At 44.0% G+C, this 72,089-nt stretch overlaps 1 protein-coding gene across 1 annotated transcript; it reads right to left on the reverse strand.

The window, feature by feature from the left end:
• Positions 1–3,753: 3,753 nt before the first annotated feature.
• On the reverse strand, positions 3,754–49,379 carry LOC138363432 (uncharacterized transmembrane protein DDB_G0289901-like). Its single transcript, XM_069322592.1, has 3 exons — positions 49,369–49,379; positions 44,423–44,875; positions 3,754–4,219 (listed from the first exon to the last, which is right to left on the reverse strand). The coding sequence occupies exons 1-3, from the start codon at positions 49,377–49,379 to the stop codon at positions 3,754–3,756; spliced, it is 930 nt and encodes a 309-aa protein (XP_069178693.1).
• Positions 49,380–72,089: the final 22,710 nt, after the last annotated feature.

Below are 72,089 nucleotides of genomic sequence, written 5' to 3' on the forward strand. Positions count from 1 at the left end.
GTAAATGTAGTAACGATTACCCCAGGTTTGGAGGCTTACTTAGCTAATCCTTATAGACACACACAACTCACAGTTGATTGATAATTGAGAGGCGGGATTAAACAGCCGGAGCCCAACCCTCTCTATCATTATTTGGCTGAATACACACACAAAACAAAATTCATTGTCCGCTCAAGAGATTCCTCTCCATAACCCAAAAATTTTTGAATATCTATCAACAATATATGCCGATGGGTCAATAGATACAACTTGTGGAACTGTAACGCGGGCAACGCCGCAGACCCGACTCCCTCGCACCCTCCAGCGCCAGATTTAGTACACATCAGCGCAGGCCTTTCCGTGCGGGTTTCCTGCTAACGACCAGACAACCACACGGTTATCTACGAACACGCAACGAGCGCCTGACAGCTCGTTTACTCTCGGTGATTTGGGTATACTGACCTCTCCCTTGTTGGTTTGGGCTTTTATATCCGGGAGGACCTACTAGCGCTCGCAGCTTCCAAAAACAAAAAGGGTTGAACCACAACAACAATAGCGCTCAAGCTTCCAACTCTATTAAATCCGTATTTGGGTGGTGAGGTTAACTGTTGAATCTGGAGATGGCTATAATGACTTTGTTTTGCATGGTTATTAATTGCATTACATCCAAATGATGCATTACATCCACAGCCTCACAATGGCAAATAAAATAGCATTACGTCTGAGTTTCATTTCAAACTAACGAACATTAGAAAAGCCATCAGCAACCTCAATAAACTGGCATTCAGAACACCGAAGAGCCACCAACGTGAGACCAATCGTCGATTATACATCTCTGTCGTGGAACCCCCCTCCTTTCCCCCTAATATCTATAAAAAAAAATGAAATATGCTCATGTTGGCAAACGATGCTAATGTAAAATAACGTGAAATGGGATTAGAAAGAAATATTGAAAGGGCTAGCCTTAACAACGCTACCAAAAAGAAGAATAAAGCAGATGTGATAAACACATGTTGAGGTTGACGAAAAGTACGCAATACCTCTATAGCGAGGAGGCATGGCGGGTTAAGGGGGGGGGACTATAGAGATTAAAGCATTCATATAGCATAACATTAGTAGGGAAATAGAATGGACGAGACATGCAGCTGGCAAAGCCAACGCCATTTACAATGTTAAAAGCAGATTAGGCAGAAGAAATTCAGGTCGAGAGCCATGTGCAATAGATGGCCACCAAGGCTGGAGAGGCAGAGCTTGAAACACGATGCTCTATCCTGCAGGTACAGAGAGTCGAGTGTCCAGACACTTCTAGACTCATTCCTTCCATCCGTTCTCCTATCCCAGTTCCTATCTTGTCCTTGAAATCCTTTCCATGTGCTGTATAGTCATCCTGGCTTTGTGTTTTCTCCTCGTAATTTCTTTTCTTTTTTTCCCACACCCCAGACGAGTCAAAAATATCACGGCCTGAATATGATTTTTCTCGTGAGGCTTAAATGAGATCACTGAAGAAGCGAGATCACTGGTAACGGCCCAAATATATCAATAGACAAAGTGGAGCTCTCCAAACGAACGATACAACCCACACACAGTTTTCCAACTTTCCAGAAAAGAGGCAGGCAAGATTTTTTAAGCTTCAGGCTGTTATCACTTGCACAAGCGAGGAAAATCCTGGTTCTCGAACCAGGATTTGCTCGTCCGGCAAAGGATATTGAGATCTATGACCAGACAGCACTGATACAGCTGACAACTGCACGATTGGCAAATTGCATTCCCCTTGATTTATAGGAGGCATTCGACAGTTTCCTTGAAGCAACTCTACTGCAAATCTTAGAATCAACATGTATAAAACTGCTGAAGATAATTCCTCCGACAGGAAATAGGATTAAGATACAAGAAGAGGCCTCAGAGTGAAGGAGCTGCACACAGTTTCAGAATGGTCTGAGAGTAAACTTTCGAGAGGGACATACTAGAGGGTTAGGAGAATTAGGAGAAGGGTAAGAAGCGCCTTTGAAATGAAAGAGTGACTATCTTTAACAGTAAAGAAGGATCTGGGAGTTTTCTTTGGTGTGACTTCCTGATATTCATGTTACCATTCTGTATTCAAGTGTAGACATCTTAAAACATTTTTTTCTGTAAGAGATTGAAGGAGAATGTGTGTGTGTGTGTGTGTGTGTGTGTGTGTGTGTGTGTGTGTGTGTGTGTGTGTGTGTGTGTGTGTGTGTGTGTGTGTTGAACGAGAGAGAGAGAGAGAGAGAGAGAGAGAGAGAGAGAGAGAGAAAGGGGGGACTTTTCTTCCAATAATGGGTCTTTTGTGTCTACATCCCTACTGCAGCCGGTGGTCCGCCGAACTTTCTCGAATCCTATTTTGTGCCCCCCAGTGAGTGCAGTTCCCCATTCTTTACCATTTTATTGCCTTTCGCACGTGTGGCTTTCAATCTGTGGCTGTTTTTCGCACCTCCGTGCTCGAGAATGCTTTGTGGGGGAGAAGCTCATTCATTCAGCTTGTTTAAGTTCCGTCTCTCAGAGGCTATAGAGCGTAGCTTGGTGAGATGCACCTAGAGGATACCGCAGTCGGCTCGCAACCGGTTTTAGGGAGGAAGTTGTACCGTTGCCTCCTGGTTGTGCCTCAAGGATCGTGACGACAACGGAGGCAGGACATACAACCTCCTGCACAACCACCTCCATCCACCTGTTTTGGTAGTACTTATAGTAACGATGAGGACCATAGTATATATACAGATATATATATATATATGTCGTACCTAGTAGCCAGAACGCACTTCTCAGCCTATTATGCAAGGCCAGATTTGCCTAATAAGCCAAGTTTTCCTTATTTAATATATTTTCTCTAATTTTTTCTTATGAAATGATAAAGCTACCCATTTCATTATGTATGAGGTAAATTTTTTTTTTATTGGAGTTAAAATTAACATAGATATATGACCAAACCTAACCAACCCTACCTAACCTAACCTAACCTATCTTTAGAGGTTAGGTTAGGTGAGGTAGCCGAAAAAGTTAGGTTAGGTTAGGTTAGGTAGGTTAGGTTGTCGAAAAACAATTAATTCAGGAAAACTTGGCTTATTAGGCAAATCGGGCCTTGCATAGTAGGCATAAAAGTGCGTTCTGGCTACTAGGTACGACATATATATATATATATATATATATATATATATATATATATATATATATATATATATATATATATATATATATATATATATATATATATATATATACCGATGTAAATCAAAATTAGAAAGTAGAAATCTGAACTATTGAGTTGGACAAACCGGAAAACTTATTTTTTACTTGTGTTGCTTTGATAAACTAGACTAACCTAACCTAACATTCCTAGGCCTAATACACGATGTGTGAAGCCTAATATAGTACATATGTGTGCTATACTAGGCCTAGGAATATTTAAGTTTGTTTTTTAGCTTAATTTTTTTTCTAGAATTCCTTACTAGTCAGTATACTACTATCTAGAAGTTAAGTACGTACGAATTCGTGACTACTGACGACCGTCACAATATGTACTGTCTAAATAGGAGGATAGCAACACACACACACTCGTCCATATATATAATAAACATTCATTTGGTGTTGTATTACTACAAGTTTGCCAGTACATTGTCCCAAGTGTACATCCTAAGAAACTGACATATGTTTATTGAGGTATAAGTACACACAAAGGAATGATATCGTTCCTCAATGATATCCTTGAGCTATTCTCACCCCGTTCAGTACAAATAAGCAACCAATTGGTGCTAGGTTTTATGTTCGAGTAAGGTGGGATGTTAGACTGTATTTCGTTCCACCTGGCACTGAATAAGTACCTGGGGAGTTGGTCGACTGTTGTGGAGAGTTTGTCGACTGTTGTGGAGAGTTGGTCGACTGTTGTGGAGAGTTGGTCGACTGTTGTGGAGAGTTGGTCGACTGTTGTGGAGAGTTGGTCGACTGTTGTGGAGAGTTGGTCGACTGTTGTGGAGAGTTTGTCGACTGTTGTGGAGAGTTTGTCGACTGTTGTGGAGAGTTTGTCGACTGTTGTGGAGAGTTTGTCGACTGTTGTGGAGAGTTTGTCGACTGTTGTGGAGAGTTTGTCGACTGTTGTGGAGAGTTGGTCGACTGTTGTGGAGAGTTGGTCGACTGTTGTGGAGAGTTGGTCGACTGTTGTGTGGAGTTGGTCGACTGTTGTCTGTCATATCTTGGGCTGGTATGGTCAGCCGAGTGCAAGAGCGACCTCCATTAACCGAAGAGTTTGCTTGAACTTAACAATAAGAAAACAAATATGGATTCATGGGGTTCTAGATGGGCATCATGGGCGAAGGGAATAATTAGCATACCCTACACGAGCGTAGGGTATACTGATCATTCCCTACCCCATGTTCATTATTATTTATGGGAGCAAATTCCCAGGGGCCAGGCATTGTTTAATTCTTAAAGGGACTTTTCAGCATTAAACACTATTTATAATTAATTAGGCGCAAATGTAACAGAGGTGAGTAAATATTTACAATATAATTTTAATACGACCACCGATGCATGATAGACCAGGAGGCCTAGTCACAGACCAGGTGTAACTATGCACCTAGTTTAACAGCTGAACAGAAGGACCTACGTAATTCGCAGCGTGACCTTCAAACAACCGTATGCAGTTCTGAGTACAGTCGTGGTCGTCGTGAATTGGCAACAACAGAGTCAAAGTGTTTCCAAGTTACTCTCTTGCTGCCTAAGAAGATCATGTGGCCAGTGACGAGATTGACAGTGAGGCAGTGAAGTGCCTGTGAATGTGACGAATGGTTGTACGATGACATTTAGCAGTGTCAATCGGCAGTAGAGAAGCCTAGCAGACCTACATGAAGAGACAGTGTGACCCAGCGAACTGTTAGCAACATTCCACTATGGGATATTCCAACTGTCGTTTAGAAAGTACTAAGGCCAATATATTCTGTTATGCTGATGATCTAGTTTTATTCGCACTGATCAAAGGGGCTATGGAAACGTTGATACAAATATTTAAAAGATATTGTGCAGAATACAATCTTGCGTTCACACCAGCCAAATGTGCTGTAGTTCATTTTAATTTAAAGAACTTGCTTTATATTGCTCTCAATTTAAAATAATTAGACAGAGAGATTCCTGGAAAGTATTCTAAAAAAACATCTGGGTCATATAATTTCCTCAGAGAGTCCACCAGTCAATTTGTTTCTGTCATTAGACACCTAAAAGTCAGAACAAAAGTCATTATGAGTAAATTAAGTCATCGTGATACCTGGCCAAAAGTAAATTTATTTAACAATCAAGGTTTAAGCCTGTATGGATGTAGGTGACCTGGAATTTTGAATGAACTATTGTCACAAAGAGATGGCTTACTGAAAGACATTTTGAATCCTATTGAAGTCAGATCTCTATTGCATGATGTGTGTGTTGGGATTTTGATCTGGGATAGCCCTAGAATCTGTTGATTGATAAAGCTGAGAGTCTGAGCATTTGTTATATAAATTCATTGAATGATTAGTTTATATTACTCCTATATATTGTATTCTCATTGTTCTACTTTTGTAAAATGTGGAAATTTTAGTCTCTGCTTTGTAGGTAAATTACAAAATATTTTTTTCACTATATATCGCCTTTCGTATTGTAAGATAAATGTTACTCAGTTTATGCCAAAAAAGTCAAGTTTGAATTAGACTGAAATACACCGTTTTAGTTCACCTATTATTGTAACGATGTGTATAAGTTGTTACTGAAATGGTTACTGAATTTGGCAACTGTAATGATATTAAAATCATTGATTAATGTAATTAAGTGATTTTTTTAGCTTCTAAATTATTTGGCAATGATAACTGCAACATCAATTTTGAGAGAGAAAGAGAGAGAGAGAGAGAGAGAGAGAGAGAGAGAGAGAGAGAGAGAGAGAGAGAGAGAGAGAGAGAGAGAGAGAGAGAGAGAGAGAGAGAGAGAGAGAGAAAGAGAAAGAGAGAGAGAGAGAGAGAGAGAGAGAGAGAGAGAGAGAGAGAGAGAGAGAGAGAGAGAGAGAGAGAGAGAGAGAGAGAGAGAGAGAGAGAGAGAGAGAGAGAGAGAGAGAGAGAGAGAGAGAGAGAGAGAGAGAGAGAGAGAGAGAGAGAGAGAGAGAGAGAGAGAGAGAGAGAGAGAGAGAGAGAGTGAAAGAGAGAGAGAGAGAGAGAGAGAGAGAAAGAGAGAGAGAGAGAGAGAGAGAGAGAGAGAGAGAGAGAGAGAGAGAGAGAGAGAGAGAGAGAGAGAGAGAGAGAGAGAGAGAGAGAGAGATGTCATCTCATTAGAACACGAGACGTGGAGGATAATCACCATAACTCCGGAACTGCTGAGTACATCCAATTATAGTTCCCGGCTGACAGACCTGCCTCCAGCCAATTGGCGACTAATATATGCATTACAACTAACAAACGCTCATATGCATTCTATACAATTAACCAGGAATAATGGTGTATATAGATGGTACTTTAGCATAATCAAAATATTCTCCACTGGTATCGCATTCATTCTAGCCAGTAGTGGTACTATCACGTAGTCTCAAGGACCACCTCTCCTCAGATTAGGGTGGTCCTCGAGGGGTCTTCCCTTCGTCAGGGGGCCTCAATACATGTTGTTGAAGCATCAACCCGTCTTCATTCTTCACTGGGGCACTCATCAAGAGCCGTCCATCACCATTCCCGGCAGAGACGAGCGCTGGCTGGTTCCACAGGCGCTGTTTCTCAACCCCTTTCCCCCCAGCTTCCAGCTTCTACGCACAAAGGGTTCCAGGTACGCTGGAACCCTATACACTCTCATTCCCCCCAACACACACACGAGGCTATTCCAGAATTCCAGAAACATGCGCAGCGCGCCACGAGGGGTGACTACCTTACCTGTCTTCCAGTTTTTTACAAATACAGAAGCTTCAGTTACCAAGAAGGAAATAAATAAGGAAATTATAAGCGAGGGAATAGCTAAAGTTAGATCACAAATGGCTAAAAAAAAATTGCCTGAAATGTTATAATTCTTGATAACGCTTACACTTTTCTGTATCAATTGAGGAATGGAAGAAATCCTTTAAACGTATACAGACATGTGCACTGCAATATTTGAACAGTGCTTTGAACTGTGTTTTGAACTGTTTTGAACTGTGTTTTGAACAGTGCTTTGAGCTGTTTTGAACTGTGTTTTGAATACTGCTTTGAACTGTTTTAAACTGTGTTTAGAACAGTGTTTTAAATAGTTTTGAACTGTATTTTGAACAGTGCTTTGAACTGTTTTGAACTGTGTTTTGAACAGTGCTTTGAACTGTTTTGAACTTTGTTTTGAACAGTGCTTTGAACTGTTTTGAACTGTGTTTTGAACAGTGTTTTGAATTGTTTTGAACTGTGTTTTGAACAGTGTTTTGAACTCTTTTGAACAGTGAACGGCTAGCACAAGCATCACCCCCAAACCTATGTCAATAGACATGATATAAATGAACTGGTAATAGCGAAGAATGTTAGTTCTACACCACTTCTGAGAGATGAACGGCCATGAACACCTTGATGAACAAAGCACTCTTAAGAAGACATACCAAGGCGTTCTGTGAACAAAGTCGGTATACCCTGGCGGACTGGCTTGACTAATCCCTTGGAGACCAGAGGCGCCTGGCACCACGGAAGACTACCAACAATGACCAAACATCGGAACAAGTGTGTGTGTGGACGGTCCAACCCGTTCTCGCACTTGCTTATAGTCAATATCTTACTTATAAATAAGTGCATATGTGACATACAAATTTATTGTGAATATATGAGTTTACCTTGAAAAGCTGAATAGAAAACTACAACCTAACCTAACCTTCTTAGAATGTTAAAATATTACAATTAGTACTGAAACTATACCTATATTGATATTACAGTTTTATAAAAACAATAAAACAAAACTAAAATATTTAAATAAATAGTAAAGTAACTCAGGATATTGTCAAATTTTGTATAAAATCTCTATTGTTTAATAAAACTGAGAGAAAAAGTTAGTGCCTTGAAAAAAAATGGCTTGGAATATGTTACATATTTAATTATTTATAAGCGAAATAGTGACTATAAGCAATAAGTCGTATATGTGCTGTCTTGTGCGAGAGCAGGTTGCGGCAGTCCCAGCGAGCGCCCAGACCCATCCGAGTGGGATGAACTCATACACACGTATAGCTCTCGCCCTCTGCACTAACTGCGATACAAGGGTATAGAGATGTCTTGCAAGATCTACTAAATAATACCATTTCATTCGCCTGTACAATCGGAACCCCAGACCCGCCCATCACATAAACCGCATATATATAACACACATTATATGATTATATAAATATGCAAACTTACTGTTCCCGAATAAATTTGTTAAAACAGCCAACAGTACTCTTGAAATAGAGGAGAAAGCTTATCTCAGCATGTCCCGCGACACGTGAACACTTCTCAAAGTGTCCCTGCTCGTCCTCTTCCTTAACACAGACACTAGTACTACTACGTGGCCACATCTCGCCCCGTCGCCACACTGAGGTTGGCTTGATGGCTTGTTGGTTGTGAAGTTGGCTTGTTGGAAGATGGCTTGTTGGTGGGAGGTCAGGCACGTGGCTCGCCACAGCCAGAGTCACGTGGGAGGTCAGGCACGTGGCTCGCCACAGCCAGAGTCACGTGGGAGGTCAGGCACGTGGCACTCCACAGCCAGAGTCACGTGGCACTCCACAGCCAGAGTCACGTGGCATTCAACGGATAAAAAATACCTGCATGGAGCACCCAGCAGTAAACATGAACGAGCAGCAAGCCCCCAGCAATAAACACAAGCAACAAGCCCCCAGCAGTAAACACAAGCACAAAGCCCCCAGCAGTAAACAGTAACAGCAAGCCCCCAGCAGGAGCAGCCGTACTCAAGCTTCACCACAGTGCCAGAGACACCAGGACGCAGGAATCTGAGAGACGAGCGTAATATAGCCCACAGGAAGCCTTGCCTTAAATTAATTCAGTGTCTCCGCTAGCATCCTGACGCATGATAGAGAGGGCTGAATCACCTCGTGTCTCAGAGCTGAGACCACAAACTGTAACGAGCGGATTACAACACAACATCCAATTACAGCTCGTGGAACACAGGTGATTCTGAGAATATCTGATTCCTTCGAGAGTGAAGATTTTGTTAGTGTAGTATAGAATTTTCTTTCCAAATACGATTCACAAGGTTATTTTTTAAACTATAATTGTGCTGGACGATAAAATATAACGTGTAAATATAATTGTTTCATATAATTTCAGGTTCACGCACATTTTCAAGAATTATTTCGTTGCTAATATGTCCTTTTTAATTCACGACAAAAATTAAGACACTGCCTGTCCCGATTTGTTTATTTACGACAACACAGAAACACGGGAGCCACCACCATCCCTCATCACAATCACAATCCCCCATTACCATCATGACAATTACCACCATCACCATTCAGCTGTCCAGTGCCACATGAAGCCGCTGGTTCATTAAACACAAGTGGCACTCTGGTCCTCTGTAGATAACAAATAGGGACATAAACACGACGTGACGACTGATTTAGCGGTGGGCCACGTAGTTCCTGCTCGTCACGGGGATTACTTGGGAGTTGTAGGTCACGTGGGAGGATCACGTGGCAGCTCACAGCTGGTACACACGTGGGAGGGTCTCAGAGCAGGAAGATACGAGCCATCTTATTAAAAAAAACGTATAATTAAAGGCTAATTGCAAATATGATTGAAATTCTTTGACGAAGTCTTGCTAAATTTACCATATAACTTTAACAACTCCTGAAGACCATCACTAACGCATGGAAGAAGCTTTTTTTTAATGACAAAAGTTTCGTTAATGACAATTAAGGCCTATAATATATTGGCCAAAAGACCTGAATTACAGAATGCGTTTCTTGCCCAATAACCTTCCCTGATATGTGCACAACTACGCATGCTCCACACAATAAAAGTGCAGCTGCCCTTATAAAACAGCCATCAGTAAACAACAGCCAGCACTCAGGCAAATGACTACTCCGCTGCTCGGTGTACAGACCACACATTAAATTTTCTCAATGTAAGTTTATTTGCTGTTTGCTCGATAAACATTGTGGACATGTGTGTGTGTGTATATATATATATATATATATATATATATATATATATATATATATATATATCTATATATATATATATATATATATATATATATATATATATATATATATATATATATATATATATATATATATATATATATTGTTTTTTTTTTTTTTTTTTTGCTGCTCCAGATATTAATGCGACTCTCAAAGGTTCAATATTCAAGGATTTAACACCCTTGTGGCTGCCTTTTGTCTCAGAATCATTAGTTGGAAAAAATTGCGAGAAAAAAATCATCAGATGTTTAATGAAAATTTTTCAGATGTGGAATTCCCCGATGATAATTTTCATATTTTTGGTCGGAAGTTACACCAAATATATGCAACTCCTGAGGCTCGGTCATTGCAAAGTCAAAATTACCGATGTAACTGCATTATAGTTGAAAGAAAAGTAGTAAGAGATTATTTTTACCAAGTTTTTATTGGATTATTTGCAGGTAAAGAGATATATATTTTAGTGAATCTAAAACGACCGAAATACTTACACTAACTTTGGTTAACGTAAAGAGAACTTTTAAGAAACCAATTCACACATTCGAAAATAAAAGTGATGAGGTTTCGGTCCTCATGGAACCATTATCAAGTCGTATAGAGACTTGATAATGGTCCGAGACGCGACCGAAACGTCGTAAATTCCTTTATTTTCAGATGTGTTGGTTTGGTGGCTAATTTTCAGTCAAGTTATTGTGACTTTCTGTTTGCTCTTATAACTTTATTCATAGCCGAGAAAACATGATTGTGGCCCACTGCCAAGGAAACCATCCGGTGTCACTAATCAACTTTATGCAAAGTGGCAGTTCCTTATCCCGCCATTTTGCATCACTGATCATCATAATTTACTACCAATATCCCTTGTCATGAAGCAGAAGGTCAGTTGGTGCCAAATCATAATTATCGTTGACCATACTGACCGTGAATCAGGGAAAAAATCGTTCTAGGCAAAACGATGATGCAAGAGTTTATATATTAACAAACTTTCTGTACAAAAGTCAAAGAATAACGCCTTGTGGCACGGGAGTTTTATGGCATTTGAATAAAGCGAAATGATGTAGTTCTTCTTAAAATAGAAAAAAAAACAGCGCCTTTTATAAGCTCCAGATCAATCAGATTGTTAAATTTTCGAAGACCAATCTGAGTTGTAGAGACAAACCAAACTGCTGCTACATGTAGTACTGATTGTACATGGTAATGTGAGCTCTGAGACCCAGCGACGCGAGATAAATTATTTAGTAGTATGTTTGGTTGGGTATTTTCAGCTGTCAACAAATGCATTTGGAAATAGGAACGCGATTCTTTTTTAAATTATCAGTCGTTGTAGTGACATATAAAAACCCTCAGTTCAGAACCCACCTATTGATACAAACACACGCACACACACACACACACACACACACACACACACACACACACACACACACACACACACACACACACACACACACACACACACACACACACACACACACGCACACACACACACACACACACACACACACACACACACACACACACACACACACACACACACACAATAAGGCAACAAAAATAAGGCAAGAAAGAGAAGGGTGGGCAGACTGCATATTTTTGGATTGTCAGAAAGCCTTTGATACAGTGCCACACAAGAGGCTAGTGCGAAAGTTGGAGATGCAGGCTGGAGTGAGAGGGAAGGTACTCCGGTGGATAGAGGAATACCTAAGCAACAGGAGACAACGAGTCTGTGTGAGGGGTGAGGTCTCAGATTGGCGAGACGTCACAAGTGGAGTCCCGCAGGGGTCAGTCCTTGGACCTATACTGTTTCTGGTATATGTAAATGATCTCCCAGAGGGTATAGATTCGTTCCTCTCAATGTTTGCCGACGATGCAAAAATTATGAGGAGGATTGAAACAGAGGATGATAGTAGGAGGCTACAAGATGACCTGGATAGACTGAGTGAATGGTCCAACAAATGGCTGTTGAAGTTCAACCCGAGTAAATGCAAAGTAATGAAACTAGGCAGTGGAAACAGGAGGCCAGGCACAGGATACAGAATAGGAGATGAAGTACTTAATGAAACAGACAGAGAGAAAGATCTAGGAGTTGATATCACACCAAACCTGTCTCCTGAAGCCCACATAAAGAGAATAACGTCTGCGGCATATGCGAGGCTGGCTAACATCAGAACGGCGTTCAGGAACCTGTGTAAGGAATCATTCAGAATCTTGTACACCACATATGTAAGACCAATCCTGGAGTATGCGGCCCCAGCATGGAGCCCGTACCTTGTCAAGCACAAGACGAAGCTGGAAAAAGTCCAAAGGTATGCTACTAGACTAGTCCCAGAACTAAGAGGCATGAGTTATGAGGAAAGGCTGCGGGAAATGCACCTCACGACACTGGAAGACAGAAGAGTAAGGGGGGACATGATCACAACCTACAAAATCCTCAGGGGAATCGACCGGGTAAACAAGGACGAACTTTTCAACACTGGTGGGACGCGAACAAGGGGACACAGGTGGAAGCTGAGTACCCAAATGAGCCACAGAGACGTTAGAAAGAACTTTTTCAGTGTCAGAGTAGTTAGCAAATGGAATGCATTAGGAAGTGATGTGGTGGAGGCTGACTCCATTCACAGTTTCAAATGTAGATATGATAGAGCCCAATAGGCTCAGGAATCTGTACACCAGTTGATTGACGGTTGAGAGGCGGGACCAAAGAGCCAGAGCTCAACCCCCGCAAGCACAATTAGGTGAGTACAATTAGGTGAGTACACACACACACACACACACACACACACACACACACACACACACACACACACACACACACACACACACACACACACGTACTGTGCCTGTGGTGGAGGCTGACTCCATACACATTTTCAAGTGTAGATATAATAGAGTCCAGTAGGCTCAGGAAACTGTACACCAATTGAATGATAGTTGAGAGGCGGGACCAAAGAGCCAGAGCTAAACCCCCGGAAACACAAATAGGTGAGTACACACACACACACACACAATATTGCCTTAAATCTAATCTTGGGTAAATCTTAAATCTTGCCTTAAAGGCTTAATAGAATTCTACTATCAGGTGATAAAGATTAAGCAAGAAAGAGAAGGATGGGCGGACTGCATTTTTTTGGCCTGTCGGAAAGCCTTTGACACAGTACCCCATAAAAGGCTGATGCATAAGCCGGAGAAACAGGCAGGAGTAATTGGTAGGGCGCTCCAGTGGATAAGGGAGTACCTAAGCAATAGGAAGCAGAGAGTTACAGAGAGGGGGGGTGAGACCTCAAATTGGCGTGAAGTCACCAGTCACCTCTGTCAGTCATAGGTTAGAACCTTTCACATGAGTTCTTTCTAATATAATTATTTTTGGTCTGACGCCTAAAAGCGTTTCGTAAAGATTCTAACATTTTCAAAGACTGATTTACACATAACATACATCATGATTATATTTATTTTGGGTGAGGTGATATGACACAAAAGTTTTGGATGAGGTGGGTATAAATTGGTATGAAAACATAAGAATGGAAGTAACTACAGAAGGCCTATTGGCCCATACTTTCTCTTGCTGCTTCTATGTTGGCTCGGGGTCTTGAAGTGGGTAGAATATAGTTATGCGTTAATTGGCTGTTGATTGCTGGTGTTGAATTTTTGATGTGTAGGGCCTCGCTGATGTTGAGTCTCCTGCTATCACTGTATCTATCGATGATTTCTGTGTTGCTTGTTAAAATTTCTCTGGTGATGGTATGGTTGTGAGAAGAGATTATATGTTCCTTGATGAAGCCCTGTTGTTTGTTCATTGTTAATTGCCTAGAAAGAGACGTTGTTGTCTTGCCTATATACTTAGTTCTTTGGGGTTTACATTCCTCAAGTAGGCATGTGAAGGCATAGACGACGTTGGCTTCCTTCAAGGCATTCTGTTTAGTGTCTGGGGAATTTTTTATGAGTTGGTTGGCCGTTCTTAGTGTAGTTTTTGTAGTAAATTGGCAATTGTATTTTCTGATTTTTGTCTGTAGAGATAACGTTCCTATTATTAATATCTTTCAAGATACTTTCCTCCGTTTTATAAGCCATCGATAAGAAGCTCATGTAAAACAGTCTAATAGTGGGTACAAGTGTTGTGCTAGTTGACTCTGCAGAGGTTGCATGGCGTTTCACCTTTCTTTTTGTGAAGACTTCAACATAACCGTTAGAGGAGTCATTGTTGACTAGGACCTGCCTTACCCTACAGAGTTCTTCATCGACTTGCTTCCATCCTGAGCTGTGACTGAGAGCCCGGTCGACGTAAGTGCTGACAACACTCCTCTTGTACCTGTCTGGGCAGTCATTATTGGCATTGAGGCACACTCCTATGTTTGTTTCCGTAGTTTAGACTGCAGTGTGATAGCCTCCGTTCCTTTCCATGACTATTACAGCTAGAAATGGCAGCTTCCCATTATTCTCCATCTCGTAAGTGAAACTTAACACAGAATTCTGCACGAATGCCTCCCTCAGCTCCTGCAGACGTCTGACATCAGGTACCTGCATAAAAATGTCGTCAAAATACCTGCAATATATGGCGGGTTTCAAGTCCATGTCAATTAAGACCCTCTGCTCTATGATACCCATGTAGAATTTCGCAAACAGGACACCTAAGGGAGAATCCATGGTGACTCCATCTACTTGCTTATACATGTGCCCATTTGGACTCAAGAAGGGTGCCTCTTTAGTGCAGGCTTGGAGTAGATTTCTTAGTATGTTTTCTGGTATGTCAAGAGGAGTACAAGCCTGACCACGATACACTCTGTCCATTATTATCCCGAATGTTTCATCCACAAGTACGTTGGTAAACAGCGACTCTATATCCAAAGAGGCTCTTATCCCTGTGGCCTGTGCTCCTCACAGTAAGTCAACGAATTTCTATTGAGACTTCAGGCTGAAAGCACAAGGTACATAAGAGTCAGCAAGCAGTTGAGTCGCTCCTAGAGGCAAGCAGTTTGTTTCCTAAAAGCTGTAGATTTCTTCAAACTCCTCCGACGCCGGGCAGGAACCGAGGTTGCAGTGAGCGTTCTCCCTCTGGATCGCTACACTGAGGCACTGGAAAAGAAAACTTGCTGCTCTAGGGTCTCTTGTAGTGTCAATGAGCCTGGAACCAAGATCCTTAAGAAACCTTCTTGCACTCTCTTTCCATGGGCCTAGGGTCTCAGATTCTATTGAAACGAAGTTGCACTGGTGATCTATTTCCCCTATAATTGGACGAGTTGTATCTTTCTATGTGTGTCGGCGTGGCTCCTGCTTGGCCGGCAGAGAGGTTGATGTATTTGGTTGCCAGGGAGGATATGCAAGTATAGTCCCACGCCAACTGCCACCCTTCCAAGGGTGCAGGTGTGATTCCGTCTGGTCGGCCGGCAAAGCTAATAGAGACACCATTCAGTAGATTGCGGGGCTCTTTTTCTGCTGGACACTGAGCAAAGGCAAGGCTCATCTTAATGATTTCATTAACTTCGTCGTGTCTAGAGTGCCAACCGTCTGATTTTCCACAGTCCAGGCCATGCAATCCATATTCGTCTACATCTGCCTCGCCACAAATACACCTATGAAGAGTGTGGATAGGGGCAGCAAGGCGGAGTGACTGCAATACGGAGCTCCTGCAGCTCACGACGTGTGCCTGTCGCAGACATAGGGACTGCCAAAAGGAAGTCCCCTGCATGGGGAGCTTGCACAGCTCTGAGGCGTGCACGATCACAGGGAGATGTTGCTGCCTCCAGCAAAGCTGTGGCTTCTTTGTCTACAATGGGGCTGTCCCAGCTGGATTGTTTCTTGGCATTCAACATGGTTGGTCTGAGTGCTGGGTCTGCAATGATACGCCATTTTGTGTCGCAGTCCGTGTAGTGGGAGTCCTGAATCCCTGCTAAGTCACAAAGGTTATCAGGTAGAATTTCCTTAACCAGGTTATCTGATGCTGAGGAGGAAGACAGGAAAGCTGGTACAGCAATTTGGGTGGCAGTGTGGGCACCCAAGCTGCCGAGCCTGACAGGAAGAGTGGCTTATTTCCACTGGCATTCATTAAGGGAGAGGTTGACAACTTTTTCTAACATGGTCTTCAGTAATAGGTCATACTCTTCAAGCTTTGGGCTGTCGTAGGATGGGGTGCACCACAGACAGTAGGTTAGCCTCGGAAGGGAAGCAAACACAACCAAGCAAAGTGCTTGGTTGTGTTTGTAGGTCCCTCAGCCTCAAAGGAGAGAATATGTAGCACCCGGAGGAGTCTTGTGGGTGGGCGCCCACGTGCACTCACACATAATGACGTCTACTGCTCCCTTATATCACTGTTCGATAAATGTTCGAACGTCATCAGTTGTGAGTCATGTGTAAATGGTTTTGCATTCATAAACAGGCGGTTCAGCTGCTGGATTAACAAGCACTTGTCCTTCGTTGTTGAGGATGGGCTGAAGTCCAGGATTTATCATACTTAGAAATGCTGCCACTCCTCAAGGTTAATATAGTGGTCCGTCCTCATCAACAAAGGCTAAATGTTCGTTAATCCAGCCGCCATACCCACTGGATATGAATGAAAAAGGGTTTGCACACGACTGATAACATTTGAATAACTTTCACCTGGGTGAAAAGCCCTTCGCTGACCTCTGTTTGAATCTATACTCTAAAAATGCTTCCTCCACGTACTTCAAATACAATCACCAACGGAACCTAAACACCTAACCTAACCTACTCTTAACCATACATTCAACTATATATGAAAATAAATCTTTTTTCAATACACAATACGTTAAAATGTATGAATGCGTCTTGGGGTGCGTCCGCAGCTTTAAGCATAGCCTGAGTATACAAGTATGCCACATTGTTGTAACACCATAAAGGTTTTTAGTTTATATTTTACATACAACGTGAGTCAGCAAGACAGGATATTTGAAAGGCGCCAGGTTGTCTGGCTCTAGCAATTAAAACGTCACACCTGTAGGGTGTTAATGACCACATGTTGACCGGGGGTCTGGTTGTGTGAATTGACCTTCCTTTCGGCTAACCTGATAATTGCAGATGGTTCGTGGTGTCTTTCCATCAAACAAGCCGTTATTTAGGCGTGATAGTAACATAGCCTCAGGCTCTCTACCTACCATGCCTAAACAGCGGCTTATTTGATGGAAATTCACCACCAACTATCTGCAATTATCAGCTTAGCAGAAAGCTAGGTCAAATCACACGACCAGACCCCTGGTCAACTTGTAGTGATTCACACTCTAGAGGTGTGACTTTTTAATTGCTAAAGCCAGACATCCTGGTGACTTTCAAATATCCTGTCTGGCTGACTCATGTTGTATGTTAAATATATACTAAACACCTTTATGGTGTTACATTGTAATGATCAGTATGTTAGTGCATCAGAGCTGATAAGGTGTTCAATCAGTGAAGACCAAGCCACCATGATTGAGGGAAGAGGCACATTTTCTGCAAGTGGACACATAAATGCTTTGTAAATCCTGGCACTGAACTAAATTAAGGTCGAGACTAACAGAAGCAGTGAATGCGGGGGGGGGGGGGGGAGGGGGAAGGGGGAAGGGACGTCATATGAGTGCAATAATCACTCGTCCAATGGGGTATTTATAACCCAATTTGTCTTCCACGACAGACCAGATGGCAACTTAAGTTGAATGAACCAAACTGCTGCTACATGTAGTACTGATTGGCGGTGGTGGTCGTAGTGGTGGCAGCAGCTGCTCCTTGGACGTGAAATTGTTGGACGTGAGATCGAGAATAGATCTTCGCCCTCCCATGCGTAGGGTCAACGGTTCGAGACCCATACAGCCCTGGTGAATGGAGTAATTGAGTTGGGATGTTTCAAGAGACGGCTAGATTTCCTGGGTATAAATAGGAGCTGCCTCGCATTAGCCAATATAAACCCTTCTAACAGTAATCCTAGGTTAGGCTCCAGTGGAAGCCTTGGTACCCACTAGGATACCAGTGGAAGCCTTAGGATCCTCGTGGGTACAACAGCACTCCAGGTGGCAATTCTTATATCATGTCGAGGTACAGTTGACTAGAGCGAGTCTGGGAACACCCAGTGCACAGGTTCGAATCCTCATCAAGGCCCTTGTGAATTCGTTCATTGATATATCACGTTATTGTGATTTGTCTGTGTAGTAATCCTGATGTTCACTGTCGGGCAGATCAACCATTTGAAGAATGATGGGAACAAGTGAACTGCAACTCGTGTTCAGCGAGCGTTGAACAACGTTCACGATGGCTCTTATTGTTCTGTGCACTGTTCTACCTGAACAATTTTCCTGTCATATTATCGTATTGCTCTTTGTCATTTCATGCACTGCAATATCGAGTTCTAATATTTTATTGATACTCACCATATTGCAACAACTTGTATATATAAAGTGAATAAATTAATAAATACATAATGCATTCGGACATTATGGCTGTTTTGGCTTCAGACATGCTGAAGCCAAAACAGTTTGGGTTTGGCATTCCCCAAGGGTGTGAGGCAGCGGCTCATGCATTGCCAACATTACGGATGAAAAAGCCCTGATAAAACTGGACTTCAAAAATGCTTTCAATCTGGTTAGAAGGGATGCAGTACTCAGTGCGGTTCATCGCCTTTTTCCTTCCCTCTACCCGTTTGTAAACTCATGCTACAGCAAGAATCTCACTCTGCTATTCGGGGAACATGAAATTGAATCACAAGAAGGTGTCCAACAGGGTGACCCCTTTGCTCCTTTTCTTTTCTGCCTAGTCATCAAGGAAGGCACCGATAACCTGTCCAGTGAGCTCAATATTTGGTTTCTCGACGATGGTACTCTAGCCGGCTCCCCAGCCTCACTCTTGGATGACATAAGAATAATTCAGGAGCAAGGAGCAAGAAGTAGGCCTCACCCTGAACTCTTCCAAGTGTGAAATAACCTCCACCAACCAGCACATAATAGAGCAAATAAAGATTGTTTTGCATGGCATTCATACAACCAACCCTGAGGACAACACACTCCTAGGTGCTCCTCTTGAAGGGAATGCCATCGACGAAGTCCTTGGTAAGAAGTTCATTGAACTGAAGAGGATGAACGAGAGGACTGAAGACATCGATGCTCATGATGCACTTTACCTCATAACCAGATGCTTGTCCTTCTCCAGGCTGACCTACGTTCTAAGATGTTCGCCCTCTTTCAATAATATTAAATTAGAAGAGTACGACAGCTTGCTGAAATCAATGCTAGAAAAGCCCTCAACCTTTCTCTCAACGACTCACAGTGGAAACAGGCCTCACTTCCTGTCAGACTCGGGGGCCTTGGCGTGCACACAGCAACACCATCAGCGTTCCTGTCCTCTTCAGTGGCGTCTGACAACTTGGTGAAGGAAATCCTACCTGAGCACCTAGTTCAACAGGCAGGGGTACATGATCCCTGCTTCACAGACTGCACCACCAAATGGGTGTCTATCGCAGGACCAGCACCCCAACCACCGCCTTCTGAAGCCCATAAGCAATCCAGCTGAGATCGCCCCATTGCCGACCAAGAAGCTGCGACAACACCAAATGATGCTGCCCGACTTAGAGCTGGAGCAGTTCCCCATGCAGGGGACTTCTTATTAACAACCCCAATGTCAGCAACTGACACTCGTCTCACACCGCAGGCCCTCCGAATTGCCGTGGATCTCCGCCTCGCTGCCCCAATCCACACCGAATACAGGTGTATTTGCGGCTAGGCAGTGACCGACAGGTACGGACGGCATGGCCTTCTCTGCCAAAGGACAGGAGAATGGCATGCAAGACACGGCGAGGTTAACGACATTATCAAGAGAAGCCTTACCACAGCCAGTTGTCCAGCAGAGAGCCTCGTTACCTAATGCCCCGCAACTTTGATGAGCCTGTCGGTCGCCCAGACGGGATCACGGTGAACCCCTGGAAGAATGGTAGACAGTTGGTGTTGGACTACACTTGCTTTTCAACCTTAGCCAACACCTATGTTAACTTCAGTGCTGCACAGGCAGGAGGTGCTGCCAATCACCGGGAAGCAGCGAAGTCATGTAAATACTGTAGAGGGAACCACATTCAAAGTGCCCGCCAAGGAGACATTTTACAGTATAGGCAGGGCTGTGCCCTGATTAGTGGACGACGACGGCGCACGGCCTACCCGCGCGGCAGCCCGCGCAGGCCGAGTGGGCCAGATTTGAACTGCATGTAACCCAACGCGGACGACGCCTGCCCGGCACCACTGGCACTTAGGATATGTGCCCATAGGACCCCTAAGAGGCATTGACTCCCTCTGTCCTACCCTTCCTGAGGAGCCTAGACTTGCTCCACCTACCCTACCAGCCCTTCCTCTCCCTACGACGACAGTTCCAGGTGAAATATTACTGTACTATTGTTGTAACACGTGGGTCACCTCTACATTGGGGCAGTGAGTAAACGTTCCCACGCGGTGATCAAGAGGACCTCGCCAAGATATCTGCATCATCGTTCTGCCGACTTCAGTCAAGACGTCTTAGATAGTGTTCAACGGTTCCAGTCTCGAATTACTGGCTTTGGTTGCACCATAGATGTTCTTCGGTTTGTTGTTCAATAGCGGTGCCCAAGATATTTCAACCCCTGTTTTTTTTGTGCATATGTTTTATTCCACATCTCGTGCAATCCCCCAAGATTCTCCATAAGTTCCAGTTATCAGTGTTTTATACGGATTATTTCTCCGGATTTGTTGCATTTTATTGTCTTGTCCCCCAAGCACCGATTCCCGCGGCCCCCAAGTTCTTTGAAGAAGGGGAGACGAGTACCACCATTCACACGGAATACGGGCCACCGTTCATGAGCATACCCGACCTGTATTGTTTACGAATCCGCTCGCGGAGGATTTCAGGCTGTCGTTCCCGAGCGCATCCGTCTCCAGCGTGTTTACTACAGCGACGCTGGTCCCAGCTCTGCAGGGTGCTTGCTACAGGTCTGTTATTTTCTCATCTCTACTGTTAACTAGACGTAACCTGTTCTAGGCTTTCTACAGAAGTAACGGCTCAAGGGGAAGAGATACATTAAGTGAGCCAGTGAGTTTGTGTTCATACCAGATTTAAGGTGGATGGTGATCCGCCCTGCACACAGTTCCACACGTTCACCTGAAAAAAGTGTTTTTGAGAACCCTCAGCCCAGTGCTTATGAAAATCAAGCACATTGCTTGTCAAAGTTCCTCAAAGTGCCTGCCATATCAGATTTTCCAGCTTTGCAAGTGCAGTAAGTGCCCAGTTTTTGTCTAAGCCTCAAGGGATTTAGGTACCAATTAAGTGTGCAGTGTTTTATGTTGCTTGAAACCCACCTGGCCCCATCATTTACATTATTGACTGTGCAGTGCTTATTTTTCCTTGTGGAACATTTATCCCTATCTCTGAACATTGGAACCTTAAGTGTGGCCATTGGTGTCTTGTGTTTTTTTTTTTTTTTTTTTGTTGTATACATGTGAGGTGCCTGGCCCCAGATCTAAGGCTTATTACCAGGTGTGGCACGATATATCAGAGCTTTAACTTTCGACACCAGCACAATGGCTCTAATCAAGATAAACTCTGCTTCGGCTGCTGAGCTGCAGCTGCTACCGGGTGTAGGAGATAAATTGGCCGCTCGCATTATCAAGTTTCGGCATCGCCACGTGATCACGGAGGACAACATTTATGATATCAACCGCCTTCGGGCCAAACCCGAGTTGATGGCTGCTATATCGTTTGAGGTGGACCCGTCCCAACAGGGCCCCGGGCCCTTAGGTCAGGGGGCAGGAAGTCGTTCATCGTCCTCGTCCAGCGAAACGGGAACCCGCCACTCCTCTAGGGGTGCCGCCAGCAGCAGCCAACGTGGACGTCGACCTCAGTCACCAGCTTACTCCAGGGCTAGTGGCCAGCAAGGTACTCGGCAGGGGAGCCCCTCCCGCCATCGATCGGCTCGATCAAGGAGACGGACAGCTCGACACTCGTCACACAGCTCTCTGACTTCCGATTCGGATGCCTCTCTATCCCGCAGCAGGCGGACAGGTTATCGCCAACAGAAAGAGACCTTCCGCACACCACCTCGGGCGTTGGACTATGACGGGAAGTCAGATTGGGCCACCTTCTACCGCCGTTTCACGTCTTATGCCTCGGAAAAGGACTGGAGCGGACCTACGTTATTGACACAGTTAGGGTGGTGCCTCAAGGGTAAGGCAAGTGATTTTTACAATTACTTACTGGACAGAGAACCGTCGATCGATTATAATCGCATGATGCATAAGATGATCAAGCGATTTGGCGATAGGGAAGTTCTGGATGTAGCCATGATGAAGTTTAACCAGGCTCAGCAGGAACCAGAAGAGGATATCGCTGATTGGGCAGATAGGGCCCATCACTTGGCTCATCGGGCCTACAAACATGTGCCACGATGGGAAGTGGAACAAATCGCAGTAATGAGATTTGGCCAGGGATTACAGGATAAGAGTCTGGCAGGATACATTTCCAATGCGAGGAACTCCTCCATGGAGGAGGCTATCGATCGGGCCCAAACCTTCCAGCACAATGCCATAGCGATCCACGGTTCCTCAGGTTCCAAAGGATACGACTCCCATCACCGAGTGCCCCAAGGTCCAGCAGTGCGAGTGAATGCAGTGGGAAGGTACTCCCAGTATGAGCGGCCACCCAGGAGTAATGACGCTTCTCGGCGCTCGACACTCGCCCTTCCCAGCTCCCCAGGCACGTCACCGGCTACCAGCTCTTCAGGTTTTGGAATCAACACTTGCCGACCATCGAGTGCGGGCTCGCATCCTTTATCTTCCAGGGGCGTGGAGGCGAAGTTGGACACCTTGGTAGCAGGTATCTCAGAGACCAACGGGAGATTGGACCAGGTGTGTGAGAGTTTGAGGCACCTTACAGTTGCTCTTATGTCACCACAGCATCGCCGTAGCCCATCCCCTAGGCGACCTGTTCAGTGCTACAGGTGTGGGAAAGAGGGTCATTTTGCTCGGGACTGTGAGGAATCCGAAAGGGATGAGGAAGCAGTCCGCCAGCACGGGGACACCTCGGGCAACAGGCCACATGTTTCATTCAAGGACCAGAATTCGTCTTTAAACGCTGCCGGGTCGGCTCATTCGGTCTAAATCCGACCCAGTGCATAACAGGCCAAGGAGGGGCATCGGAGCAAGATGCTGACCAGATATTGTCTAGAGGTGTGGAAGACATCTCGGCTCACACTGACAGGGGGGACATGGACATTAGCACATCAGACACATACAACCAGCTGAGTTTGGTTATGCTAAGTGAGAACTCGTCAAGTGAGGCTCCTTCAGGAATCCAATGCAGGACAAAAGTGGCAATTCGGGACCATGCCACTACTGAACAAACAGGTCTGGATCAGGAAGCAAAGCAAAATTCTCACAGGAAGTGGGGCCCGTTAAGACACAATGTGGAAAGGAGGGCTCAGAAGAAAATAAAGAATGAACTAGCATTTGGTCAGTTCTTGGAAGGCATAGATCCAATTGCTTTCCCTTGGGATCCTGGGGGTGAGATGTGGGAAGAGGGTTGCTCTGTCAAAGGACTCACATTCAAGGAGCAGCGCTTCGGTGCGAGGAATATTGTTAGGACGGAGTAAATTCCTAAGAGTAAAGCTGAAAAGAAAAAAAAAAGAAAAAAGGAAAGGGAATAGTGTAGTGTATGCAATGTTGAAACAGTTCGTGTATAGTGCAAAGATAATACGGGTAATAATCGTAATGTTCGTGTACAGTGCAAAGATAATACGGGTAATAATTGTAATAGGACCCATTCATGAAACCAGACTTTTTTACAAAAAAGACATGTTGTATATAGTGAAACGTTTTCCCTCCAACATACCCATTGTTCTATAGGGACGGGAGGAGTGTAGAGGGAACCACATTCAAAGTGCCCGCCAAGGAGACATTTTACAGTATAGGCAGGGCTGTGCCCTGATTAGTGGACGACGACGGCGCACGGCCTACCCGCGCGGCAGCCCGCGCAGGCCGAGTGGGCCAGATTTGAACTGCATGTAACCCAACGCGGACGACGCCTGCCCGGCACCACTGGCACTTAGGATATGTGCCCATAGGACCCCTAAGAGGCATTGACTCCCTCTGTCCTACCCTTCCTGAGGAGCCTAGACTTGCTCCACCTACCCTACCAGCCCTTCCTCTCCCTACGACGACAGTTCCAGGTGAAATATTACTGTACTATTGTTGTAACACGTGGGTCACCTCTACAATACGGAGACCTTGATCACCACTACATTTTTATCCCCATTGCCTCAGAGACACTTGGTACCTGGGTTAAAGTACTGCAAGTTTTTTTAAGGAGCTGGGGTCCAAGCTAATTGAAACAACTAGAGACCCTAAAGCCGCCAGTTTTCTCCTTCAGCGCCTTAGTGTGGCGATCCAGAGAGGAAATGCTCACTGCATCCATGGTTCCTGCCCGCCATCTGAGGAGCTGGAGGAGCTGTACAACTTGTGACAAGTAGCCTTGCACCCTTAATGTGACCAATGTTGTAACCCTTTTTGTGTAATGAAATTTTAAAATAAAGTTAGATATATATACACATATACTATAAGAATAGGAGTGGTAGGAGAAGATAATATCAAAGTGTTCAGTGAGGATCCACACGGTCTTCTCTGAGTACTCATTATTTTCTTCTCCGAGGCTATGGGTCCCTAAACTTGCACTAGAGGTGGTACCCCTTTTAGGTTTATATATATATATATATATATATATATATATATATATATATATATATATATATATATATATATATATATATATATATATATGACAATGTCAGACCACGGAGGAAAATGAAACAGGAAATTTCCTTAAGTACTTTCGTATATTAAATACATCTTCAGAAGGAATGATTGATTCCTTCTGAAGATGTATTTAATATACGAAAGTACTTAAGGGAATTTCCTGTTTCATTTTCCTTCGTGGTCTGACATTGTCACATTCTTAATCACGTGATTATTTTCGTGATATACACACATATATATATATATATATATATATATATATATATATATATATATATATATATATATATATATATATATATATATATATATATATATGTCGTACCTAGTAGCCAGAACTCACTTCTCAGCCTACTATTCAAGGCCCGATTTGCCTAGTAAGCCAAGTTTTCCTGAATTAATATATTTACTATAATTTTTTTCTTATGAAATGATATAGCAACCCTTTTCTCTATGTATGAGGTCAATTTTATTTTATTGGAGTTAAAATTAACGTAGATATATGACCGAACCTAACCAACCCTACCTAACCTAACCTAACCTATATTTATAGGTAAGGTTAGGTTAGGTAGCCAAAAAAAGCTAGGTTAGGTTAGGTTAGGTAGGTTAGGTAGACGAAAAAACATTAATTCATGAAAACTTGGCTTATTAGGCAAATCGGGCCTTGAATAGTAGGCTGAGAAGTGCGTTCTGGCTATTAGGTACGACATATATATATATATATATATATATATATATATATATATATATATATATATATATATATATATATATATATATGTCGTACCTAGTAGCCAGAACTCACTTCTCAGCCTACTATGCATGGCCCGATTTGCCTAATAAGCCAAGTTTTCCTGAATTAATATATTTTCTCTAAATTTTTTCTTATGAAATGATAAAGCTACCCATTTCATTATGTATGAGGTCAATTTTTTTTCATTGGAGTTAAAATTAACGTAGATATATGACCGAACCTAACCAACCCTACCTAACCTAACCTAACCTATCTCTATAGGTTAGGTTGGGTTATGTAGCCGAAAAAGTTAGGTTAGGTTAGGTTAGGTAGGTTCGGTAGTCGAAAAACAATTAATTCATGAAAACTTGGCTTATTAGGCAAATCGGGCCTTGCATAGTAGGCCGAGAAGTGCGTTCTGGCTACTAGGTACGACATATATATATATATATATATATATATATATATATATATATATATATATATATATATATATATATATACGTCGTACCTAGTAGCCAGAACTCACTTTTTGGCCTACTATTCAAGGCCCGATTTGCCTAATAAGCCAAGTTTTCCTGAATTAATATATTTTTTTCTAATTTTTTTCTTATCAAATGATAAAGCTACCCATTTCATTATGTATGAGGTCAATTTTTTTTTATTGGAGTTAAAATTAACGTAGATATATGACCGAACGTAACCAACCCTACCTAACCTAACCTAACCTATCTTTATAGGTTAGGTTTGGTTAGGTAGCCGAAAAAGTTAGGTTAGGTTAGGTTAGGTAGGTTAGGTAGTCGAAAAACAATTAATTCATGAAAACTTGGCTTATTAGGCAAATCGGGCCTTGCATAGTAGGCTGAGAAGTGCGTTCTGGCTACTAGGTACGACATATATATATATATATATATATATATATATATATATATATATATATATATATATATATATATATATATATATATATATATATATATATATATATATATATGTCGTACCTAGTAGCCAGAACTCACTTCTCAGCCTACTATTCAAGGCCAGATTTGCCTAGTAAGCCAAGTTTTCCTGAATTAATATATTTACTATAATTTTTTTCTTATGAAATGATAAAGCAACCCTTTTCTCTATGTATGAGGTCAATTTTATTTTATTGGAGTTAAAATTAACGTAGATATATGACCGAACCTAACCAACCCTACCTAACCTAACCTAACCTATATTTATAGGTAAGGTTAGGTTAGGTAGCCAAAAAAAGCTAGGTTAGGTTAGGTTAGGTAGGTTAGGTAGACGAAAAAACATTAATTCATGAAAACTTGGCTTATTAGGCAAATCGGGCCTTGAATAGTAGGCTGAGAAGTGCGTTCTGGCTATTAGGTACGACATATATATATATATATATATATATATATATATATATATATATATATATATATATATATATATATATATATATATATATATATATATATATATATATATATGTCGTACCTAGTAGCCAGAACTCACTTCTCAGCCTACTATGCAAGGCCCAATTTGCCTAATAAGCCAAGTTTTCATGAATTAATTGTTTTTCGACTACCTAACCTACCTAACCTAACCTAACCTAACTTTTTCGGCTACCTAACCTAACCTAACCTATAAAGATAGGTTAGGTTAGGTTAGGTAGGGTTGGTTAGGTTCGGTCATATATCTACGTTAATTTTAACTCCAATAAAAAAAAATTGACCTAATACATAATGAAATGGTTAGATTTATCATTTCATAAGAAAAAAATTAGAGAAAATATATTAATTCAGGAAAACTTGGCTTATTATGCAAATCGGGCCTTGCATTGTAGGCTGAGAAGTGCATTCTGGCTACTAGGTACGACATATATATATATATATATATATATATATATATATGTCGTACCTAGTAGCCAGAACGCACTTCTCAGCCTACTATGCAAGGCCCGATTTGCCTAATAAGCCAAGTGTTAATGAATTAATTGTTTTTCGACTACCTAACCTACCTAACCTAACCTAACCTAACATTTTCGGCTACCTAACCTAACCTAACCTATAAAGATAGTTTAGGTTAGGTTAGGTAGGGTTGGTTAGGTTCGGTCATATATCTACGTTAATTTTAACTCCAATAAAAAAAATTGAACTCATACATAATGAAATGGGTAGCTTTATCAGTTCATAAGAAAAAAATGAGAGAAAATCTATTAATTCAGGAAAACTTGGCTTATTAGGCAAATCGGGCCTTGCATAATAGGCTGAGAAGTGCGTTCTGGCTACTAGGTACGACATATATATATATATATATATATATATATATATATATATATATATATATATATATATATATATATATATATATATATATATATATATATATATATATATATATACAAAGTTAAAAAATCAATAAGAAGTTTTTTTATTATGATAACGGGAGCTTAAAAGATATTTCCTGTTAATTGTTTTTTTAACTCTTACATTTGTGTCATCTAGTCAATGAGTGGGAAAGCAAAGCGATATAAAACTGATGAGGCTTAAAGAGAAACCAGGTTTAGTGGTACAAAAGAATAAACCGGAATGCATCCCAGGAGAGGAGAGGGAAGGCTCGACTTATCTCCCCCATGCAACAGGTTATGTAGCAATTAGCAACGAGTCATCAAAAACTCATCAACAAAGAGGCTTCGCCGGCCGGGCACGAAGACCTGGCCTGCCTGCAGATCGACTACTTGTAAACAGAGACTCTGAATTGAGGATTTATTCAGGATTTTCGATAGAACATCAGACTGGGCAAGGGGAACATTTTGTGCCGCGGTGTGTGATGTCCGTCCACACACACACACACAAAGGCTCGCAAATGAAGCCGCCAAACCCGTTTATGAATGAAACTCACTTTATACAACCGGTCCCCCAGCCAGGCTCTTTAAAAAAGCGGCCTCCCCCTAAAGACGCAGTCATAAATGTTTACATATTGTGCATTACAAAATCAGTCATTCTCTCATGTTTATTATTACTAATATATATTAAAGTTCTATGTATAGATAGTTAGGTGTAGGTTTGGCTAGGCCAGGTGTTTAGGTTCTGTTGGTAAATATGTGTATTTGTAGAACGTAAGTGAAGATTGAGTTGCATTCGAAAAAACGTCGTCAGCGAAGCACTGCTGGAGAAATGTTCGATCATCGTCAGTTGCGAGTCGTCTGTAAACCGTTTTTGTTTATACATAAACCAGGGGTTTGGAGGCTGGACTAACGAGCTTTTGGCTGGTTAATCCAGGGCAGGCTGCTATATATTAGGTTTATACAAAGTATATGAGGACGGGCTGCTATACTAACGATTCACAACTGATATCATGAGAACTTTCTATGTTCGAATCGCACCTCTAAATCCTTCCACTCGTCCTCATCCAACCCGCATCGAGTCAAGTCCATTGCATCCAGCGGTCGACCCCACAGACGCATTCATAAATTTTTACATGCTGTTCATTCAAAACAGGAATTTTCTCAAATATAAATTAATATTATAAAATATTAGCATATTGTGCATATATTGGTATAGGTTAGGTTAGGTGTTTAGGTTCTGTTGGCGATTATTTGTATTTGTAGAACGTGGGTGAAGCATTTACAGCGTTGTGGTTCGAACATAAATCGTCGGTGAAGCACTTGTTCCGGAAGTGACCGAACGTCATCAATTGTGAGTCGTGTGTAACAGCCCGTCTTCCAAACAAAGACCCAAAAGTGATTCCATGCACTCGCCAAACCCCCTGTTTATGAATGTAAAACGATTTACACACGACTCTCAACTGGTGACATTTGAACACTTCTCGAACAACTGCTTAGCTGACTACTTTTGTTGGAACCACAACGCCGAAAATGCTTCACCCACGTACTACAAGTTCAAATAATCACCAACAGATCCTAAACACCTAACTTAACCTTTGCCTATATATGCACAATATGGTAATATGTTATAATATTATTTTATATTTGAGAAAATTCCTGTTTTGAATGAACAGCATGTTAAAATTTATGAATGTGTCTGTGGGGCCAAATGCTGGATGTAATGGACTTGATCTGAGGACGAGATGTGTGTAAACCGTTTTTCATTTATTAACAGGGGGTTTGGTGGGTGCATGGAATGGACTTTGGCTTTTGTTTATGAGGATGGGCTCACTCATCATCAAAGGCCAAAGGTCACACGACTCACAACTGGTGTTCGAACATTGGTTTCAAGTATGGTGCTTCGCTGACGACCTCTGTTCGAGTACTTTAAATACAGATGATATTTACCAACGGAACCTAAACACCTAACCTAACCTAACCTAACCTAACCAACTCCAAAATATGCACACAATTCTAATTTATAAAATTACTTTATATATGCACAAATTCATATTTTGAATGAACAGCGTGTTAAATGTGATGAACGCGTCTTTGGAGGGTCGGCCACTGGATGGAATGAACGAATGGGAAACATTGATGAATGTCACAGACGGGTTCGATCATTGTTGCAAGTCAAACACTTCTACGAATTCCTCTGAAGTTGGACTAGTGCCCAAGACGCAACAGGCATTTCCCCTCTGAATCGCAACACTGAGGCGCTGGAACAAGAAACTTTTTGCTCTCTGGTCTTTTGTAGCGCTGATCAATTTGTCCCCCAATTCCTTCAGGAACTTCAATGCACATTTTCCCCACGAACCGAGGGTCTCCGAGCCGATCGGAACAAAGCTGTAGCAGTGTGCTAGACCTCTGTATTTAATAATTTTCTGCGATTCCCTGAAAGAAGCAGCACCACCGCTTTCACGTGTGCTGTAGTGGAGGTAGGTACTGGCCAGTGTGGCAGCGCACGTGTAGTCCCATACCACTTGCTTACCATCCTTCCAAGGTAGCAAGGTGACCCCATCAGAGCGCTTCTGAGGGTCGTTAGGTCTGGATAAGTGTGGTTCTCTTTGTGCCGGGCAGCGGGCTGTGGCGAGGCTCCTCTTGATGATGTCGTTGACTTCTTCATGTCTTGCAATTTTACCCTGTGATTTACGACATACCAGACCATGACGACCATATTGGTCTGCTATCGCAGTTCCGCAGATGCACCTATGTTCGGTGAGGATGGGGCCGGCAAGGCGAAGGGCAACTCCAATGCGGAGAGCGTCATGACTGAGGCGAGTTCCCAGGGCTGCATTGGGCACCGCAAATAAGAAATCCCCGGCGTGGGGTGCTGTTACCGCTAGGAGGCGGGCTTTGTTTTCAGCATCAGCGTTGTCAATCATTGCTGTGACAGTCTTTTCCATTATGGGGCTATCCCAGTGGGCCTGCTTGTGGTCTTTTGGGACTTGTGGTCGGGGTTGAGGGTGTGCAATGGTGTCCCATTGTCTGGCTGCTTCGATGAACGTTTGATCATGAGTTCCCGCTGTCTCTCTCATACGCTCTGGTAGGATCTGCCCTACCAATTCGTTGGCTGCTGTACATGAGGATAAGAATGCTGGAAGTGCTACCTCAGTTGCCTTTCGTATGCCTATCCCTCCAAATCTCACTGGTAGTGTTGCTCGGTCCCACTGACTGTCATCTAAATCTAGGTTGAGCGCCTTCCTGAATATTGACCTGAGGAGCTCATCATATTGATTTAGAAGTAGGTTGCCAAAAGTTGGTGGACACCTTAAGAAGTAAGCTATATATATATATATATATATATATATATATATATATATATATATATATATATATATATATATATATATATATATATATATATATATATATATATATATATATATATATATATATATATATATATATATATATATATATATATATATATATATATATATATATATATATATATATATATATATATATATATATATATATATATATATATATATATATATATATATATATATATATATATATATATATTAGTATATTTTGGTAGCAGTCTTTCCTGTAGACATATATTATTAAATATGACCGAAAAAGTAAGATTAATAATTCTAACACGAATTTTCTCAATCTTTCGTACATTACGCTTCACTGTTGGAGGTAAATCAAAAATCACTTCTCCAAAATTCATTTTTATTTCTAGTCTGACGCGACACGGGCCCGTTTCGTAAAACTTATTACATTTTCAAAGACTTCACAAATACACAACTGATTAGAACGTATCTCTGATTTTATATCTACATTTGAGTGAGGTGGTAAGGGTGATGTGGCATTAACACAAGACAGAACAGGAGGGGATATTAATAGGGTATTAAAAGTATCAACACAAGACAGAACAGAAACAATGGGTATTGAATAGAAGTGTTTGTAGAAAGCCTATTGGTCCATATTTCTTGATGCTTCTATATTGGAGCGGAGTCTTGAGGTGGGTAGAATATAGTTGTGCAATAATTGGCTGTTGATTGCTGGTGTTGACTTTTTGATGTGTAGTGCCTCGCAAACGTCAAGCCGCCTGCTATCGCTGTATCTATCGATGATTTCTGTGTTGTTTACTAGGATTTCTCTGGCGATGGTTTGGTTATGGGAAGAGATTATATGTTCCTTAATGGAGCCCTGTTGCTTATGCATCGTTAAACGCCTAGAAAGAGATGTTGTTGTCTTGCCTATATACTGGGTTTTTTGGAGCTTACAGTCCCCAAGTGGGCATTTGAAGGCATAGACGACATTAGTCTCTTTTAAAGCGTTCTGTTTTGTGTCTGGAGAGTTTCTCATGAGTAGGCTGGCCGTTTTTCTGGTTTTATAGTAAATCGTCAGTTGTATCCTCTGATTTTTGTCTGTAGGGATAACGTTTCTATTAACAATGTCTTTCAGGACCCTTTCCTCCGTTTTATGAGCTGTGGAAAAGAAGTTCCTGTAAAATAGTCTAATAGGGGGTATAGGTGTTGTGTTAGTTGTCTCTTCAGAGGTTGCATGGCTTTTCACTTTCCTTCTTATGATGTCTTCGATGAAACCATTGGAGAAGCCGTTATTGACTAGGACCTGCCTTACCCTACAGAGTTCTTCGTCGACTTGCTTCCATTCTGAGCTGTGGCTGAGAGCACGGTCGACGTATGCGTTAACAACACTCCTCTTGTACCTGTCAGGGCAGTCGCTGTTGGCATTTAGGCACATTCCTATGTTTGTTTCCTTAGTGTAGACTGCAGTGTGGAAACCTCCGCCCTTTTCCATGACAGTTACATCTAGAAAAGGCAGCTTCCCATCCTTTTCCGTCTCGTAAGTGAAACGCAGCACGGAACTCTGCTCAAATGCCTCCTTCAGCTTCTGCAGATGTCTGACATCAGGTACCTGTGTAAAAATGTTGTCAACATACCTGCAGTATATGGCCGGTTTCAAGTTCATGTCGACTAAGACTTTTTGCTCGATGGTACCCATGTTGAAGTTTGCAAACAGGACACCTAGGGAAGAACCCATGGCGACCCCATCTACTTGCTTATACATGTGCCCATCCGGGCTCAAGAAGGGTGCCTCTTTAGTACAAGCTTGGAGTAGTTTCCTCAGAATACTTTCTGGCATGTCAAGAGGAGTACAGGCTGGATCACGATACACTCTGTCGGCTATCATTCCGATTGTCTCGTCCACAGGTACGTTGGTAAACAGCGATTCTACGTCCAACGAGGCTCTTATCCCTGTGGCCCGTGTGCCCCGCAGTAAGTCCACAAATTCCTTTGGAGACTTCAGGCTGAAGGCGCAAGGAACATAAGGAGTCAGCAGGCCGTTGAGTCGCTTTGCCAGTCTGTACGTGGGTGTGGGTATCTGGCTAATGATTGGCCGAAGTGGGTTTCCAGGCTTGTGCGTCTTGACATTTCCATACGCATATCCAGGTTTATATTCCCCAATGATCTTTGGCAGGTGGAGTCCGGATTTCTTGGCGTTTACAGTTTCGATCAGTTTGTTGACCTTTGCTTTTAATTCGGCTGAAGTGTCCTTCGTTACCCTTTGGAACTTAGTTTGGTCAGAGAGTATGATGTTCATTTTCGCCAGATATTCGTCTTTTTTAAGAATGACATATATTGGCGACTTGTCACCTCTCCTGACAACTATCTCCTTGTTCTCACGAAGGCTTTTAGCTGCCGCTTTAAGCTCGGGGGACAGTATGGTGCTTCTGTAGTTGCCTCGATTCTTTCCTCCTTCTGCAATAAGTTCTGCTTGTAAGGTATCTTTGGTAGTGACCTTCTTTTGTGTCTCGAGGTCGAATATGTCGTCCAACAGAATTTCCAACTCTACTTTCCCTTCGTGAGAACAAAGCCTTCGTGAGAACAAGGAGATAGTTGTCAGGAGAGGTGACAAGTCGCCAATATATGTCATTCTTAAAAAAGACGAATATCTGGCGAAAATGAACATCATACTCTCTGACCAAACTAAGTTCCAAAGGGTAACGAAGGACACTTCAGCCGAATTAAAAGCAAAGGTCAACAAACTGATCGAAACTGTAAACGCCAAGAAATCCGGACTCCACCTGCCAAAGATCATTGGGGAATATAAACCTGGATATGCGTATGGAAATGTCAAGACGCACAAGCCTGGAAACCCACTTCGGCCAATCATTAGCCAGATACCCACACCCACGTACAGACTGGCAAAGCGACTCAACGGCCTGCTGACTCCTTATGTTCCTTGCGCCTTCAGCCTGAAGTCTCCAAAGGAATTTGTGGACTTACTGCGGGGCACACGGGCCACAGGGATAAGAGCCTCGTTGGACGTAGAATCGCTGTTTACCAACGTACCTGTGGACGAGACAATCGGAATGATAGCCGACAGAGTGTATCGTGATCCAGCCTGTACTCCTCTTGACATGCCAGAAAGTATTCTGAGGAAACTACTCCAAGCTTGTACTAAAGAGGCACCCTTCTTGAGCCCGGATGGGCACATGTATAAGCAAGTAGATGGGGTCGCCATGGGTTCTCCCCTAGGTGTCCTGTTTGCAAACTTCTACATGGGTACCATCGAGCAAAAAGTCTTAGTCGACATGAACTTGAAACCGGCCATATACTGCAGGTATGTTGACGACATTTTTACACAGGTACCTGATGTCAGACATCTGCAGAAGCTGAAGGAGGCATTTGAGCAGAGTTCCGTGCTGCGTTTCACTTACGAGACGGAAAAGGATGGGAAGCTGCCTTTTCTAGATGTAACAGTCATGGAAAAGGGCGGAGGTTTCCACACTGCAGTCTACACTAAGGAAACAAACATAGGAATGTGCCTAAATGCCAACAGCGACTGCCCTGACAGGTACAAGAGGAGTGTTGTTAACGCATACGTCGACCGTGCTCTCAGCCACAGCTCAGAATGGAAGCAAGTCGACGAAGAACTCTGTAGGGTAAGGCAGGTCCTAGTCAATAACGGCTTCTCCAATGGTTTCATCGAAGACATCATAAGAAGGAAAGTGAAAAGCCATGCAACCTCTGAAGAGACAACTAACACAACACCTATACCCCCTATTAGACTATTTTACAGGAACTTCTTTTCCACAGCTCATAAAACGGAGGAAAGGGTCCTGAAAGACATTGTTAATAGAAACGTTATCCCTACAGACAAAAATCAGAGGATACAACTGACGATTTACTATAAAACCAGAAAAACGGCCAGCCTACTCATGAGAAACTCTCCAGACACAAAACAGAACGCTTTAAAAGAGACTAATGTCGTCTATGCCTTCAAATGCCCACTTGGGGACTGTAAGCTCCAAAAAACCCAGTATATAGGCAAGACAACAACATCTCTTTCTAGGCGTTTAACGATGCATAAGCAACAGGGCTCCATTAAGGAACATATAATCTCTTCCCATAACCAAACCATCGCCAGAGAAATCCTAGTAAACAACACAGAAATCATCGATAGATACAGCGATAGCAGGCGGCTTGACGTTTGCGAGGCACTACACATCAAAAAGTCAACACCAGCAATCAACAGCCAATTATTGCACAACTATATTCTACCCACCTCAAGACTCCGCTCCAATATAGAAGCATCAAGAAATATGGACCAATAGGCTTTCTACAAACACTTCTATTCAATACCCATTGTTTCTGTTCTGTCTTGTGTTGATACTTTTAATACCCTATTAATATCCCCTCCTGTTCTGTCTTGTGTTAATGCCACATCACCCTTACCACCTCACTCAAATGTAGATATAAAATCAGAGATACGTTCTAATCAGTTGTGTATTTGTGAAGTCTTTGAAAATGTAATAAGTTTTACGAAACGCGCCCGTGTCGCGTCAGACTAGAAATAAAAATGAATTTTGGAGAAGTGATTTTTGATTTACCTCCAACAGTGAAGCGTAATGTACGAAAGGTTGAGAAAATTCGTGTTAGAATTATTAATCTTACTTTTTCGGTCATATTTAATAATATATATATATATATATATATATATATATATATATATATGAATTTTGGAGAATTGAGTTTTGAATTACCACCAACAGTGAAAAGAAATGTACGAAAGATTGAGAAAATTCGTGTTAGAATTATTAATCTTACTTTTTCGGTCATATTTAATAATATATGTCTACAGGAAAGACTGCTACCAAAATATACTAATATATATATATATATATTTATATATATATATATATATATATATATATATATATATATATATATATATATATATATATATATATATATATATATATATATATATATACACACACACACAACCTACTACGGAGAGCTGGAAAAGAGGTCGTCGAATAGTGATTCTTATGTGTGTATTTTCTGTAAACTGTAACCAACAGAGCCCCCCCCCCCCCGCACTCCACGCCAACAGAGCCCCCCCCCCCGCACTCCACGCCAACAGAGCCCCCCGCACTCCACGCCAACAGAGCCCACTCCAGCATTCCACACCAACAGAGCCCCCCCCCCCGCACTCTACGCGAACAGAGCCCCCCGCACTCTACGCGAACAGAGCCCCCCGCACTCTACCCCGACAGAGCCCCCCCCCCCCGCATTCCACGCCAACAGAGCCCACACTCCACGCCAACAGAGCCCCCCCCTGCACTCTACGCCAGCAGAGCCCCCCCCCCCGCATTCCACGCCAACAGAGCCCCCACCCCGCACTCCACGCCAACAGAGCCCCCCCCGCACTCCACGCCAACAGAGCCCCCCCCCCGCACTCCACGCCAACAGAGCCCCCCTAGCATTCCACGCCAACAGAGCCCCCCCCCCCGCACTCTACGCCAGCAGAGCCCCCCCCCCCGCACTCCACGCCAACAGAGCCCCCCCCGCATTCCACGCCAACAGAGCCCCCCCCCCCCGCACTCTACGCCAACAGAGCCCCCCCCCCGCACTCCACGCCAACAGAGCCGCCTCCCCCCCGCACTCCACGCCAACAAAGCCCCCCCCCCCGCACTCCACGCCAACAGAGCCCCCCGGCACTCTACGCCAACAGAGCCCCCTCCCCCCCGCACTCCATGCCAACAGAGCCCCCCCGCACTCCACGCCAACAGAGCCCCCCCGCACTTCACGCCAACAGAGCCCCCCCCCCCGCACTCCACGCCAACAGAGCCCCTCCGCACTCTACGCCAACAGAGCCCCGCACTCCACGCCAACAGAGCCCCACCACCCGCACTCCACGCCAACAAAGCCCCCCCCCGCACACCCCACCAACAGAGCCCCCCCGCACACCCCACCAACAGAGCCCCCCCCCACACACACTCCCCGCCAACAGAGCCCCCGGCACTCCACGCCAACAGAGCCTCCCCCCCGCACTCCACGCCAACAGAGCCCCCCCCACACACCCCACCAACAGAGCCCCCCCCCGCACACCCCACCTACAGAGCCCCCCCCCCCACACTCCCCGCCAACAGAGCCCCCCCCCCGCACTCCACGCCAACAGAGCCCCCCCGCACTCTACGCCAACAGAGCCCCCCCCCGCACTCCACGCCAACAGAGCCCCCCCTCCGCACTCCACACCAACAGAGCCTCCCCCCGCACTCCACGCCAACAGAGCCCCCCGCACTCTACGCCAACAGAGCCCCCCCCCCTCGCACTCCACGCCAACAGAGCCCCCCCCCCCGCCCTCCACGCAAACAGAGCCCCCCGCACTCCACGCCAACAGAGCCCCCCCCCCGCACTCCACGCCAACAGAGCCCCCCCTCCGCACTCCACACCAACAGAGCCTCCCCCCGCACTCCACGCCAACAGAGCCCCTCGCACTCCACGCCAACAGAGCCCCCCCCTCGCACTCCACGCCAACAGAGCCACCCCCCCGCCCTCCACGCCAAGAGAGCCCCCCGCACTCCACGCCAACAGAGCCCCCCCCCTCGCACTCCACACCAACAGAGCCTCCCCCCCCCCGCACTCCACGCCAACAGAGCCCCTCCCTCCCCCGCACACCACGCCAACAGAGCCCCCACCTCCCCCCCCTCTCCACGCCAACAGAGCCCCCCCCCCCCCTCCCCCCCGTGCATCTCCGCCTGTGAAACAAGACCGTGTACGAACAGGTTAGCGGAGCGTAGGAGGTGGAAATTAAATTCCAGAGAAAGGGATATCAGGCGGGAAGTGATAGAGTGAGGAATGACGAAGTTGTCCGGAGGTCTGAAGTTACCTGGAGTAGAGGAGGAAGGAGGAGAGAGAGAGAGAGAGAGAGAGAGAGAGAGAGAGAGAGAGAGAGAGAGAGAGAGAGAGAGAGAGAGAGAGAGAGAGAGAGAGAGAGAGAGAGAGAGAGAGCGTGTCAAAGGGTAGAGAGTACAACAAGAGAGTGTGTTTAAGGCTTTCTTAACACTGTGAGGAGCAAAACGTGTAATGAACCCAAATTTTTTACAAACCTAAATGCATTATAATAAATTATTCAGTCCAGTGAAAATAATGCTTTCAACAAAAAGTGAACAACAGTCAGGCATATACATTAAGATTATTTAGAAGACCTTGGTCTCCCACGATGCTGGGAAGGAAGGAATTCTAAATATTGGATCAAAATATATGCAAGAAATTACAAGAGAGATATACAAAAACAAAGCCAATAAGATTCTCGTCACCAGGGAAGAGAGACGGGGACACAGTGACCGGGTAAGATGTGACAACCGTTGTTTTGAGAGGATGAGGTTAGAGTCTCTCAGGGCCGCGAGCAACGAGTGCAACATATTTTTCGTCATCTCAAGAAGAACGAGTGTCTTGTGGCCAGATTTAAAGATACTGGGTTTCGGAGAGGTTTCCTGGCTGCCGTGGTTTCACTGCAGAGATTCGTTTGAGGGAGTCTATATACGGCATGGAATATGAAGAGTGCTGAGCAGTTGGGAATTACGGCGAGTGAGCAAGAACTCTGCGTTTGTGCAACTCATTTAGAACGCAAAAATGTTTACGTTTTTATCAACGTTATCCAGAGGACAGACTTCAGCTAACAAGGCGTGATATAGGAACGATGTAAAGCAATCTAGCAGATTTACTTTGAATGAAATTGTACAGTCTATAAACGGGACTTCGCTGAAGGACAGACCAAAGCTGGATTATTGCAACTACTGAGAGAATTATTCGCACAAAGTGTCGGCTTATCTCTGAGCAAAAAAGAAAACACTATTCCAGCTAACTCCTGGTTCAGCCTCGACGACGAGCGGACGTATCCAGTTCTCGTTCACAGTGTTGACGCAATATTTAGCATAAAGAAAAGCTGAACAATAACAAACATAACATATATAACATGACACAGTATTTAACATAAAGCACATGTTAAAAACGTTAAGGAATCACAGAGATCACTTCATGATCAAAACGTCCAGAAAAACTATTCAACTTACGCAAGATAGGAACTAGTAACCCACTGAAATATTGGTAACAAAGTGTAAGTCAATTGACGGAAACATTTGCCTTCGTGAATTCAACTAATTATATCATCATATAACATTAAATTCGAGGCTTAATAGCAGCCAGTTCTTAAGCTGTGCGTTTATAATATTAATCTAACATTTAAGAGATAATCGTACACTGTTGTCAGTGTTAAGATACTCACATGAACAGCGTCGTCTACCCGAGGTTGGCACCCCTGTAGGCGTTGGCAGGGGGGTTCCTGTCAACACCAGGGGTTCTTGTCAACACCGGTGGTTCTTGTCAACACCGGGGTTCTTGCCAACATCGGTGGTTCTTGTCAACACCGGTGGTTCCTGTCAACACCGGGGGTTCTTGTCAACACCGGTGGTTCCTGTCAACACCAGGGGTTCTTGTCAACACCGGTGGTTCCTGTCAACACCGGGGGTTCCTGTCAACACCAGGGGTTCTTGTCAACACCGGTGGTTCTTGTCAACACCGGTGGTTCTTGTCAACACCGGGGTTCTTGTCAACACCGGTGGTTCTTGTCAACACCAGGGGTTCTTGTCAACACCGGGGTTCTTGTCAACACCGGTGGTTCTTGTCAACACCGGTGGTTCTTGTCAACACCGGTGGTTCTTGTCAACACCGGTGGTTCTTGTCAACACCGGTGGTTCTTGTCAACACCGGTGGTTCTTGTCAACACCGGTGGTTCTTGTCAACACCGGGGTTCTTGTCAACACCGGTGGTTCTTGTCAACACCGGTGGTTCTTGTCAACACCGGTGGTTCTTGTCAACACCAGGGGTTCTTGTCAACACCGGTGGTTCTTGTCAACACCGGTGGTTCTTGTCAACACCGATGGTTCTTGTCAACACTAGGGGTTCTTGTCAACACCGGTGGTTCTTGTCAACACCGGTGGTTCTTGTCAACACCGGTGGTTCTTGTCAACACCGGGGTTCTTGTCAACACCGGTGGTTCTTGTCAACACCAGTGGGTTCTTGTCAACACCGGTGGTTCTTGTCAACACCGGGGTTCTTGTCAACACCGGTGGTTCTTGTCAACACCGGTTGGTTCTTGTCAACACCGGGGTTCTTGTCAACACCGGTGGTTCTTGTCAACACCGGGGTTCTTGTCAACACCGGTTGGTTCTTGTCAACACCAGTGGGTTCTTGTCAACACTGGTTGGTTCTTGTCAACACCGGTGGGTTCTTGTCAACATCGGGGATTAATGTCAACACCGGGGGTTCTTGTCAACACCGGGGGTTCTTGACAACACCGGGGTTCTTGTCAACACCGGGGTTCTTGTCAACACCGGTGGGTTCTTGTCAACACCGGGGGTTAATGTCAACACCGGGGCTTCCTGTCAACACCTGGGATTCCTGTCAACACCGGGGGATCCTGTCAAAACTGGGGGTTCTTGTCAACACCCGGGGATCCTGTCAAAACTGGGGGTTCCGGTCAACAACGGGGGTTCCGGTCAACAACGGGGGTTCCGGTCAACACCGGGGGTTCCGGTCAACAACGGGGGTTCCGGTCAACAACGGGGGTTCCGGTCAACAACGGGGGTTCCGGTCAACAACGGGGGTTCCGGTCAACAACGGGGGTTCCGGTCAACAACGGGGGTTCCGGTCAACAACGGGGGTTCCGGTCAACAACGGGGGTTCCGGTCAACAACGGGGGTTCCGGTCAACAACGGGGGTTCCGGTCAACAACGGGGGTTCCGGTCAACAACGGGGGTTCCGGTCAACACCGGGGGTTCCGGTCAACAACGGGGGTTCCGGTCAACAACGGGGGTTCCGGTCAACACTGGTGGTTCCGGTCAACAACGGGGGTTCCGGTCAACAACGGGGGTTCCGGTCAACAACGGGGGTTCCGGTCAACAACGGGGGTTCCGGTCAACACTGGTGGTTCCGGTCAACAACGGGGGTTCCGGTCAACAACGGGGGTTCCGGTCAACAACGGGGGTTCCGGTCAACAACGGGGGTTCCGGTCAACAACGGGGGTTCCGGTCAACACTGGTGGTTCCGGTCAACAACGGGGGTTCCGGTCAACAACGGGGGTTCCGGTCAACAACGGGGGTTCCGGTCAACAACGGGGGTTCCGGTCAACAACAGGGGTTCCGGTCAACAACGGGGGTTCCGGTCAACAACGGGGGTTCCGGTCAACAACGGGGGTTCCGGTCAACAACGGGGGTTCCGGTCAACAACGGGGGTTCCGGTCAACAACGGGGGTTCCGGTCAACAACAGGGGTTCCGGTCAACAACGGGGGTTCCGGTCAACAACGGGGGTTCCGGTCAACAACGGGGGTTCCGGTCAACAACGGGGGTTCCGGTCAACAACGGGGGTTCCGGTCAACACTGGTGGTTCCGGTCAACAACGGGGGTTCCGGTCAACAACGGGGGTTCCGGTCAACAACGGGGGTTCCGGTCAACAACGGGGGTTCCGGTCAACAACGGGGGTTCCGGTCAACAACGGGGGTTCCGGTCAACAACGGGGGTTCCGGTCAACAACGGGGGTTCCGGTCAACAACGGGGGTTCCGGTCAACAACGGGGGTTCCGGTCAACAACGGGGGTTCCGGTCAACAACGGGGGTTCCGGTCAACAACGGGGGTTCCGGTCAACAACGGGGGTCTATAACCGAGATATCGGTCGCTCCCGAGAGACCCTTTGTTAATGACACTCACAGCAACTACATAAAAAATCTTTGCCTGTAACATACGACGATCATAACTAAACCGAGAGTCATATGAACGGAGAGATCGACCGAGGTAAAGCAAAGGTTTTCTGCCCTAAAGACTGGAACATCATCTGCACGTGTGCAAGTCCACTACGGGCTCACCATAGCCCGTGCTACTTGGAACTTTTTGTTCCAAGTAGCAAATTTTAAACAACAACAACAACATCTGCATGTGACTTCATAACATGGTCTAAGAACCGTCGAGTATCGTAAAGATAAATACAAAGGTACAGTTAGTTTGGGAAATTTGTTTTTAAAGTTAAATTGATAAGTTGCGTGAACTCGCATTTACTATAAATACACGGGACTCGTTATACCTCGCACGAACATACCACGCACGAAGATATTGTGGGAACCGACCTGTGAGATTTATATTTATTTAATTTATATGAATTTATATTTACGTTAATTTATATACTTCGATAGCAATTTGTATAATGATAAGTGGACTGTATTTCTGCAATAATCTCAATCTCACAAATCGATCCTCTACACATTAGGGGGGGTTTAATAGTTTATATATATATGCAGCCAATCAAACTACAAAATTAACTACATACATTGAAGAGGTTCCTTATCTTATAGTACAGCAGGTTAGTCCACCAGGTATAACTAGGGTGTAGACACCAAATTATCCTCTTTGAGGTAGCTTCCATATCACCCAGTAACTGGTGCACAAATCTTCCTCCTCGTCTTGACCTGTCAAAAGGGCGCTAGCTGTAAAGCCAGATACCTATATATGACAAGTTATATCAGAGAAAATACTGTACATGGAACATTGAAGACCTGGCTTAATTACCTTTAGTTTGAGGCGATTTCGCGTTCTAACCGGCTAACCCTACCCAATGACATTAATGGCCACTAATGATAGATAATGGGTTTCGGAAAGAACACTTAACTTGAATTTGTAGACAGCGTGTTGATAATGGTACACCTTTGGTTTCCATAACACTACGTCCAAGTAAATTTAACAGGAGCCGAATTTGCTCCCGTGTGAGCCTCTGGTCTAGTATAAACAATGGCTGCCCTCCTTCCTCACTCTGACGCCTGGCTTACATTGTCCACATGTCAGAAAGTGATAGAAGGGTCACATTTACTCTACTTTAATATTGATAATTAAGTTAATTTATATAAGATGTTTTATGATCCAAAGACTTATGTTTAAGTCCAAAGACTAATGTATTTAAGAATAATTCCCACCATAATAGGTGGTGAATTATAATAGTATGTGGTGATGATATCCCGTTTTCTTTAGACGGTAATTCCACTACAAGTTACGTTTTCTATGGGTAACTTGTTTATACAACACAGCTCTTATCTGTCTGTATGATATTAAATGGTGTCGGATTTTCCGACAGATATGACGCACGAACATATCATATTTGTGGGTCACACTATTTCTCGATTCCTGGTGGCTGCCACAGCGGCTCGGTAGGCTCAAGCACTAGCTCCATCAGGTCTTCCAGGCCTTTATAAATACACCGCAGACACCAGAACGAGTCAGAGCAAGGTAATTGCCTAATTTTTTTTTTACTAATTACCATCACATATTCTTCCCAATTTCCATACTGGTGGGATAATACAATAGTTTTTTGTTAGTTGAATTGTGAACATTATATAAGGGGTGAGAGATGAATATAACATTCTAGCAAATATATTAACAAAATCAATATGTGCATTTAGATAACAGAGAAACCTTGTCAACAAGAGACCGACTCTCTCAAATACTTTCAGCCTTTTGGGGGGGTCACTTTGACGCCAGGCTGTGTATGCCCCATTTCTCGGTGTAGATACACTTGAGAGTTTGAGAGTACCTGCAGGTATATGACATAGTCCTGGACTACGTTCAGGGCTATTGTATATACTTACAGCTGGCCAGTCAACTCTTTTGTGGCCTTAATAACCCTTCAAAGGTTGCTAGGCCATCAGCCCAGTACTGTGCTACATAGTCTTCCCCGGGGGGTTTTGGCGCCTACTTTTTGATAATTACAAAGTCAACACCGGGGGTTCAAACACATTAATTTTTATGTTAGGGAAAGGAACACCAACATTTTCTTTCGAAACACAAAACGAAAGTTGAACTACAGTATGCTTGTACTGTCCACTGCAGGGCTCTTAACACTCTCTCCCACGTTCTTTCTTTCATATATTAAGTGTTTAACCATTTTGAAACATACTGTATAATATTATTAGAGGAAAAAAAATCGCAGATTTTCCACTGTGCTACGAAAATGTGTGTTTACAATTGTCAGACTCCAGGAATTTATTTATTTCTGAGCGAACTGAATCATCAGGTGAAAGACTTCGTGCCCAAACATCTCTGGCCTGCCGCGGAAATCGAACCCTTAACCTTTTAGTAGCAGCACCCTCATCAACGGAGGTAGCAGCACCCTCATCAACGGAGGTAGCAGCACCCTCATCAACGGAGGTAGCAGCACCCTCATCAACGGAGGTAGCAGCACCCTCATCAACGGAGGTAGCAGCACCCTCATCAACGGAGGTAGCAGCACCCTCATCAACGGAGGTAGCAGCACCCTCATCAACGGAGGTAGCAGCACCCTCATCAACAACAATATCAGCAACCTCGTCAACGTGAGTAGGAGAAACTTCATCAACAGCAGGAGAAGCAGTCTCATCAGCATTTTCACCTGCACCATCATCACCACAACCATTATTCACAACTGCATCGTCATTATCCGCAACACCATCATCACCATCACCATCACTACCAGCATCACCACCACCAACACCACCACCAACACCACCACCATCACCACCAGCATCACCACCACCAGCACCATCACTACACTGTCACTATACGATCTACAGCAATAACACATCTCTGCTCCTGAGGAAATATCTCTACATTAAGACATATTATGTGAACAACCTTCAAAATAAAATAGTCTTAGTATCTAGAATAAATTTATAATTAGCCTTTAAGAAACAATATGTCTTAAGCTAATACGAGTCACATTAGGCCCCATTAATACAATATGGGGCCGATTTAAATATCCGATTCTTCGCCGATAAATATCCGATTCTTCGCGGCGGGGATCGTATTCCAGGGACCTGCCCGAAACGCTACGCGTACTAGTGGCTGTACAAGAATGTAACAACTCTTGTATATATCTCAAAAAAAAAATATATATATATATATCCCATGCATGATAAAATATTAGTAAAAACAATATATAATATTTACTAATTCAAATCAATCCGAATAATATTCTGCCCAGAATCCAGGAATAACCTTTCCTTATAGAGCCATTGTGTAACAATGTAAGAATATACATTAGTCCTTTTTATGTAAGTATAATAGCATACCTGAGTGTATATATATTGCTATGAATACATCCCTTGTGCTATATCCCAGGCCCAGCTAACACAGCGTGGCTGGGGAAGCCTCGGGGGGAAGGGCCTGGCTTTCCACTCAACATTAATTATTAAACTTGTGACACGGAAGTCCAGTTTGACGAGTTCCAATGGTGCTCTCGTTAGTAAGTCTGTAGACGCTGATTACCAATATTATTCCCTAGAGGAGTGTAAGTTAGGGCTCGTAGCCTCCTATACACACCTCCACTCCTGTTCATTTCCTTCCTTTTATATATTTGTATAATTTCTATAATGTGTGTGTGTCTATGGACCCGCCAAACACACACCGAAACTACGACGTTGGTACAACGTTCGAACAAGTTTTAACACCTCCTAACCAGTTATAACAACCAATATAGCAAGTTGTAACAACGTTCTAATACGTCATAAACACGTTAAGCCAAGATGTAACAACTTTATTACAAGTTGTAACAAGCAGAACATAGAGACAGTTTCGGTTTGTGTTTCCTTGGTACTCACTTATTTGTGCCTGCAGGATCGAGTTCCAGCTTTTGGACCCCGCTTTTCTAACCTTTTCAAATCATACACACACCCACAGTGTGTTAATAAATGGAATGCATTAGGAAGGGATGTGGTTATCATGAGATGATTTCGGGGCTTAGCGTCCCCGCGGCCGGGTCCTCGACCAGGCCTCCTTTTTATTACACACCTCCTCAGGAAGCACCCCGTAGCAGCTGTCTAGCTCCCAGGTACCTATTTACTGGTAGGTAACAGGGGCATAAGGGTGAAAGAAACATTCTGCCCATTTATCTCGGCTTCAACCGGGGATCGAACCCGAAACCTCAGGACTACGAATTCGAAGCGTTTGCCACCCAGTTGTCTAGGTACCTGTTTAGAGGCAGACTCCATACACAGTTTCAACTGTAGATATGAACAACCCCCTTGAAGCTTAACCCACGCAAGCACAACTAGGTGAGTACACACACACACACACACACACACACACACACACACACACACACACACACACACACACACACACACACTCACATACAAGGGGCGCTGGTGGATGAGTGGACAGCACGCTGGATACGTAGTCCTGTGAACCTGGGTTCGATTCCCGGTGCCGGCGAAAACAAAAGGAGAGTTTCTTTCACCCTGATACCCCTGTTACCTAGCAGTAAATAGGTACCTGGGAGTTAGACACCTGTTACGGGCTGCTTTCTGGGTGTGTGTGTGTGTGTGTGTGTAAAAATAAATAGTAGTTAGTAACAGTTGATTGACTGACAGTTGAGGGGCGGGCCGAAAGAGCAGAGTTCAACTCCCGCAAGCACAACTAGGTGAATACTCTCCTGACCTGTGGGGGTTGGGGCTAATGGAGCTTAAACCTCCAAAGAGGTTTAAACGTCTGGCTGCTGCACCGGACTGTTGCTCGCATACAGGCGGACAACGTCACCCAACCACTCTCTGCCGGAACAGACAACTGACCTCGGCACCCAAACTCCCGCTACCGTCAGTCGACGGCAGCTGGGAGGACCACAGTCCACAGCTGTGATCCTTTCTCTTTCTATTTCTCCCTGCCACTTTCTGAGAAGCCTCACCAGGACAAGGGCAAACACCTGTTAACTATTCATATTTAATAAACAAAGAACATATACAGTACACTACATGAAAGAGATGAAAATATTAACATAAGACACTCTAAGCTACTACAATCTCGAAGCTACAGGTTGCAATCCAGTATCATTTCCTGGCTTCACCAGCCGTCCATATCAAGTGGTAGCCCAACTCCTGGCTTGCCACTTATTACTCCCTCAGCAAGTGGGTTAAGTCTCGTCATAATAATATTGTACAATCAGCCCTAAACTATATATATATAACTCAGCCTATGGCTGTAACACCTGAAACATATCTATTACACAATCAGTTCTGAAAGTATATAAAGCTTAGCATGTGGCTGAGACACTAGAAACACCTGCATAAATATTCCCCAACATAAAAATAATCAGTCTCTCACCTTCCACTGCGTCTTACACGCCAATAAGCATTAAAACACTCTGCTTATACAATATATGTGATAACCGGGGGCCGGTCGGCCGAGCAGACAGCACGCTGGACTTGTGATCCTGTGGTCCTGGGTTCGATCCCAGGCGCCGGCGAGAAACAATGGGCAGAGTTTCTTTCACCCTATGCCTCTGTTACCTAGCAGTAAAATAGGTATCTGGGTGTTAGCCAGCTGTCACGGGCTGCTTCCTGGGGGTGGAGGCCTGGTCGAGGACCGGGCCGCGGGGACACTAAAGCTCCGTAATCATCTCAAGATAACCTCAAGATCTCAAGATAACCGTGAACCTCCGTTCTGCACCTAGAGGCTCACTACCCTGTATGTCTCTAGGTTCTCCCAGAATTGTCAACAAGGGTCTTCTACATTCCTCCCACACTGTTACGCAATGAAGTTTTCCTCGAACACCAGTAATGCTCACTCACTCATCCCACAGAAGCACGTGAAACTTCACTTCACTGCTCCTCTTCACAGATTGAGGCCACCCTTCACTATGGGGCTCTGCTCTTCCACAGAGTTCATCATTCACTTCTACAGCCTCAAAGTTCCACCAACTTCTCCTCCAAACAAACCTGCAATTTCCAGTGCCATGCCAATAAAATTGTTTCCCTACTAAAACATAACTAAATGTATTGTCATAAAATAAGTCTCCTTCACTCGCCATCTCTTTAAACTCTCACTTGTCATGAGGGGTACTCCCCCGTTCGGATGATTCCATGCTCCGCTTTCGCTGGCTACTAACGCTTGGTGAGGATGGTCGCGTCGCTGCTTCCTCCAGCTGGTTGCCTCATCTTTACTCTCTTACGTAAGCTTCCTACTTTAATAAAACGTATCTATTCTACCTATAAATACTTGCCACGATAGCTGGGCACACGATCAATCACAGACAATAATTAACAACTGGTTAAATAGACTTACCACAGAATTTATCTCATGCGGGGCGTTCACTCCATGAAGCTCGACATGGCGCTCACAAAGGTCGCCAACGAAAATGCTTCAGGACTGCTTCACCAAGCTTCCTGCAGTCTCCGACTTGAGTCTACAACGTTTCCACAGCAGAAACGCCATGCTCATTTCCTTCTTCTTGAAGGTACATCAATTAGAGTTCCACCAAGGCGCGGCCAAACACTCACTTTCAGTCTGTCTCTAATTATCAAATTCACAGAGAGATGGTGTACTAAGTCCCCAACAGCTTCCTCACACTTCCAGACAAATATTCTTCACTCCGGCACCAACACAAGGAACTATATTCCTCCTCCTTGCAGGAGATCAACACAGTACATCCACCTCTGATGACAGTTGCCACTCAAGTGAGGTCAAGCTGTCCTGCGAGCCTCATACCTTGTCAGCAAAATCTCAACATCTCAAGGCAAGTCACTTATTTACATATTTATTCTCTGCCCATGCCTTTAAACTATTCATCACTAACTGCCAAGCATTTAATATTTATATTCACATGTCTACATTTCCTCTGACCTCTCAGTTGGGGCTGCTCTGTTGAATAACTCTCATAAGCGGTAAACTCGTTCTTCAGGCTACCTGGGGTCATATGAATACACACACACACACACACACACACACACACACACACACACACACACACACACACACACACACACACACACACACACACACACACACATACACACAAACACACATACACACAAACACACACACACACACACACACACACACACACACACACACACACACACACACACACACACACACACACACACACACACACACACACACACACACACACACACGCACACACACACACACACACACCTTTGATAAAAAAATAGTAGTTAATAACATTTGATTGAATGACAGTTGAGAGGCGGGTCGAAAGAGCAGAGCTCAACCCCCCGCAAGCACAACTATGTGAATACACACACCTTTGACCCATTACCCCATGAAAGGCAGTTGCAAAAGTTGGAGCAACAGACAGGAGTAAAAGGTAAGGGGCTCCAGTGGATAATGGAGTATCTAAGCAACAGGAAACAACGAGTATCTAAGCAAGAGGAAACGAGTAACTGTGAGAGGAAGACATGAGCGTAGCGAGATGTCACCCGCGGAGTCCCACAAGGCTCTGTACTTGGACCCATCCTGTTTCTATGTAAATGATCTTCCAGAGGATATAGACTCATGCCTCTCAATGTCTGCTGAGGATGCAAAAATTATGAGAAGAATCATGACAGATGAAGATAGACAGAGACTACAGGATGACCTGGACAAACTAAAGGAATGGTCTAGAAAAGGGCTACTCAAGTTCAACTCAGGAAAATGTCAAGTAATGAAATTAGGCGAAGGGAGAAGAAGACTGAACACAAGGTACCATCTGGGGGGTGAAATCCTGCAAGAGTTGAATAATGAGAAAGATTTGGGGGTTGATATCACATCGAACCTGTCCTTAGAGGCTCACATCAAAAGGATATCATCAGCGGCATATGTTAGGTTGACCAACATAAGAACTGTCTTTAAAAACTTATGTAAGGAATCGTTCAGGACCCTGTATATCACATATGTCGGACCAATCCTGGAATATGTAGCTCCAGCCTGGAGTCCATACCTAGTTAAACACAAGACAAAGTTAGAGAATATTTAGCGGTATGCCACCAGACTCGTCCCGGAATTGAGAGGTATGAGCTACGAGGAATGGCCAAAGGCGCTGAACCTCACATCCCCGGAAAACAGAGGAGTAAGAGGAGACATGATAACCACCTTCAAAATTCTCAGGGTAATTGATAGGGAGGACACAGCCAAACTCTTTAGCACATGTGGGACACGAACACGCGGACACAGGTGTAATCATAGTACCCAAATTAGCCACAGAGACATTAGAAATATTTTTTTCAGTGTCAGAGTAGTTAACAGATGGAATGCATTAGGCAGTGATGTGGTGGAGGCTGACTCCATACAGAGTTTCAAATGTAGATATGACAGAGCCCAGTAGGCTCAGGAATCTGTACACCAGTTGATAGGCGGTTGAGAGGTGGAACTAAAGAGCCAAAGCTCAACTACCGCAAGCACAACTAGGTGAGTACAAGGGGCTGAATCTGCATCTCTGTTTTCAGTTCATCACTCTGAAATGCCTTGACCAGATCATCAAAAAGGTTGCGAGAGACTCTCTCTCTCTCGTCTACGTATCTGGATTGGAAATGTCAGTTTCTGTCCGGTGGTGGCGCGGTGCCTGTCATTCTGCTTTTGTCACGGAAAATGTGCTTTTCTGATCAATTTCGGCACAAAAATACTGACTCATGCATATACAAACACACCCACATACACGTATATACACTCACATATGCAAACACAAACCGACACACTTGCACGCACACGTACACACTCACGCACACGCACACACACACGCACACAGTTAGGCAACAACTAAAACTAGGTATAATAGGGAAATGGGACAGGTGTCATTGCTTTAAACAACCGAAGGCTGGAAAGGCGGAATCCAAGAGCCGATGATCGATCCTGCAAGCACAAATAGGTGAGTACAAATAGATGAGTACACACACACACACACAAAACCTGTCTTCTGAAGCCCACATCAAAATGGTATCATCAGAGACATATGCAAGACTGGCTAACATCACAACTGCTATTCCGTTCACCTGGGCGCTATAGAAGACACGAACCGGGGACCCTACGAGTGGTCCCTCGGCCCAGGCTCTATCGACCGGGCTATTAAGTAGTCTTAATAAGGAAAGTTTCCAGAAGCAGTATCCTGCTGCCAAACTGGAATTTTCGACTTTGATAGATGGAGTTCGGCCTCACACACGTGGGGTCTACGGTTCGAGTCCCCTACAGCCCAGGTGAATGAAATGTTTATTTCCAAGAATGTATGGACGAATATTTATATCACAACTGCCTTCAGAAATTGTTGTAAATTCTTTTGACCATGTCGTGGCCTAGGCGAGTAAGGCAGCTTCTGGGATAATCCCGGGCGTAAGTTCGAACCCTCATCACGGCCCTTGTGGATTTGTTCATTTGTAAAGAGTTATTTAGGCCCTTGTATACCATATACATCATACCAACCCTCTAGTATGTGGATTGGTCTGGACTCCAGCGTGGAGTCCAGACCTTGTTAAACACGTGACCAAATTGGAGGTGTAAAGATAAGCCAACAGAATAGTTCCCGACTTGATAATGGACTGAATCGTCGTCGTTCCTTCATTGTCTGATGTGTGGTTTAGTCATATCTTCAAGCCACCGTATTGTAGCTCATTGTCAGTATAGTTCCAGAATTACGAATTATGAGTTATGAGGAAAGGCTACGTGAATTAAACCTCACGTCGCTGGAAGAAAGAAGAGTTAGGGAAACATGATTGTTACATACAAAATTATCAACGTAAATAGATACTGTAGATATGGGCTGGCTGTTTAACACGGGTGGTACTCGCAAAAGGGAACACAGGTGGAAATTAAGTACCCAAAGGAGCCTCAGAGACAGTAGAAAGAACTTGTTGCAGTGTCAGAGTAGTTAACTATAGAATGCATTTGGACGTGATGTGGTGGAGGCAGACTCCATACTCAGTTTAAGTTTAGATATGATAGAGCCCAATATGCTCAGGAACATGTACACCAGTTGATCAAGAGTCACGACGGAACCAAAGAGCTAGAGCTCAACCCCCCCGCAAACACAAATAGGTGAGTGCCGGGTAGACGGGACACCACGAGCCTAGCTCTCATCCTGTAACTACACTTAGGTAATTACACACACACACACACACACACACACACACACACACACACACACACACACACACACACACACACACACACACACACACACACACACACACACACACACACACACACACACACACACACACACATACACACACACACGCACACACACAATAACAGAGACGAAACTGCCAGGTGTCGTAGGAAATGCAATCTTGCCAGCAGGATATCAAGTAAATAGAAAGATAGGGTGAGAAGGGGAGGCGGTGGTGTACCATCCCTGGCGCTACAGCCACACTGGGGCCTTGTGCAGGTGAGGCTCTTAGAGGACACTGATCAGCTCGACTACATCCTAAGAACCACAACGTGTAAGAACATGAAGACAATGGTTGCGGTGACTTGCGCTCCCCCCCCCCTCCCCCCACTAAAGAACAGAAGCCCTCGGAAAGAATATGATAAATACCACGAGACATCATGGCCTGAAAATAACAGGTAAAAGCCACAGTCGCAAGGGATGTGGCGATACCTAGGATTATGATACATGTGGATTTCAATCACAGAGAAATAGACTGGATAAGTAAGTAGCCCTTCCCAGGGGTGATGAGACACTGAGCAGCTAGTCCTCCAGAGGTTTTCCCAACGTCAAGAAAACGATTAATTTAAAGTGTCCTCTCCTAACCTACCAGAGGACCTCAATACAGAAAAACGGGACAGTACGTCACTTTCGCCAGCCGCTTCCATTTTCAAGTACGACAATTCTTAGCCTTATGTAACGCATACGAGCGAAAAGCGACGTTCTTTGTATGAGGACAGGTTGCATGGAGAGCAAAACTGGTAGATGCAGCAGACAGGCACTCCTTGAAACAGCATAATAAAAAATCAACAAGATCAATAGGAGAGGACCCATCAGACAGAGGGAAAGGCCCTTGGAGCTATATTGGTCACTGCAGTATCGTGCTTGAGTGCATAATGGAGCTAAAGGAATTGATAGATCAAGAGACATGCCGAGGAAGATGAGAGACAACAGACGTGGAGATTACCTTAAGGGGCCCGGTGCATGTGTACCGAAACTTTCTCAATATCATTTAAGTGTTTTTGTGCATAATCTTCATGGCAAATGGTCCAACTTTTCCTAATGGACAAACATCATAGCATGAACAGAAAAAAAATTAAAAAATACAAAGTAAAATTTAGTGATTTCAAATTAGGTATGAAAATGTTAAAATGTCACCAATTGTTATTTTATTCATTGTGGTGTCAGAATGGCATATAATGTTCAATGTGCTCGCTGCAAGGTAATGTTTCAGAGTATAGTTTTCTGTAAACAAAATTGTTCACTGTGGCCTTCCAAATATGAGCAAAATTTAGACGCAAAAAAATCATAACTTCAAATTGTGTGTTTATGACTAAAGGACAACAAGGACTCCTCAGAACTAAGCACTTTGCACTTGTTGGTAAAAATGGTGACATTCGGTCAGAAACTGAATTTTTAATTCGGTCTCAAAGTTGAAATTATTTTTTTTTAGAGATAATTGAAGTTGAAAGGTATCGACTATGAATATGGCAGTTCTAATTAATGAATTTTCTTGTATGTTTTGTTAAACATTGCTTGACATTTGTACTCGAATATGTGAAAGTTGTAGGTACAATATGTGTTCAAATGAAGTCAAGAAAAAACTCCAAAAAATAAAATATAGGGATAACAAAAATATATATTGCAATAACTTTATTGCCCATACATGATAATGCCCTCATCTGGTCCTCATTCATCAATACCACCTAAAGAGACAAAGAGAACAGAGTTTGAAATCTGTAAATAAATGGGCCGTCTAAAAATAAGTCACAACTTCTGCCACCTGTGGCTGATTAACATGTTGACCAATTTCGTTCCAACTTCACATACTTAGTGCCGGATATGCATTCCCCAAGATGTAGGAGCTACAATAAAATCCTTATAGAAACAAAGGAGAGAAAAAAGTGGTTGTTAGCTTTTCCTACAAAAGGACATAAGAAATATAGCCATTGGGCATTGAATTTATATGATACATAATAAAATAAAGCATAATAACATACTAACTCATTATTATGTGTGAAATCTGGCCCTCGAGGTGGCCCCAGCTACATATTAGTTTTATAGACCCTCCTTACTACTACTTTTCTTCTTTGTGCGTCAGCCAGGTGCTTGCATCTCATTATCCCCGATTGCCAGTAAATAGGAGGTGTTATTGTTATTATCAGTTCCCATCGCCAACGCATTTATTTTTTTTTAAATTCGTAAAAAATCCTTTTCTCAACATATTGGGATAAAATTTTCACTACGGTGATGCCAAATAATGGGAGTTTTTTAAAATGCTTTTTCCATTTTTAATATTTGAAAGTCTCCACGTGCACCAGGCCCCTTAGGGTGAGGGATTTTCTAAGTGACGTCCAGTGAGGAAGGGTAATGGAAGAGAGGACGACAAATGAGATAATGCAAGTTCTTGCTCAGAAAGGTACAGATGCAACGGAGCTGTGCATCTCGCTGATGAAGCAGGTGGACGAGAAAGCGAAAGTAAACTCCTGGTTGAATAGGCAGCGCAGAGGAGCAAAGAAGAAGACCAAAGAAGCATGGACAAAACACAGAGAGCTAGGGACAGAGGAGAATATAGATGCCCTTATGAGAGCCAGCAACAAACACACCAGAGACAGGAGGGAACCTGAAAGACAGTTTGAAAACGACATTAGAACTAAAGCCAAAGACCAACTGAAGCTATTTTTATAGCCATATAAGACGAAAAGCAACAATAAGAGATCATGATATGAGGTTAAGAGGGCAAGGGGCAAATCTCGAGGACGACAAGGAGTTGTGTGAGAAAATCTGTAACACCACAAATGTGTTTTGTTTAATATTTAACATAAAACGAGAGTCAAGACACACAGGATATTGGTGTCGTCAGACAGTCGGCCCTTAGCAATTAAGAAGCCCCACCTTTAGAGATTTAATGTTCACAGGGTGAGTAGAGGTAAGGTCGCATCAGGTGACTTCGCTTCTGCTAAGTTGATAATTGCAGACGGATGGTTGTGTTGTTTCTTTCAAACAAGCCACTGTATAGGTGTGGTAGGCAGAGAGTCAGAGGCTATCTCCTGGTACGCGGAGCTTAGCTCCCGGTTCCCTCATAAATACCCATGGAACTGTACATATGGGACATTGAGGACGACAGCGATTCTCAGGAGCGAGCAGTCAGCCGTAGGTGCTCTCAATTTCTTGTGTGGTGACTCAAATTGTGTATTAATGTTGACTTTTAACACCAACTGATATGGTTGAATTATGATATCCATATGAGTGAAGATCTAATAGGCATTATATAATTGATTAACTTACTTGTTAAATTGCTTTTTATTTTGATCCCTAGATCTTGGATTTTATATGATATATTGGAAGCTAGAGTGTAGAGCACTCTGAAGTTTACTGGCTTAAGATTATGACTTAAAAATTCTTGGTTATATGAGTTATATTCGTACAGCGGGTATATGATAACACCAGATGATATTGTTGTGCAGACAAGTTTCATTCCTTGACTTATAAATAATTAACTTCAATGGATGGAGGCAGCCACCTGCTATTTTTCTAGTATTCTAGAACTCTTACTTTCTACTCATCTACTTTCCGCCTTGATCTCCTTCTCTCCCTCTCATTCTAAACTTTCCCTTTCCCCTGACCACTCTTCTTCATTTACTCCCTTCCCACCTCTCTACCTCTCTCACCCTTCCTTCATTTTCCGATACGTTACAACCCAACAAAAGATTTCAAGAGGTTTTTACAAAGGCACCAACGTGGAGACCAAAGGTAAGTGATGAACGGCAAGAGGAAACACTGGATGACTTAGTGGTCCTTGCAGAAGAAGTTACAGAATCAATAGTGTCAGACTTAATATCACCTTGGCTGCTGAAAAAGGCCTCAGAAGATTGTACATAACACCTCTTAACTCCGGAGGCTTATATAAATGGGAAAACGACAGCAGCATACTCTACATTAGCAAAAGTCAGAACATCATTCAGGAACCTAACTAAGGAGGCATTTAGATTGCTTTACAGGGCCTACACGAGACCAGTTTTGGAATATGCAGCCCCATTAAAAAAAATACATAATAAAACTCGAAAGGGTTCAGAAGTTTGCAAAGAGTCTCGTCCCAGAAATGCGAGAGATGAGGAATGAAGAGAGATTGAAAGAACTAATCCTAGTAACGCTAACGAAGAGGGAAGACGTGATCGATACATTTAAAATGCTTAGCAATAGAGATGTTAGAATGTTTTGTTTTGTGTAAGAATAGTGTGGACATCTAAATGATCTATAGGGCAGGTTGTAGAAGCGAACTCCATTCACAATTATAAAAATGGATGTGATAGGAAAATTAGTTACAAGACATTGCATTAGAAAAAGAGGGGCAAGAAAGCAGGGGTCCAAGAGCTAAATCTCGATCCTATATGCACAAATATGTGAGAACAAATAAGAGTGAATATACACACTCACACACACCTGACGGAATCTCTCCATGGATACTGAAAGAGTGTGCAGAAGTACTTTACTTGCCACACTCCATGGTGTAAAATAAGTCACTGGAAACAGGAGACCTACCGGAAAGCTGGAAGACAGCTAATGTAGTCCCAATATACAAAAAAAGGTAACATGTAAGAGTCACTGACCTACGGGCCAGTGTCCCTAGCCTACATACCATGCACGGTGATTGTGAAGATCGTGAGAAAAATCTAGTAACACATCTGGAGAGAATTAGGGACATTGTAACACCACCAACATGGTCCTGAGATGGCAAATCTTGCCTCACGGATTCAATCAAATTCTCCGACCAGGTGACCAAAATTAAGCAAAAAAGTGAAGGGTGAGGAGATTGCATTTTTGTTTTACGGTCAGGAAGCCTTTGACTCAGTAACCCTATAAGAGGTCGGTGCATAAGTTGAAGAAACCGGCAGCAGTAACTGGTAAGATGCTCCAGAGGATAATGGAGTACCTAAGCAACAAAAAACAGAGTGTCATTGTGAGGGGTGAGACCTCAGAATAGCGTCACCAGTGGAGACCCACAGGGCTCTGTCTTTGGCCCTATCCTGTTTCTGGTATCTGTAAATTAACTTCCAAGAACCATAGACTCATTCGTCTCAATGTTTGCTAAAGATGATAAAAATATGAGATGGATTAAAAACTGAAGGAATGGTTCAATAAGGACTATATGAGCCCTTATGTTAAACAAGCAAGTTTAGCATAATGAATATAGGTGCAGGGAGCAGGAGGCCGGACAAAAAAGCACCATCTGGGTGATGAAATCCTTCAAGAATCAGAGAGAGAGAAAGATCTAGGCATTGATATCCCAAAAGAGCGACCTACCCCTGAAGCCCACATCAAAACGATATCATCAGCGGCATATGCTAGCCTGACAAATTACAGAGCAGCCTTTGGGATTTTGTGTGAGAAATTATTTAGAAGTTTGTAAACTACATGTGTCAGCCTAATCCTAGAGTATGCAGCTCCAGCACGGATTCTGTATCTAGTGTACTCACACATTGGAACTCACGCAGACACACACACACTGTCACATTATTCGACAGAGAAGCTTTCACCAAGTTTCTTATATTGCCAAAAACATCAAAGGTTTTTCATTTGCATGAAACAGTATCGAAAACTTTCCAGCAGTACCGGAAGATACAGTCAGACCACCCCTCTCTCTCCTGCACCCTTATAGACCTTACTTCCACTGTGATAATGTGTCCTATGCATTATAGCTCATCCTGATTCATCCCCCAGGCACTTTCATTATAATAGTTCTCCGCCACTAAATTCTCATCCACCTCAACTTGCCAGTACATTCAGTCATCTGTACACACATTCCCAGCGATACACTCAACACGCACTCACCCTTAAACTCTGTCACCTTACATAACAAACATTTGCAGGGAGACCCTCCCAGCCCTCACCCTACACCTCCGCCACCAACACCGGCTTCCGTCTTCCCCAACATTCTTTATCTTCCCTGCCTGGCGAGAGGGCGGGGGAATTATGTGGCATCATTTATCTCAGGAGTCGGCCAAGAGGACGGGGCGAGTGTGAGAGAGGGTGATGGTGTGAGGTAGTGTGAGACAGTGTGAGGGAGGGTGATGGTGTTAGAGAGGGTGATGGTGTGAAGCAGTGTGAGGGAGAGTGATGGTGTGAGGCAGTGTGAGGGAGAGTGATGGTGTGAGGTAGTATGAAGGAGGGTGATGGTGTGAGGCAGTGTGAGGGAGAATGATGGTGTGAGGCAGTGTGAAGGAGAGTGATGGTGTGAGGCAGTGTGAGGGAGAGTAATGGTGTGTGGCAGTGTGTGGGAGAGTGATGGTGTGAGGGAGGGTGATGGTGTGAGGCAGTGTGAGGGAGAGTGATGGTGTGATGCAAAAGGTGCAACATGTGACTTCCAGAGAGATACAACACATGACTACCAAACAGTAGCTACACTTACACGAAACGAACAAGTTCGACACACTAACTCCCAAAATTCCCAATATTATGACACGCATTTTGGCGTCAGTCTGACCAACAACCATACCGTCACGTCGGTAATTACAAAAACCCACAGGAAATACATAGTTTAAGAACACACACACACACACACACACACACACACACACACACACACACACACACACACACACACACACACACACACACACAGTGTGTGTATGTGGGGCCTCGTAGGGGGCCTCGTAGCCTGGTGGATAGCGCGCAGGACTCGTAATTCTGTGACGCGGGTTCGATTCCCGCACGAGGCAGAAACAAATGGGCAAAGTTTCTTTCACCCCTAAGTGCCCCTGTTACCTAGCAGTAAATAGGTACCTGGGAGTTAGTCAGCTGTCACGGGCTGCTTCCTGGTGTGTGTGTGTGTGTGTGTGTGTGTGGTGTGGTGTGGTGTGGGGAAAAAAAAAAGTAGTTAGTAAGTTAGTAGTTAGTAAACAGTTGATTGACAGTTGAGAGGCGGGCCGAAAGAGCAAAGCTCAACCCCCGCAAAAACACAACTAGTAAACACACACACACACACACACACAAGGCGGGACCAAACAGCCAGAGCTCAACCCCCGCAAACACAACTAGGTGAGTACACACACACACACACACACACACACACACACACACACACACACACACACACACACACACACACACACACACACACACACACACACACACCAATAGACTCTGGTAATGTGATAAGCATTTGAAATTAATGTGTAAGAGTCTCCTGGAGCATGATGGCTGCCGAGATTCACGTGAGGAATTTCTTGTGAAAGAGAAATTAATTGGAGTGAGTCTGTGGTTGACAGATCGGGTGCGGCCGCCTGCCCGGGCTACTCGGACCACCACCGGGCCACACGGACCACCATTGGGCCACACGGACTACCATTGGGCCACATGGACCACCTCCGGGTCACATAGACCCCCACCGGGCCACACGGACCACCACCGGGCCATACGGACCACCACGGGGCCACATGGACTACCATTGGGCCACACGGACCATCATTTGGGCCACATGGCCACCACCGGGCCACGTGGACCCCCCACCGGGCCACACGGACCACCACCGGGCCACACGGACCACCACCGAGTCACACGGACCACCACCGGGCCACACGGACCATCACCGGGCCACACGGACCACCACCGGGCCACACGGACCATCACCGGGCCACACGGACCACCACCGGGCCACACGGACCACCACCGGGCCACACGGACCACCACCGGGCCACACGGACCACCACCGGGCCACACGGACCACCACTGGACCACACGGACCACCACCGGGCCACACGGACTACCACCGGGCCTCACGGAATATCACCGGGCCACACGGACCACCACCGGGCCACACGGACCACCACCGGGCCACACGGACCACCAGCGGACCACACGGACCACCACCGGGCAACACGGACCACCACCGGGCCACACGGACCACCACGGGGCCACATGGACCACCACCTGAAGTGGTGGTCCGTGTGGTGTGTGTGTGTGTGTGTACTCACCTAGTTGTACTCACCTAGTTGTGCTTGCGGGGGTTGAGCTCTGGCTCTTTGGTCCCGCCTCTCAACCGTCAATCAACAGGCATACAGATTCCTGAGCCTATTGGGCTCTATCATATCTACACTTGAAACTGTGTATGGAGTCAGCCTCCACCACATCACTTCCTAATGCATTCCATTTGTCAACCACTCTCACACTAAAAAAGTTCTTTCTAATATCTCTGTGGCTCATTTGGGCGCTCAGTTTCCACCTGTGTCCCCTTGTGCGTGTGCCCCTTGTGTTAAATAGCCTGTCTTTATCTACCCTATCAATTCCCTTGAGAATCTTGAATGTAGTGATCATGTCCCCCCTAACTCTTCTGTCTTCCAGCGAAGTGAGGTTCAATTCCCGCAGTCTCTCCTCGTAGCTCATACCTCTTAGCTCGGGTACTAGTCTGGTGGCAAATCTTTGAACCTTTTCCAGTTTAGTCTTATCCTTGACTAGATATGGACACCATGCTGGGGCTGCATACTCCAGAATTGGCCTGACATATGTGGTATACAAAGTTCTGAATGATTCTTTACACAAATTTCTGAATGCCGTTCGTATGTTGGCCAGCCTGGCATATGCCGCTGTGTGTGAGTGTGTGTGTGTGTGTACTCACCTATTTGTGCTTGCGGGGGTTGAGCTTTGGCTCTTTGGTCCCGCCTCTCAACTGTCAATCAACTGGTGTACAGATTCCTGAGCCTACTGGGCTCTATCATATCTACATTTAAAACTGTGTATGGAGTCAGCCTCCACCACATCACTGCCTAATGCATTCCATCCGTTAACTACTCTGACACTGAAAAAGTTCCTTCTAACGTCTCTGTGGCTCATGTGGGTACTCAGTTTCCACCTGTGTCCCCTTGTTCGCGTCCCACCAGTGTTGAATAGTTTATCCTTGTTTACCCGGTCGATTCCTCTGAGGATTTTGTAGGTTGTGATCATGTCTCCCCTTACTCTTCTGTCTTCCAGTGTCGTAAGGTGCATTTCCCGCAGCCTTTCCTCGTAACTCATGCCTCTTAGTTCTGGGACTAGTCTAGTGGCATACCTTTGGACTTTTTCCAGCTTCGTCTTGTGCTTGACAAGGTACGGGCTCCATGCTGGGGCCGCATACTCCAGGATTGGTCTTACATATGTGGTGTACAAGATTCTGAATGATTCCTTACACAGGTTCCTGAACGCTGTTCTGATGTTAGCCAGCCTCGCATATGCCGCAGACGTTATTCTTTTTATGTGGGCTTCAGGAGACAGGTTTGGTGTGATATCAACTCCTAGATCTTTCTCTCTGTTCGTTTCATTAAGTACTTAATCTCCTATTCTGTATCCTGTGTTTGGCCTCCTATTTCCACCACCTAGTTTCATTACTTTGCATTTACTCGGGTTGAACTTCAACAGCCATTTGTTGGACCATTCACTCAGTCTGTCTAGGTCATCTTGTAGCCTCCTACTATCGTCCTCAGTTTCAATCCTCCTCATAATTTTTGCATCATCGGCAAACATTGAGAGAAACGATTCCATACCCTCTGGAAGATCATTTACAGATCATTCATTTGTGTGTGTGTGTGTGTGTGTGTGTGTGTGTGTGTGTGTGTGTGTGTGTGTGTGTGTGTGTGTGTGTGTGTGTGTGTGTGTGTGTGTGTGTGTGTGTGTGTTTACTAGTTGTGTTTTTACGGGGGTTGAGCTTTGCTCTTTCGGCCCGCCTCTCAACTGTCAATGAACTGTTTACTAACTATTTTTTTTTTTTTCCCACACCACACACACACCCCAGGAAGCAGCCCGTGACAGCTGACTAACTCCCAGGTACCTATTTACTGCTAGGTAACAGGGGCATTCAGGGTGAAAGAAACTTTGCCCATTTGTTTCTGCCTCATGCGGGAATCGAACCCGCGCCACAGAATTACGAATCCTGCGCGCTATCCACCAGGCTACGAGGCCCCTCAGGCCTCGAGAGTGGTTGACACACACACACGAACACACTCGTGTGTGTGTATGTGTGTGTTTATTTTATTATTTGCACTTACTATTTGTGATCACAGAATGCTACCTCTTGGACCGCTCCAAATATACAACCTTTGGTTCTGTAATGTATTGACACATAACAAATTTTCTCAGTCATTTCGAGTATATATCTCTTTCTCACACGCACGCTCATTCACATATATACCCAGGATGCGGCTCGTGATATCTGACTAGACCTCAGACTGTTATTTAGTACGAGGTGAACACAAACATCAGGTGAAAGGATTTCTATCCATTTGGTTTCTGTCTTGGTCTGGATTCGATCCCATTTTCGTGGATTGCGAATCCCGAACGTTGTCCAATCAGCTGCGATGATCCATTTGTGTGTGTAATTACTATTTGTACCTGCAGGTTCCAGCTGTTAGCTCTGGGACCCCGCCTTTCTAACCGACGGTTGCCTAATGTAAAGGATTTTTTTATTACACCAACTTCATACATATCTCCAACACACACACTATGTAGAATGTAATTGCCACAGTTCATCCATGTGTATTTATGTATGTAGATCAGATTAGCATTTTAAAAGCACTACAATCACCTTCTGTGGCTGATTGTTCAATAAATCACTGACCTATATGTTTAACAGATCTCTAACCCTGTCCATGGAGGACAGAAGAAAATGTTAAATGAAAGTGAATAAAATGTACATTTGTGTGAAACCGGAGTCTCACACAATTCCCCCACTACTGGACGACAGAGCTCTGGCCCTTCGCCCTTCCGTCCCAGTATAGTTACTAATTGGTAAGTACGCAGCCCGTCCTCCAAATGTTTCCAAACGTCGAGAAATTGTCGTACTAAAGTACTCTACTCCTAACCTACCAGAGGATCCAAAACAGAAAACGGGACAGCATGTCAATTTCGTAAGCAGCTTTCATTTTCTAGTATGACAATTTTTGGCCTTAGGTAGAGTATACGTCAAAATGCGACGTTCTTTTAGGAGGACGGGTTGATGTACGACCTCACACAGGGACTCCTTCCTACACAGGACCTCACGACACACAAACACACACACATATTCTACAAAGTGAATGAACACACACATTAACGTAGAAATAAACGGACAAGGACAATTACACTTAGAGACACTTCAACACACGGACTCAGACACATACACAGACGCACAGGATCACCTACACACGCGAACACATACACACACGGTACTTACACACATACACACACACACAAACAACGATTTCAGATGTAATTAATTTGTTGCGCAAGTCATTTGTTTAGTTGTTGACCCTGTAATTACAACAGATTAAATTCCTCACTCCAGCCGTGAAAGTATTTAACGTACATACTCAACACATTATATAGAAAAAAAATCTAAATCTTCTTATAGTGAAAGACTGTGAGATATAAGGTAACCTAAATGTGATGAACCAATGGATCATAAACACATTAGTAATAAAACATTGTAAACTAAGCGGCCAAACCTGATTTTGCAGGAATGCGTTCATTCCCGTAGAGTTTATACACAGTGGGGAAATATTTTTACCGCACGTGGACATTAATACCACGAACGACAAAAGTTTAGGCGTTAAGAAAAAGATTTAAGGAGTATTAGGGCAGTATATTAGTGGGAAGCCCGCACGCTGTCGCGTCAACAAATTTTCCTGGCGTATATAAATACATATATATGTATATAAATACATATATATATATATATATATATATATATATATATATATATATATATATATATATATATATATATATATATATATATATATTATTAAATATGACCGAAAAAGTAACATTAATAATTCTAACACGAATTTTCTCTATGTTTCTTACATTTCTTTTCACTGTTGATGGTAATTCAAAGATCAATTCTCCAAAATTTATTTTTATTTCTAGTCTGACGCGACACTTGAGCGCGTTTCGTAAAACTTATTACATTTTCAAAGACTTTAGTTTACAAACACACAACTGAAACTGAATAGAGCTTACACATCTTCGAGTTTATATCTACATTTGGGTGAGGTGGATGAGTTGACAACAAACTCTCAACAATGGGTATTGAATGGGTATTAAATTCAAACACAAGACAGAACACGAAACAATGGGTATTGAATGGGTATTAAATTCAAACACAAGACAGAACACGAAACAATGGGTATTGAATGGAAGTAATTGTAGAAAGCCTATTGGTCCATATTTCTTGATGCTTCTATATTGGAGCGGAGTCTTGAAGTGGGTAGAATATAGTTGTGCATTAATTGGCTGTTGATTGCTGGTGTTGACTTCTTGATGTGTAGTGCCTCGCAGACGTCAAGCCGTCTGCTATCGCTGTATCTATCGATGATTTCTGTGTTGTTTGCTAAGATTTCTCTGGTGATGGTTTGTTTGTAGGAAGAGATTATATTTTCCTTAATGGAGCCCTGTTGCTTATGCATCGTTAAACGCCTGGAAAGAGATGATGTTGTCTTGCATATATATTGGGTTTTTTTGAGGCTTACAGTCCCCAAGAGGGCATTTGAAGGCATAGACGACGTTGGTCTCTTTTAAAGCGTTGTGCTTTGTGTCTGGAGAGTTTCTCATGAGTAGGCTGGCCGTTTTTCTGGTTTTATAGTAAATCGTCAGTTGTATCTTCTGATTTTTGTCTGTAGGGATAATGTTTCTACTAACAATATCTTTCAGGACCCTTTCCTCCGTTTTATGGGCTGTGGAAAAGAAGTTCCTGTAAAATAGTCTAATAGTGGGTATAGGTGTTGTGTTAGTTGTCTCTTCAGAGGTTGCATGGCGTTTCACTTTCCTTCTTATGATGTCTTCCACGAAACCATTGGAGAAGCCGTTGTTGACTAGGACCTGCCTTACCCTACAGAGTTCTTCGTCGACTTGCTTCCATTCTGAGCTGTGGCTCAGGGCGCGGTCGACATAAGCGTTAACAACACTCCTCTTGTACCTGTCCGGGCAGTCACTGTTGGCATTCAGGCACATTCCTATGTTTGTTTCCTTAGTGTAGACTGCAGTGTGGAAAACTCCGCTCCTTTCCATGACTGTTACATCTAGAAAGGGCGGCTTTCTGTCCTTCTCCATCTCGTAAGTGAAACGCAACACAGAATTCTGCTCAAATGCCTCCTTCAGCTCCTGCAGATGTCTGACATCAGATACCTGTGTAAAAATGTCGTCAACATACCTGCAGTATATGGCCGGTTTCAAGTTCATGTCAACTAAGACTTTTCGCTCGATGGTACCCATGTAGAAGTTTGCAAACAGGACACCTAGGGGAGAACCCATGGCGACCCCATCTACTTGCTTATACGTGTGTCCATCCGGGCTCAAGAAGGGTGCCTCTTTAGTACAAGCTTGGAGTAGTTTCCTTAGACTGTTTTCTGGTATGTCAAGAGAAGTACAGGCCGGATCACGGTACACTCTGTCAGCTATCATCTCGATTGTTTCATCCACAGGTACGTTGGTAAACAGAGATTCTACGTCCAACGAGGCTCTTATCCCTGTAGCCCGTGTTCCCCGCAGCAAGTCAACAAATTCCTTTGGAGACTTCAGGCTGAAGGCGCAAGGGACATAAGGAGTCAGCAAGCCGTTGAGTCGTTTCGCCAGTCTGTACGTGGGTGTGGGTGTCTGGCTGATGATTGGCCGAAGTGGGTTTCCAGGCTTGTGTGTCTTGACATTTCCATACGCATATCCAGGTTTATATTCCCCAATAATCTTTGGCAGGTGGAGTCCAGATTTTTTGGCGTTCACAGTTTCGATCAATTTGTTGACCTTTGCTTTCAGTTCGGCTGTAGTGTCCTTCGTTACCCTTTGGAATTTAGTTTGGTCAGAGAGTATGAGGTTCATTTTCGCCAGATATTCGTCTTTTTTAAGAATGACGTATATTGGCGACTTGTCGCCTCTCCTGACAACTATCTCCTTGTTCTCACGAAGGCTCTTAGCTGCAGCTTTGAGCTCGGGGGACAGTATGGTGCTTCTGTAGTTGCCTCGATTCTTTCCTCCTTCCGCAATAAGTTCTGCTTGTAAGGTATCTTTGGTGGTGACCTTCTTTTGTGCTTCGAGGTCGAATATGTCGTCCAACAGAATCTCCAACTCCACTTTCCGGGCCATCTCACTCGGTCTGGACATAATGTGACAGTTTATACCCAGATTTAGGAGAGTGACTTGGTCCTCAGTGAGGTTGATTCCTGCAAGGTTCAGGAAGCCATCTCTTGGTCGTGGAATTGCCATGATGAACTTGGTCGTGGATGAACAAATGAACCTCATACTCTGGACTGGTATGTGGACTCAGCATCATCATCATCAAGACCGTCACTGTCATTATAATCATCATCCTTCTCATCACTATCATCATCATCTCAGCAGTAATCATCAAAAAGAGAATAATCTAGTTTTCAAGAATTGAAGTATGGCATATTGAGAGGCACTCTGCCTCGCCCCGCCCACGCCCCCGTCGGACCGAGCCAGCCTCGCCCACGTCCCCGCCGGACCCAACCAGCCTCGCCCACGTCCCCGCCGGACCCAACCAGCCTCGCCCACGTCCCCGCCGGACCCAACCAGCCTCGCCAAGTCCCCGCCGGACCCAACTAGCCTCACCCACACCCCCGTCGGACCCAACCAGCCTCGTCCACGCCCCCGTCGGACCCAACCAGCCTCGCCCACGCCCCCGCCGGACCCAACCAGCCTCGCTCACGTCCCCGCCGGACCCAACCAGCCTCGCCCACAGCCCCGTCGGACCCAACCAGCCTCGTCCACGCCCCCGTCGGACCCAACCAGCCTCGCCCACGCCCCCGCCGGACCCAACCAGCCTCGTCCACGCCCCCGCCGGACCCAACCAGCCTCGTCCACGCCCCCGCCGGACCCAACCAGCCTCGTCCACGCCCCCGTCGGACCCAACCAGCCTCGTCCACGCCCCCGTCGGACCCAACCAGCCTCGCCCACGCCCCCGTCGGACCCAACCAGCCTCGTCCACGTCCCCGTCGGACCCAACCAGCCTCGTCCACGCCCCCGCCGGACCCATCCAGCCTCGCCCACCTCCCCGTTAGACCGAACCGTCCAAGCATTTAGTCCAGCGGAAAAAGTCATTACGGAAAGAACAAAAAATACGAGCCCAAGCATGAATACCTGATTGACCTAATTTACCTGAGGGCCACTATCTCTCTAGTGGCCTCGCCCGGGACAGGAAGCAGGCGGCTTCTCAAAGGACCCCCATTACTTCAGGAGATTTCTTCGGGGGTGAAGCTGGGGCCAAGAACCCCCCCACCCCCAGGCGCACCTGAGCATAAGTATTAACGGAACTGCAAAAGTCATTTTGGCTTACACTACACAGCTCCTATGTGTATTATAGGCCAAATACACATAGGTAGCTCAAATTATATATATATATATATATATATATATATATATATATATATATATGTGAGTGTGTGTGTGTGTGTGTGTGTGTATGTGTGTGTGTGTGTGTGTGTGTGTGTGTGTGTGTGTGTGTGTGTGTGTGTACTCACCTAGTTGTGCTTGCGGGGGTTGAGCTCTGGCTCTTTGGTCCCGCCTCTCAACCGTCTATCAACAAGTGTACAGGTACCTGAGCCTACTGGTCTCTATCATATCTTCACTTGAAACTGTGTGTGTGTTTGATCCGTACTGGGCCATTATGAGGTCGTGTTGCACACATGACTCGATTCAAAATTTTAAATGTATATCTGCTGTAAGAGTGAGAAATGAGTCATTGCACTAATTAATCCATTACTGCAATGACACATATATACTATCAAATTATTTTGTTCTCAAGTATGTAGGAAATTACTCCATAATTATTGACTAAGAAGATGACTTTTATGTCAGCTGTCCAATGAACAACAATATGGGAAACAAATTTGAAAGCATGTTTTCAAATTTGAATTCTAAATCACGTTTTAGGTTTCAGTGATTAACTTGTGGTTTTCGTATGTCCTTGTATCACTAAGGAACACAATTCAGCGACAGTTAATCTCCCTGCGAAGGATTAATTATGTAATTGGGTGCAACTCATTGTCAACAGGTCGAACATGCACTAATTGTACAATTGTAGCGTCATCTAGCGGCCAACACTGTCACAATTCCTTTCAGATGATATTTAGATATTATCGTAATTAATATTCTGTAATTAAAATACAAATATATTTAATGACACAAGAAATGTTTTATCGAGTTTTGAAAGACGTTCCAAAACTGGTATCTGGTAAGCTGGCTTTTGGGTTCATCTAAGAACGTTCGTCAGCCAAGCTTGTCCCTGCAAGCACATTTAGGTGAGTACACACACAACAACCCCCCCCCCACACACACACAAGGAAGCAGAGAGTTACAGTGAGGGGTGAGACCTCAGACTGGCGTGAAGTCACCAGTGGAGTCCCACAGGGCTCTTTACTTGGACCTATCCTGTTTCTGATATACGTAAATGATCTCCCAGAGGGTACCCGCCAAACACACACCGAAACTACGACGTTGGTACAACGTTCGAACAAGTTTTACCACCACCTAACCAGTTATAACAACCAATATAGCAAGTTGTAACAACGTTCTAATACGTCATAAACACGTTAAGCCAAGATGTAATAACTTTATTACAAGTTTTAATATGCGGAAAATAGAGACAGTTTCGGTTTGTGTTTCCAGGGTATAGACTCATTTCTCTCAATGTTTGCTGACGACGCCAAAATTATGAGAAGGATTAAGACAGAGGAGGACAGCTTGAGGCTTCATGAAGACCTGGACAAGCTGCAGGATTGGTCGAACAAATGGCTGTTAGAGTTTAACCCAAGCAAATGTAATGTAATGAAGATAGAGGTAGGAAGCAGGAGACCAGATACATGGTACCATTTGGGAGATGAAATACTTCAAGAGTCAGAGAGAGAGAAAGACCTGGGGGTTGATAGCACGCCAGACCTGTCCCCTGAAGCTCATATCAAGAGGATAACAGCAGCAGCATATGCCAGGTTGGCTAACATAAGAACGGCCTTTAGAAACATATGTAAGGAATCTTTCATAACATTATATACCACATATATCAGACCAATCCTGGAGTATGCGGCTCCAGCATGGAGTCCATATCTAGTCAAGCATAAGACTAAAATGGAAAAGGTTCAAAGGTTTGCCACCACACTAGTACCCGAGCTGAGAGGTATGAGCTACGAGGAGAGACTACGCGAATTAAACCTCACTTCGTTGGAAGACAGAAGAGTTAGGGGGGCATGATCACCACATTCAAGATCCTCAAGGGAATCGACAGGGTTGATAAAGACAGGCTGTTTAACACAAGGGGCACACGCACTAGGGGACACAGGTGGAAACTGAGTGCCCAAATGAGCCACATAGATATTAGAAAGAACTTTTTTAGTGTGAGAGTGGTTGACAAATGGAATGCATTAGGAAGTGATGTGGCGGAGGCTGACTCCATACACAGTTTCAAGTGTAGATATGATAGAGCCCAATAGGCTCAGGAACCTGTACACCTGTTGATTGACAGTTGACAGGCGGGACCAAAGAGCCGGAGCTCAACCCCCGCAAGCACAACTAGGTGAGTACACACACACACACACACACACACACACACACACACACATACACACACACACACACACACACACACACACACACATCCATTAGGTGAGTACATGTCCAGGAAGCAGCCTGTAGCAGCTGTCTCACTCCCAGGTACCTGTTTACTGCTAGGTGAACTGGTGAATCAGGGCGGAAAGAAACTGTCCATTTGATTTTTCCTCGAGCAGGCATCAAGCCAAGTAGTAGCTCTGGTATCGTAGCTCTTACGACTACGATGCCAGAGCGCCGTCCGCTCGACTGCCAGGACCTGTGATATCGTAGGCGTGGACTGATTAATTTGTTTAGCTTCTTCATTTAATACTATTTAAAATTAATGAAGGCATAAATTGCATCGTTCATAGCCTCCCTTTTTTTGTAAACAATACTCAAGTATGTTGACCAGACCACACACTAAAAGGTGAAGGGACGACGACGTTTCGGTCCATCCAGGACCATTATCATGTCGACCATTCACAATCGATTTGAGAATGGTCCAGGACGGACCGAAACGTCGTCGTCCCTTCACCTTCTAGTGTGTGGTCTGGTCAACATACTTCAGCCACGTTATTGTGACTCATCGTCTGCAACAATCAAGTAATTCATCTTAAACAGTTCCGTGTGCAGCTGACACGATGAGAGGAAGTGTTGCTCTCAAAACCAAACTCGTCTGCAAGGCGGTGGTGGTGTTGGAAAGTTCAATATTCCTCATCTGTCGCTCAAATACAATGGCCAACAGCTGGGATTCTCGTTAAAACTTTATAGCTCACTATCCGCCCGTCATGATGTGTACATTGTATCACAACTTGTGATCCAGAACAGGTGCGGACTATATTGAACTTTGCTGACAGTTGACCGTTCCTACTGCTCAGCAGGTCAGCGCGGAAAGTTGACCTTACGATTTTTAACTACCGTCTTGAAGGTCAGTACAGAGAACTGTTGCTGATTTCATTTGCACTGACGTTAGAAATGTTAGTGCAAAGATGCTAAATATTCAAGTACAACGTTATGTGACATTATATATATATATATATATATATATATATATATATATATATATATATATATAATATATATATATATATATAATATATATATATATATATATATATATATATATATATATATATATATATATATATATATATATATATATATTAAATATTACCGAAAAAGTAAGATTAATAATTCTAACGAATTTTCTCAATATTTCTTATTTTTCTTTTCACTGTCGATGGTAATTGAAAATCAATTCTCCAAAATTCCTTTTATTTTTAGTCTGACGCGACACTTGAACGCGTTTCGTAGTAACTTATTACATTTTCAAAGACTTTAGTTTACATATACACAACTATAACCTGTAAACACTAAACAGAGTTCTATGCTATCATTTAAACAGCTTTCATCTTATATACCCGCATTTGTATGAGGTGATATGTTACAACAGTTTTGGATGAGGTGAACAAAACTTTCAACACAAGATAGAGCAAACTTTCAACACAAGACAGAACACGAAACAATGGGTATAAATTGGGTAAATTAAAGGGAAGGATGGAAGTAACTGCAAAGGGCCTGTTGGCCCATATTTCTTGATGCTTCTATATTGGTGCAGAGTCTTGAAGTGGGTAGAATATAGCTGTGCATTAATTGGCTGTTGATTGCTGGTGTTGACTTCTGGTGTGTTGATTGCTGGTGTTGATTGATTGGTTGTTGATGTGTAGTGCCTCGCAGATGTCAAGCCGCCTTCTATCGTTGTATCTATCGATGATTTCTGTGTTGTTTGTTAAGATTTCTCTGGTGATGGCCTGGTTGTGGGAAGAGATTATATGTTCCTTAATGGAGCCCTGTTGTTTATGCATCGTTAATCGCCTGGAAAGAGATGTTGTTGTCTTGCCTATATACTGAGTTCTTTGAGGCTTACAGTCCCCAAGTGGGCATTTGAAGGCATAGACGACGTTAGTCTGGAGAGTTTCTCATTAGTAGGTTGGCCGTTTTATTGATATATTGGCCGAAATATTATTGATTTTATATTATTATTATTATTGGCCGAAATATTGAGAAAATTAGAATTATTAATCTTACTTTTCGATCATATATAATAATATATGTTTACAAGAAAGACTGCTACCAAAATATACTAATATATACATATATACATATATAAATATATATATATATATATATATATATATATATATATATATATATATATATATAAATATATAAATATATATATATATATATATATATATATATATATATATATATATATATATATATATATATATATATATCCTCAGTAACAAG

Source organism: Procambarus clarkii, chromosome 1 (assembly GCF_040958095.1).
Source record: "Procambarus clarkii isolate CNS0578487 chromosome 1, FALCON_Pclarkii_2.0, whole genome shotgun sequence".
Lineage (NCBI taxonomy): Eukaryota > Metazoa > Arthropoda > Malacostraca > Decapoda > Cambaridae > Procambarus > Procambarus clarkii.

What these genes read in the sequence shown, in the direction of transcription:
- LOC138363432 (XM_069322592.1), bottom strand. An exon ending in GAGGGTGCTGCTACTAAAAG is followed by an intron (nt 4,220 to 44,422) that starts GTTAAGGGTTCG and finishes CGGTTAATGGAG; the next exon opens with GTCGCTCTTGCACTCGGCTG.